General features: G+C 46.8%; 4 protein-coding genes across 5 annotated transcripts in view; 1 reads left to right on the top strand and 3 right to left on the bottom strand.

Moving 5' to 3' along the window:
• The window catches only part of CLCN6 (chloride voltage-gated channel 6), a 14,911-nt gene extending 3,574 nt beyond the window's left edge, over positions 1-11,337 (bottom strand). Inside the window, exons 1-19 of one of the 2 annotated variants that reach the window (XM_054395135.1) lie at positions 11,260-11,337; positions 10,315-10,374; positions 9,179-9,244; positions 8,540-8,605; positions 7,788-7,854; positions 7,281-7,387; positions 6,934-7,060; positions 6,314-6,381; positions 6,147-6,205; positions 5,370-5,502; positions 4,347-4,460; positions 3,927-4,093; positions 2,967-3,100; positions 2,479-2,595; positions 2,000-2,153; positions 1,763-1,922; positions 1,519-1,625; positions 732-918; positions 1-127 (exon numbers count right to left, since the gene is read on the bottom strand). The exon at positions 1-127 is cut by the window's left edge and continues 31 nt beyond it. In XM_054395135.1, coding sequence (XP_054251110.1) covers positions 1-127; positions 732-918; positions 1,519-1,625; positions 1,763-1,922; positions 2,000-2,153; positions 2,479-2,595; positions 2,967-3,100; positions 3,927-4,093; positions 4,347-4,460; positions 5,370-5,502; positions 6,147-6,205; positions 6,314-6,381; positions 6,934-7,060; positions 7,281-7,387; positions 7,788-7,854; positions 8,540-8,605; positions 9,179-9,244; positions 10,315-10,374; positions 11,260-11,337 — 2,098 coding nt within the window. The remainder of the gene's footprint in view (positions 128-731; positions 919-1,518; positions 1,626-1,762; positions 1,923-1,999; positions 2,154-2,478; positions 2,596-2,966; positions 3,101-3,926; positions 4,094-4,346; positions 4,461-5,369; positions 5,503-6,146; positions 6,206-6,313; positions 6,382-6,933; positions 7,061-7,280; positions 7,388-7,787; positions 7,855-8,539; positions 8,606-9,178; positions 9,245-10,314; positions 10,375-11,259) is intronic. The other variant, XM_054395136.1, reaches the window with a different exon arrangement.
• Positions 11,338-13,480: 2,143 nt separating this feature from the next.
• Positions 13,481-20,488, top strand: MTHFR (methylenetetrahydrofolate reductase). Its single transcript, XM_054395137.1, has 11 exons — positions 13,481-13,722; positions 14,718-14,956; positions 15,231-15,341; positions 15,510-15,703; positions 16,178-16,428; positions 16,865-16,999; positions 17,261-17,441; positions 17,804-17,986; positions 19,368-19,469; positions 19,687-19,806; positions 20,284-20,488. The coding sequence occupies exons 1-11, from the start codon at positions 13,481-13,483 to the stop codon at positions 20,479-20,481; spliced, it is 1,956 nt and encodes a 651-aa protein (XP_054251112.1). The 3' UTR covers positions 20,482-20,488.
• Positions 20,489-41,894: 21,406 nt separating this feature from the next.
• Positions 41,895-50,116, bottom strand: AGTRAP (angiotensin II receptor associated protein). Its single transcript, XM_054395039.1, has 6 exons — positions 50,090-50,116; positions 44,623-44,657; positions 44,290-44,401; positions 43,569-43,767; positions 43,336-43,374; positions 41,895-42,001 (listed from the first exon to the last, which is right to left on the bottom strand). Exons 1-6 carry the CDS (start codon positions 50,114-50,116, stop codon positions 41,895-41,897), a joined length of 519 nt encoding a protein of 172 aa, XP_054251014.1.
• A 6,808-nt stretch (positions 50,117-56,924) lies between these two features.
• Positions 56,925-62,278, bottom strand: DRAXIN (dorsal inhibitory axon guidance protein). Its single transcript, XM_054395089.1, has 6 exons — positions 61,822-62,278; positions 60,363-60,550; positions 59,737-59,848; positions 59,282-59,371; positions 58,953-59,042; positions 56,925-57,037 (listed from the first exon to the last, which is right to left on the bottom strand). Exons 1-6 carry the CDS (start codon positions 62,276-62,278, stop codon positions 56,925-56,927), a joined length of 1,050 nt encoding a protein of 349 aa, XP_054251064.1.
• Positions 62,279-69,719: the final 7,441 nt, after the last annotated feature.

The following is a 69,719-nucleotide window of genomic DNA, read 5'->3' as shown; positions in this document are numbered from 1 at the left end:
CCTTTTCTGGTGGCTCCTCAGTTGCTATGTGCTCATCACACATATTACGCAGCTCACTGGAAGGGTAGGACTTCATGGACTGACTGCGCTTGCGCTGCTCGCCGGCTCGGGTGAGGATGCTGGACTTCTGTGTACAACAAGCAACTTGCAGATACTCACTCAGCAGCTCAAGAGTTACCCAGAGAAGACTATGGCCTATCTGATCACAGCTTTATGTCACCAGATAAGGTGTTCCTTAGTGATGCTGCAGTACCTGTAATAGCCAAGAGGACTGTACTGTCCCTGGACAGAGCCTGGAGCTTAGGAACTGGGGCACCCTTCCTTGCTAGAGCACACGTGTGCCACGAGCATATTCATGATGCATTCTGACCTTAAATTTAGTTTCTCAAGAAACTAAAGCATCTGCCCCACTACCCCTCCTACAAAGGAGAGAAGCATTTAGGCACCATCTGATCTCAAAGGTGAGTTCAGTCCTTGGGTGGCAAATCCAAGCTTCTTCCATGTCTTAGTCCTCTTAACTGTTCCCTCTAGGAATGCAGCCCACTCTTCTGCCTTTACCCTGACCCAGAGAACAGAATGAAATTGAGTCCTTGAAAACTTTGTGTTGCAGTAGGAGCTTATCTGTGACCTGAATTCTGCACTGACAAAAGCCTAGATAATAAAAGAAAGAGCCTTCTACCTACAAAACAAAGCTCTTTTCTCTTCAGCTTCTCAAATGAGCAACTTTTTACCTTGAATTTGATGTTGTTACTGATCAGTTGGTTTCCCTTCATGAACTCCCTCTCATTGCCCCGGTTCTCAGTCACCACAGGGAAGGCATGATGGACAGTTGTGCGCAGGATGCTAACAAGGGACTGGATCCTGGTGTGTGGGTAGACATACGTCAAGTTGGGTTCCATGATGTCACTGGCTCTTAGTCTGAGGAAACAGAAAGCCAAGATTGCTACATCACAGCAGGGAGAAAAGGCTGGTGATGGACAAACAAGGGAACAAACCAGTCCCAAACCAAGATCCTGAAGAAGTCTGCTGCAGTTTAATTCTGCCAGCAACTGGTACCTATGTGCTCACCTTCACCATGCTATTAGCAGTGCTGGCACAGTTGATTTCATTTTTAACAGAACATTGCAGCAATGCATGATAAACAAGGAAAAAGCTTCCATCTCTTCACACAGAAAACGTGTGAAGAACACTACTGAGAAGAGATGAGAGGCAGGAAAACTAAATTCTTCAAGAAGCAAAGTCAAGTGGAAGGCTTTCACAGAGTTCTTGCCAAACCTCACAAATGAATCTCCACCCACCCACCCCTCCTCAGAAAGGGCTCCAGCATCTCTCTACTGCCACAGGCCTGATGTATACACCCAACTCCTTTCAGAGCAGTCCTCCTCACAGTTGCTCCTCTCGTAGCAGCCAGATTCTTTGGAGATGATGCATCATCCCCCTGCATTACAGTACTCCTTTCTGAAGAAGGACCCTACCACAAATTCCAACCCACAACCCTGCCAAGAGGAGCAGCCTTACTTATCCATTTCCACCTCTGTTTCCCACTCCAGGAGAGGCACTCCTCGTAAGTTCACATGGATGTCATAGATGCCTTTGTTGAAAAAGTCTCCTGTCCATTTGGCTACCTGCAGAGCAAATAGAAAGAATATTGATCCAAGTACAAGGCTCCTTGACTTATTAGAGACCTGGATGGAAGACAGATTCAGAACCAGCTCACATTCAAGGAGTCTGCAAAAAGCTCAAGCTACAACTCTGCACTCACCATGAGGGTGATCATTATTGGGAGCCCATAGGTGATCTCATTGGTGGATTCAATGAGGATGACAGTCAGGCTAATTGTCATGCGGACTACTCCTCCCAGGAATGCTGCTGCCCCGATCAGTGCAAAAGTTCCCGAGTAGATGTGATCCAGGCCAATGTAGCTAGAGGGAAACAGAGAGCCTGGAGATGAGAACCTGCCAGAGCCCACCTCTCCCACACATACACACCCTCAAGGCACCTTTTGAGGAGGTTGGCGACCAGGCGTCCGAAGGCAGCCCCACAAAGCAGTGATGGCACAAAAAGCCCACTGGGGACAGAGATCCCATATGTCCAGCAGGAGAGTAAGAAATAGAGAAGGAAGAACAAGGACAGTGTGACTGGGCTGAAAGTACCTGCAACACAAGAAGAATCAAGACTGACTAAAGGAGCACAAATCTGTTGGACAAAGACAGCAGTCTTGCACCATCCACCCCTCAGCTCACAGCAGGCTCATCTCACAAACAGCTACTGAGTCTCTGAGTCCAAACACACACAAAGACAATGAGTAAGTGAAAAAGAGAGGAAAAGCATGGGAGGTTTTGAGCTGCTATCCTAGCAATCTCCCAGAGCCATGAAGGCCTGAAGATGTTACTTGCCCTGTGATTTTTATGACAAGGCAAGCAAGATGGAGATCTGAAGCATGAGCATGGGATGAGACACAGTCTCCTGGCTACTCACCATCTTGGTGGAAGAGCTGCAAGATGGCTGACTCCTGAGGGTTGAAGAAGAGTGTGGCCATGTCATTGTAGGTTTCATTTGGACAGAAAAAAGTTTTGATGCTTGAATTCACATCCTGTGACATATCCTAATGCAGGACACACAAGACACAAACAGTTAAAATCCACTCTCTCCTATGTTAGCCTTTGAGCAGAATGGGAGCAGCCTTTCTATAGGGCTGCCAGCCTACACTTTGGGAAGTTCAGACTAAACATCAACAGCAGACATGGGGCCTGCAGCCTCAGTGGGCTCCCTAGTTCACAGTCCGAGTTGTTTTGTGAAAGGACAAAAGCACAAAGGGTAGCTTTCATTATCAGTCTAACCTCCTGCAACTGGACACAGGCTTTCACTGAAGTTCTGTTAGGTACAGAATCTGTGAAAAGCTCATTATGTGCCTGTGCTTCTCTGGAGGGTGAACGTGATGGGAACATATAATTGCAACAAAAGATCCCTCACCTGCAGGTCCAGAGTGTCATTGCCACTATGGCTAGTGGAAGACATCTGCCGACATTCCCCCAGAACCATGGAGGCTACAAAGACCACAACTGTGGTAGTCAAGGACACCAGCAGGCTCTCCAAGACTCTGCAAGCACACAACAGAAATCATACACTGAAGCCCTGTAACCCAGACCCAGCCCTACACAGGACTTTGATAAAGCTGCAAGAAGCATCAGTCACTAGATCTCAACATCAGATGCAGGGAACTCTGCAGGTCAAGCTGAAGTACGAGTTGGTTGCTAGGAATTGTGCTAACTCGCTTTTTTAATTGCCTGCCCCATAAAGGAGCTATTTTCTGCCTAGAGAACACCCAGCAGTCACATACAAGAAGCCACAGGGAAGGGTTTAGTGATGAGGCTGTTCACATGGAAACGATGTCCTGTAGGTCCTTACAGGGTAAAAGGCTGGAGAGGACTAGACAGACTGATACAGTCTCTCATAATCTCTTCTCTAACCACTAAAATACACTTCATTTTTTTGCCCCAAACCCAGGCTTCCTATTTAGGAATTGTCCAGAGCAAACCAACAGCTATTTTCCAGAAGTATCCCCTCTCTAAATAGCACAGATATTAGCTCAGTTGTGAATTTAATTAACCAAGATAATAAAAAAAAAAAAAAGTGGAATGAAGTATTCCTTCGACATCTGTTTGGACAAGATAAAAAAAGTACTGCATGGAGACAAAGCTCCCTGCGGATCTCTTGCAGCTCTCCCCATACCACCAGAGAAAACAGAAAACCAAAAGGCACAGAGACTGTGACATCTGGTTTCTGGTGTGGAATTCTAAACATGGAAGCTTTGTTTTATGATTTTAAAAAGAACAGGTCTGGGATTTCCTCCAGACCCACTCACTGGGTCTTCTAGATGGATGCTTTTGTTTTGGGACACAGATCAGAGATCCCTGCACAAATACCTGACCAGCTTTGGCTTGGGATGCACATTCCGCATGCGGTATTTCGCAAGTCTCTTGTTCAGGCAGTTGAAGGTGGCTCCAAGAAGGCCTCCCACAATCCCCATCAGAATGAAGAAGCCCAAGTCCACAGCTGTCCAGAGGTGGCATTTCTTATCAGACTCAGAGCACTACACACAGAGGCAAAAAAATGAGTGTTACAGTAATTGCTGCCACTTCCTACCAACAGGTCTGTCTCCACAGCAGGAGACTTTCAGCAGCTCTGACCAAAGGGCAACAATTCTGTCTTAGTCTACTGGTGCATTGCAGCTAAATATCAACTGCCCTTCACTGAAATACAAGCATGTACAGAAAATAAAACTAAGAAAGAAACATTGAACTGACAGGAGATTGAAGGGGAAAAATATCAGCTCTAAATCTTACCTTGAATTCCCCAAAGTTCAGCAGCCCAGGGAGCTGGAAAGAACCCCAACTTCCAAACTGAATCCCAGAGCGGAAAAAATTCAAAGTGAAGGTGGCAGCCATTGAACAGAAAAGCTGAGGAAGTAACAAAAAAAAAAAACAGAAGTAAAGACTCCCAAATTGAGATTGGCAGAGTCAGCTCTTCTTGAGATTTATGTCAGGATACAAAAACTTCAGAGCCTTCTCAGGCTTTAGGAAAATAATCTACTGAGGTTTAACACCCACTCTCTGCTGCAAATGAGAGCAATCCCAAAATGGACTTCTGGAATTAGCTAATTTGGGTTTTCTACACAAGAAGTTGGAATTTCACCTAGTAATTCTTGCAGCAAAAGTTCTTTTTTTTTTTTTTTGTGTGTGGGTTGAATATGCCAACTTGCAGTTGCAAATCAATCACATGGCACTAACACAGCTTGTTTAGAGTTGGAATTGAGGCCTTCATTGGCTCAGAAAGTGTTGCTGTCTTGGCAAATCCCCTGGCTCCTTTTATTGTTGCTGAGAAAAAGCAGATTAACTGAATCCCATCAACAGGATATTTGCCATGAGAAATGCCAGAAGCATGATGAAATCAAATAAATTTTTAATATCCTTTCACCTTCAGGAAAGCACTACAGGGAGATAAATGGACAACCAGAAGGCACAGGGCACTGCTGCAATACAGCTTCCCAAGGCAGAGAAAAGCAGAAAAAAATCTAGCACCTGGCTTTACTCTGTCTGCTCCCAAAGCATCAGACTGCAGAGAGCCCAGCCACAAAAGCCCTTCTTCCAGTTAACACCAAATCTGCTGCCTACATAATTCCAGACAGTACCAGACTGCTCTCTGCTCTTGATCTGCAGTAATTCTACAGCACTGATAGAGCAGGCAAACTCTCTCCTGCCAGGAGAGTCAGGAGGAGTCAGGATAACCCGAATGCCCTCATGGACAAGCCTTCCCAAAGGTCCAGCCCAAGAAAGAGTCACACAGAAAGAACCAGAGTCATTACTCACCACTTTCCATGTAAGTCCCTGGTTCCAGAAAGAGGAACCTTCTTCCAAGCTGAAAAGAGTGCCTCCAATAGGGGCTCCAAAGGCAGCTGCAACCCCTGCAGCAGCTCCAGCAGACACAAAATCCCTTTTGTCCCTGAAGGGAAGAGGAAAACAATCTCAGTTTAGGAAAGCAGAGCTCTGGATGTGCTCAGGTTCTGCAAAGAGACCATTCCCATTTATGGATATATCCCAGGGATACAAGAGTGACAGCTGGGAGAAGTGCTGGCCACAGCAAACAGCACTATTTATGCATAAGTCATGGCAGCATCATGGCACCAACACATAGTGAAACTCTGGCACTCCACAGCTGCCCAGTGTATGAGGAAGCATCCTAACCATGGGACACCAGCATCACCTGAAAGAACTTCAGGGAGGGTAGGGCAAGATTTTGTTCATATTCAGGCAAACCAGCCTTCTCTATAGCATATCTTGGCCATAAGGAGTGAGTAAATGAGCTGGTTCCTAACAACGAAGCCATTTAAGCGTTCAGATTAAAGGCTTCAAATGGGTAGAGATTTGCTGAGTAGTGCAACAGAACATCAATGAGCATGGAGACCAGAGCAGCATGGAAGAGTCAAGTCATTGTGTTGTCTTGATGCAGACTGAAACTGCAGGACACTAGAGAGAAACTGGACAAACACCTGACTGATCCATCCCGGCTCACCACCCTTCTCCCAGGCAAGTCTGCTCACTCCTCCTCCTCCTCCTCTCCCTTCCTCCACAGCCTGGCTACAGTACCTGTCACTGCGGAAATAGGGAAAGTTAAACTGGATCTTCCTCAAAGAGATGCTCTGGAACTACAAACAAAGGAAAGATTTAGAAACATAGGAGATAGAAATTGACTCCTCACAGCATTCTTACAAAGCAGTGGTGTGACCAGGACAACCACCCAGGCCAGCACTAACCTGTGGCAAACCTGCACCCACAACAGCACCACTGTGAATCATTGGACCCTCCTTCCCGACAAAAAGACCTGGAAAAATAGGATTCATGGTGCAACACATTCCTGACAATGCTACTTACTCCCCAGGAGAGATCAGCTCATCACTCCCACACCATGCCAGTCCCCTCTGCCAAGCCTCAAGGTGAGGGAAGGTACTGAACCCCTTGGCCTCCTAAAATGTTTGTGAAGATTTGCACAGACTTTGCACTCTGAAAGTGTGGAATCATTCAAAAAGAGCTGTTACAAGGACTCTGAACTTTCCAAGTCATTTTGCCCTGCTGCTCAGAACATAACCTCCTCCAGGCTGCTCCAAACACCTTCTTCTGGAGAATTCTCAGGTCTTCCTCTTGTACTGACATACAAAAAGTGTCTTCTGATTAACCCACCTAAGAAAGTACCTGTTCCCCCAAGAATCCTGACCCTTCTGTCTTTTTTCCACTCTACATATGTACTCAGGACTCATGACTCTGCTCCAGCCCATCAAAATCATTTTGCTAGAAAAGTGGGAGAAGCCTCTTGTGCCCTATGTAGAGCAGGGGCAGCATTTTTCCCCCTGCAGCAATACACTGCAGCCCTTCTTACCTCCTGCCACGCTGAAGAGCACTCCCATAGCTTTGCACACCACCGTCCGGAGGCGCACAACCCCTGGAACCTTCACCCCATTGAGGTAGCACTTAATTTCAGGAATTCCTGATCCTGCTGCTACAGGCTACAGAAAAGAAACATGAATGCTGTATTACATTCATTTCATGGCTGACCAACAATCTCTCATCAGAGAGCTCAGCAAGGGACAAAGAGATCCTGCTTAGCTAAACCAATCAACACTGTGAAGATAGTTTGATGTCTTGGAAGAGAAAGTGCTTCCTGCAAGGACACTTCACACTTAGGACCTGTGCTCTGTAAAGTGCAGCAGTGGGCCCAAGTCTTACCTGGATCAGGACCAGAAGACTGGCCAGAAAAACAAAGGTCAGGTTGAAGCCCAGCAGCTCCAGCAAGGACAACGCAAGACAACCTTTCTCAGTGCATTCTTCCACCGCTGCAGGGATGGTCAAGGAAAACAACAGCACTGCCCCCATCAATTCACAATCATTTGGTACTGTCTGGGGTCCCACCTGCACCAGAAGGCAAATCTTTGCTTCCCACCCCAGCCAGGGCAGCTAACAACCCATCAGGAAGCCAGCCTTCCTTTTCAGAACTCAAAGCTCAGCTCCAAGGAAAGGAAACCATACATTCTTTCAGAGATTAGCCTTTGCCTACACACATGATCCCAGAAACATTTTTTGGTTTCAAGGGCTGAATTGCATAGGCAAAACTCGATTAATCAATAACAATTGATGGCAGAAGTCTGAGACTCAGCTGTTTTGAGCAAAACATGGCAAAAGAAAGGGAAAGGTCACTTGAGTCGAACAGGAACACCTGCAGCAGGTAAAAGATACAGCTTTGCACCACCCGGAACTTGAGCTGAGTAAAGAGCCGTACAAAGAAATCCACAAAGAGGCCCACCTGTAAAGAAGAAGAGATCTGCCATCAGGAATCGCTGCATAGAAGCAATTAAGACCATCCTGTAACAGTCCTATCAGAAGCATACACACAGAGGAGGACAGAAAATGAAGAAGTTTTGCAAAAAGCAGTGTTCAAAGTAACTTCGGAATTTCAGATTTATTGCCTGCCTTGTTCCCCTGAGGACAAATCCACCTGACAATTAATCCTGAAGAGATGCATTTCAGAGGACTAACCTGGTAGCATCTTTAATACCCCCAACATACTTCTGGGTACAGAAGAAAGCCAGTGTTTAACTGAGACAGGCAACAGAGCTCATTTTTGAACACTCCAGAAAGCACATGCAATGAGACTAGTACTGCCAAGCGTTTAAAAAAAAAAATAGAGTTCAGCTGTAAATTGGCATTTTTTTTATTAAGTGCTCCCTTTGGACAAGTTCTCCTGTATGCAGAATTAAAGGATTTGCCAGAATACTTAGCAAAGAAAGCACAGCAAGTTCTAGAAACAAAAAAGGCTTCTCAGAAAATAATCTATCAACAACATGCTGTAATTCCCAAGTGACAACCCAGCTACTAATCTCTCCATTTCATGAAAGAGAATGTTTCCTCCTCATCATTCCTTGGCTACTGACTTCTAAATTACTTGGTCTTCTGAACTTTCCTCATCCTCCAAAGAGCATAACTCTTACCAGTCCTGTGCAGACTCCAATAACAAAAACCATCACCCACTTCACTGCTTCGTATCTCTGGGCTTTCTGTTTAGGAAGAAGATTAATAAAAAAACCCAAGTCAAAGCAACGTAGAGCAGTGGATCAGAAGAAGGTGGTTTAGGGCTCTGCAGCTCAGTTACAACTAGAGTGAGAAATCAACAAATTATGGTCACAACAGCAACCTGAAAATAGGGAAAAATAGGAACTGAAATGATGAACATCTGCTCACTTTAAACCTGAGGAACAGAACAGATGCTGGGAGCTATAATCTCCACAAGTTTTCATTCTATTCAGAGAGAAACCAAGAAAGCATGCAGAATCCCTTTTATAAAGAAAAGCAAACAAACAAAAAAAAACCAACAAAAACAAAAAACCTCCTGCAGTGGAATGTACCTAGAATCATAGGATGGGTTAGAAGGGGCCTTTAAAGATCACCTAGTCTAAATCCTTTTGCAGTGAGTAGTGACATCTGTCAGTAGATCGAGTTGCTCAAAGCCCTATCCAGCCTGACCTCAAACACTTCCAATAATGGCATATACACACCCTCCTTGTGCAAATTTTTCTGAGCTGTTTCCACAGGTTTAACTCTCAAGCTAATGAAAAAGAACAAGGCCTTACCTTGTTGTCCACACTCTCCAAAACTTCCAAGTATGGGTCATTGATACAGCGATCATAATCCAAGCTCTGGAAGAATGCCAAAAGGTCAATTTAAGAGAACCAGCCATAACAAATTGCACAAAACACTACAGAGAGAAGATCCTGTTAAAGATTACAAAGGTCATTACTAACTCCCCAGTAGGTTTTGCAAACAGTAATAGAAAAAAAAACCTCCTGGAAACAACTTTATTTAACTATTTCCAGTACAGTCAGACCCTGAGAATCAGGAAGTGAAAGAAAAGAGCAATTTCACTGCCTAAGGTGAGGAAATGAAACAGGAACACAATTAATACAACTTCAAATTTAAAGTCACATTGTACAGATTTAGACTTCACTTCCATAAGTGTCTCCAGTTTGACAGTGCAGAGGATTTAACCTTAGATCTTTGTATTTGACCTCTCACTACAGCAGAAGCACTAGATATTATACAGATTATATAGATAGGAATTGCTCTCCAGATGAACAGCATCAATTCTGAAGCTTATCACAGCAATATAGAGTTCCCCCAGTCATCCTCACCAAGTGCTAACAGCTTCTATCTACATTAGCTTCATTTTCTCAAGCCAAGCAGGAAGAGCCTGAGCTAGTGGCACCCATGCTGACAGAAGCAGCTCTAAATAGCTCTGGGCTACCATACAGACATGGAAAAAGCAAAAATCTCCTGTATGGAGCAGGATCTGACAGATGGAAAATTTGCTGTAAGCCAGCATTGCATTAGATGCAGCAGTAAGGCAACAGTGATCAAGAAGTTACAGATGCATGCTACAGTCATGAGGAAGCAGGACCACTACAGCCTATAAATCTCACATTTAAAAAGTAGAAAAATGCAGCAGACTCTGAAAATTAATTTTCTCAGCAAGAGGCTGACTGAAACAATAAATGTTCAAGCTCTGCTCACGGGGCTTTAACACAGAAATGCATAAAAATGAGGAGCAGCTCTTTGCAAGTGCCGCTCTTGGTACTTTTGTGGGTGCCAATGCAATCTAACTAGTCATGCATTTTAAGCACTTGCTTCATTACAAACCCAAACGGATCAAAACCTGCCTGCAGTTCCTCTTCACAATAATTTCATAAGCTGCTATCAGTTACTTTCCTACCTCATAGTCTTTGCGTGGAAGGATCTCATCCTCTTCCTCCTGAGTTTCTCCTAGGATTGTCTGCAAAACAAACATGGGAAAGGAAAATTGTCTAAGGAATGAATGTATGTACAGGTGCTTAAGAATGTTGGCAGCAAAGCCAAAATTAGGACAAGCCTGTGCCACTACTGTTGAATAAAGTCAGAGTATGGATCACCAAACTACTACTTTGAGGCATAAGACCTAAGACCTTCTCTTAAAGCTTGCTTCTCAGCAAGAATACAGTGAATTACTCCCGTATGGGAGCACTCCACAGCATAGCAGAGCACTAAACTCACACTCCAGCTTCTTTCATACTTCAACATGTTACTGAGAAGCACAGGATAAGAAACACGGGCACACTCCCCTAGCCGAGATGGCTGGAGAGAGCCCCTGCCAGAGCCAGTCCCCCCTGACGGCTCAAGGGGTGCTGCACCCGGCAGGAGCAGCAGCGCAGGCTGAGGCACTGGCCGCGGGGGCTGGAACAGGAGGCCCAGACAAAGCAAACGTTGACTGGGGTACCGGGACAGGGCGGACCGTACTGAGCACAACGCGGGGCAAAGGAGAAAGCCGGGCGAGGCACGGGGCCGACCAGTGGCTGAGGTACTGGGCCATGAGATGCTGAGCCAAGGGCTGGCTGAAGCAGCGGGCCCTAAGCCGCCAGCAGCAGGGTTGGAGATACTGGGCCCTGAAGCGCCGGGCCGAGCACGGGCTAAGGGTCCGAAACCGCAGACGGAGGTACCGGGCCCTGAAGCGCAGGGCCCAAGTGCCGGCACCTGGGGCGGAGGCACCAGGCCCAGCACCATAGCAACGCTCAACGCCCACCCTCAGGCGCTCGCCCGAGCCGGCACAGCGGCGGGGCCGTGTCAAAGGCAGCAGGCATCACGGCTGGGGGGCGGTGAGGGACGCGCAGGGCTGCAGTCGTACCAGCTCCTCAGGGGTGCGGCTCTCCCGCTCGCCGCAGCAGCAACAGCAGCAGCACAGCCCGGACCCGCACCCCGCCATCTTCCGCCGCCGCCCCTGCCCGGCCCCACCCGCCGCGCCACACGTAGCTCCACCCCCACGGCGCGAGGCAGAGCCGCCATGTCAGAAACGGGCACGCACCACGTGACCCCCCCCGCCCCGCCCCGGCCTTAAAGCGCCGCGGGCTACGGCCGCCCGCGGAGCGTCTGGCACCGCCGGGAGGTGAGCGGGGCCCCGGGAAGGGGGGGACCGATCTCTGCCCACGTTGCTCGGGGCAGATCCCCGCCGCAGGCCCCGACCGAGTTGCCGACGTGCCGCGGGCCCGAGCTGCCCTCTGGTTCCTTTGGGTCGAGCCGCGCTCCCAGGGGGTTCAGCTGAGGTGAAGGAACGGGCTGCACCTCGATCGCTACCTACCCCAAATACCGATCTTCCGGCAGGAGGGACTCCCCACCCCGTCGCACCGGCCTTTCCGTAGCCGTGCCGCTGCCCCACTGGCAACGCGGTAGATCCAGCCCTGGGCCCCTTTTATGCCCTACAGGACCGCCAGCGTAATGCCCGCCCGGGACACCGAGGCCCTAACAATGCCGCTACCTGATGCTATGGCCTGGGACATCGTGGCCCTGGACAAGCCCCTTACAGTGGGCCATCATCCCGGTGCCATGGTCCGGGAGTCCCTTGCAGGCACTGCACACCCCACGAGAAGTGCACATGTGTGCAGCTGAGTTTAGCTCGGGAGCTAAAACTAATCTTCGGAGGATGCAGATGTTCATCCTGTGTGAGGGTGTGTCAGCTCAGGTCTGGAAGCAGTAAAAATATCCAACAGCAAAAGAAATGGGGACAGCAGTGTCACATAAACATAATGAGCACAACCACATAGATAAGCATCGATGTGCTGGGCTACAGCTCTTTTCAGCTCTGCAGTGTGGAAGAGATAGACAAGCAGGAGCACTGACTGACTGACAGGTGTTTAAGGTTGTCTTATTTTGCAACTGGTTTTGTTTAGTTAGAAAATCTTTTTTTCTCTTTGCAATAACTTCAAGCTTCTGCCAGCAAATCTGTGATGCACCTAAGGGTAAGGAAACTGCTCAAAATGCTGCCTGTAGACAAAAATTGTGAAGCCTTTCTCCTGACTTTGTGGTTCTAGATGGTCATTAACATCAGGCTCTTTTCTCACCAGCAAGTCTTCATGCTATAGAGACATTCACATATGAATCCTTCCCTTGGGTGTTAAAGGTCCTTTGATATGCCTGTGGTGGCACTCTTGCTAGAAGTGAGATATGGGGAGCTGACTGCATGTGGTTTTGCATCACTGGCTTGATCACCAATGTATGCTTCGGGATAATTCTCCCAGATTAGTGCCACGTGGACGTCAAGCAAAGTCCTTTGAGAGAGTGTGGCTGCTGTGCACCCAGCTGCTTTTGCTTCACTTTTCAATAGGTCTTTTTACTGTGGCCTGCAGTGTTGGTACACAAGAGGTTTAGGACTCATGGTTCCACTTGGCAGCAGAAGGCCTGCACTCCTTTCTCATATCTCCTGCCAGCTGGAGAAGTTCCCCAGGTGATAAAAGCAGACTTTCTCCCAAAGCGTTTTGCTCAATTAGCAATTCAGTGTAAACAGCAGAAGATGAGTTCAAAGTCGTCTTAGATGACCTAAAGCCACAGAGTTTATGATAAGGACAAAAGTACAAACTAGTTCACAGCCATTTCCTCCCAAACAGGCTCCAGTGTCATGCAATGCTTGAACAGGTTGCTGCTTCCCAGTGACACTTTTACATTTTGGCAAGTTCACAAGGCCACCCTCACCTGATACACATGGCTTGCTAAGTTGTAGTCAGGGCAAAAGTGATGTTGACCTGACTCTCTTAAGAGCTAAATTTGGCCTGGCAGGCAGTGGAGAGCTGCATCAAAGTGCCATGAAGCCATCTCCTGTGTTAATCTCAGCACTATGTAAACGATCGCTTTTTATTGTGTTTTCGTCATGTCTCCCAGTACAGCTTATAGTGAGGGCTGGCAAAAGGGACCCTTCAGTAATGAAGAACGTTGGGTCTTGGCATAGGCTTCCTTACCATCACCTGCTGTCCACCTCAGGTGTTAACCATTTGAAGGTAACTGCTCCTTGCTGAGATCTGCATCCTGCCTTGTGCCCAACTGTGCTCCTTTTTCTCCCCTCCTTCAGAGAGCTCACCATGGTCAATGAGACCCAGCATACCTGCAGTGCCAGCTCCAGCTCCAAGTCTGATGGTGGCAGCAGCAGTGGGAGTGAGAGCTCCAAGGACAGCTCACGCTGCTCCACCCCTGTCCTCGATGCTGACCGTCACGAGCGACTGCGGGATAAGATGCGTCGTCGGCAGGACTCTGGAGACAAGTGGTTCTCCCTGGAGTTCTTCCCTCCACGCACAGCCAACGCTGCTGTCAATCTCATCTCCAGGTGAGGGCTGCAGGATGGGAGAGGGGAGAGATGAGGTGTCTTTCATGGAGGGCTGGGAAATAGCTAATGAGGCAGGCTCTGCCCCATGCTCTGTCTCCCCTTCCAGGTGACGAAGCAGGTAGTGGGGCTGTGCTTTCCTGCTGAGGAGGGTAATGGACACCAGGTAACTTGTCTCCCTTGAAGGCCCTGAATAGTTAAGTGTCATGGTGGGGTTACTGAGAGGGCTAAATTGTTTCCCCTCTCCCATGCTCTGTGAAGATGGAGCAATCCCACTGTCATGCTTTGGGGTTAGAGCAGAGTGCTGGGGGACGCCAGAGCAGACAAGTACCTATTAAAAGCAGAGAATATTCATAGATGGACAGTGTACCCTTGTCTCTGGAACAGAGACTCCCACTTGTTCTCGGAATCATCCAGTCACTGAGGTTTGTACCTCTATTACTGAAGACTACAGTTTTAGCCTCTGAGATAGGTGTCCCCAGAACAAAAGGTTATCCTGGAGCCCAGTGGGGAGTGCCAGGTGCTACTATGTACTCACCTGGGAGTCAGAACTCTTTGCTGTATGCCAGTGCCAGATTCACTTTAAACAGAAGGGTCTGTTGTGACCTAGAGCAGGAGAGACACAAGTTAGGAGAGCCTTTGTTTCTTCTGTAAGGTGTGCTTGGGAACACAGTGGAGATTTGGTCTATCTTTCCATATTCTTGGCCTCTACAGTTCAAGCTGGGAACGTCAGTCTAATAGAGCATGCTGGGAGGAAGTTTATTCTACAGAGAACAAATATCATTCTTTAAAGAGATTGTAAGCTCCTCATGCAGCCTTAAAGGATAACTTTCCTTGTTTACTTTGGCCACTTGCTACACTCCTAGTTTGACACTTTTCTTGGTCTCTCCTGCTGCTGTCATCCAAACTCTGTCTGTTGCTGGTATTCCAGCAGTGAGCAAGATACCCCAGGCAAAGAGAAGGGAATTGGTAGGCTGACAAGGCTCTAAAATCCACAGGTTTGACCGCATGGGAGCAGGTGGGCCGCTCTTCATTGATGTGACATGGCACCCTGCAGGGGACCCAGGATCTGATAAGGAAACCTCTTCCATGATTATTGCCAACACTGCAGTCAACTACTGTGGCCTGGAAACCATCCTGCACATGACATGCTGCAACCAGACCAAGGATGACATCACAGGACATCTGCAGAAGGCCAAGCGGCTTGGGTTGAAGAACATCATGGCACTGCGTGGAGGTGAATGCTCTTGCAGGGCTGAGGCTGTATTGCTGTTGCCTTCGATTCCTGGGTAAAATGGAAAAACATGATTTAGAGGCTCCTTGCACTGCAGGAGTTAAAAGCTAAGACTGTATTTCACCCAATTCCTTCGTCAGCAGTTCTAGCTTGAGGTAGACAAAAGCAGTCCATGGGTAACTGCAAACTTGGAGGTTTCATCTTGTCTTCCCTTTAACAGCAGAAAACAGTTTACAGCAAACAGTTGGAGAGAGCTGTAGATTTGTTGTCTTTTCAGATCCTGTGGGTGAGGAGTGGGAGGAAGAGGTAGATGGCTTCAACTATGCTGTTGACCTGGTTAAGCACATTCGCAATGAGTTCGATGATTACTTTGACATCTGTGTGGCAGGTAAATGTCTCTCATCGCAGTGTGGGGTAGGGTCTGAGATAGGGAAATCAGTCCAGCAGTCTTTCTCTGGTTCTGAGCCATGACAGTACAGTCACATTGACTACCCCCCAGTTTCTAGTATATTGTCCTCACCATCAGGTTTTCACTTCTTCCCTTCCCTTCTCAAAGGCTACCCCACAGGTCATCCTGAAGCAGAGAGCTATGAGGAAGACCTGAAGTACCTGAAGGAGAAAGTCTTTGCTGGGGCAGACTTCATCATTACACAGCTTTTCTTCAGATCAGAAACCTTTTTCAAGTTCATGAAGGATTGCCAAGCCATTGGCATCACCTGCCCCATTATTCCTGGCATCTTCCCTATACAGGTGAAATCCAGTGATTCTGGTTTGGGGAGGGAATAAGGATCCAGGATGTTAGGTGTTTGTGGGTCAGGGCCTGAGAGAGGTCTGTAAATATCTTCTGCAAAGTTTGTGTGAAATGGGAATGCTAAAATGTGATAAATCTGTAGGTGGTTGGCCAAATTAAACTCCTAGGCATGTAATAGAAGCTTGAAAGGTTTTCTGTGCTCATATGGCAAAAAGGGGTATAAAGGACAATGGACTGTCTGCCACTCCTACGGTGCTGGTCATAACCATCAGCATAGTCGGCTCAGACAAAGAAATGGGGAGAAATTGCCCAAAGTGACATGACCAGAAGTTTGTTCTCATCCTAGAGATGGAGCCTAGGAGTAGAATTCAGGAGTCCAAATTCTAAACCTCCTGCCCCAAAATGGAACCTGTGTTACTGGGATATCACTGAAGGGCCTTGGAAAAATGAAAATCTCCTGCATCCTCATCCAGGGTTACCATTCTCTACGCCAGCTGGTGAAGCTGTCCAAGCTGGAAGTGCCTCAAGAAATCAAAGATGTGATTGAACCCATCAAGGACAATGATGCAGCCATTCGGAACTATGGGGTGGAGCTGGCAGTGTCCATGTGCCGGGAGCTGTTGGACAGTGGCATGGTGCATGGGCTCCACTTTTACACTCTCAACCGGGAAGTGGCTACTACAGAAGTCCTAAAGCGCCTGGGCATATGGAAGGAGGACCCCAGGTAAGTAGAAATTGCTGCCTTCGATGCTATGTAAGCTCCTGCTGTGGACTTCCAGGGTTCTCTGCATCTGGGAAAGGTAATGTGGACTTCTCTCTGCATCCACAGGTTTCAGCATAGACAAGAGGAGCAAAGGAAAATGAGTAACTGTGTTTTCTTCTCATTCAAAACAGCTGCACACAGTTTTTCCCCTTGTCTCATCCAATTTCAGGTGTCAGTCCTGTGGACACCCACCAAACATCCTAGGAGGGAACTGAGTGGGAAAAGATGTTTTCCATAAAGGAAGAAGAATTTTCTATCCTACCTCTTGACAAATAGAACTTTTCTCAGCCACTGTTAATTGTTCTCCCCAGAGGCAAAGTTCTCCAAGGGAAGGGCTTCCAGCCTCTAGTGGAAAGTTAGCAGAGGAACTGTGTTAACATCTGCTCCTCCCGTGCAGGAGGCCTCTGCCCTGGGCTGTCAGTGCTCACCCCAAGAGAAGAGTTGAAGATGTCCGGCCAATCTTCTGGGCTTCCAGGCCAAAGAGCTACATCTATCGAACCCAGGAATGGGACGATTTCCCCAACGGCCGATGGTAAGCTGCCAGTCTGCAGTGGCAGTGAGCTAGAGGTGTGGTATGAAAGCCTGCTCCACAGCTGGTCTCTGGGTGTCCTGGGGTGGATTGGTTGTTTGGATTTGAATGAGATGAGATGAGGAGAATGGCACCAAAATGTTGAGGTTTTTGGTCCCTGAATAGTTTTTGTTGAATTCTTTTCTTGGGTAGCTGCTTCTTGCATCATGAAATCAGGTCCTCTTCCTCAGTGGCCTGTAAATCCTGTGTCTTGTTCCTTTACAGGGGTAACTCCTCCTCTCCAGCCTTTGGAGAATTGAAAGACTATTACCTCTTCTACCTGAAGAGCAAGTCTCCCCGGGAGGAGCTTCTGAAGATGTGGGGAGAAGAGCTGACTTGTGAGGAAAGCGTCTTTGAGGTGTTCACGTGTTACATCACTGGAGAACCCAACAAGAATGGGTACAAGGTGAGTGATGGCCCTCGAAGGGGTGGTCAGTGTGGGTCAGACAACAGTGTGCATTTCCTCTTGCTCCTGATACCACATTGTTCTTCTAAACAAGAACTGGCCCTTCCCTATCCAAAAGTGCCCACTGAGGTAGCGGCTGAAGGGAATCCAACAGCCAGAGCTAGGGCTCCATATGTAGGAAAGCTGCTACAATGTGACAGGACCAGTAGCAGTAGACTTCCGCAGTCGTTCTTAGAGTTGAGAATGCTGTGCCCCTTGAACCACACCTGGGAATTCTGGCCTGAAGCTGTGAGAATATTAGGGCACTTCTGAGTTCCTTCAACATCCAGATGGTAAGCAAAAGGTTGTTATATCCACTGTAGGTTACATGTATGCCCTGGAATGACGACCCTCTTGCTACTGAAACCAACCTTCTGAAGGAGCAGCTGGAGAAGGTTAACAGACGAGGAATCCTGACCATCAACTCTCAGCCAAACATCAATGGCAAACCATCCACAGACCCCATTGTAGGCTGGGGGCCCAGTGGGGGTTATGTCTTCCAAAAGGTAACTGCAGTGCTCTGGGCTAGGCAGCAAACAGTTATGACCCAGTTTGGTATCTGTTAGGTAGGGAGGCCCTGGGCTTTCACCCAGATAATCCTTTTGCTTGCTCCTTATCTTAATGCTGAAATGAGGCAAAGCTCCTTTGGTATCTTAACAGACAGATTATGTCATCTCTAGGGCTTACTTCATAGCTGTTTTCCCTCACCTCAGAACATCTATTGAACATCTACAGTTTCTTGTTTTCACTCTTAGCAAGTAATTTTTAGTAACTTCTGTCTAGAGCAGGGCTATTACGGTTTAGGTACAAACCCAGGCCTGCCCACTGCACCTGATCCCAGTCAGGGATGCAGAAAGCACCCAGGGTTTTCATAGAATGGGCATCAATGAAATAGTATCTCTACCATCCCAGTGGTAATAACTGGGCATACAAACATTCCTTCATCTGTCTCTCTAAGGCAGAGGTCTCCACCAGTTGCCCCCACAACACTACTGCTGTGCTGTTCAGACAGCTGCCAGGTTCCTTCTCTGGCCTGCAAGCAGTCTTACCTGCCATGCTTCTCTGCATTTTCAGGCCCTACAGCCTTGCCACTAATGGCTGTGATAGGAATCTGACAGCAAGGTAAATGCCAAGCAAGTGGCTCATACTAGGAAACAAAGCAGCCCTGTTCAAAAGGGTTCCAAACCACTAAAGCCACGAGACCAGCAGATGGCAAATGCAGTTATGTTTTCAAAGAAAAAAACTCCCCTGAGGTGAAGGAAATCCATCATCTCACACAATAGCCGGGAAAGGGGGGGAGGGGAAGCAGTTGTTGGAAGCAACCAAGCACAGAGCAGCAATAGATGGAGCAAGTAGAGAATTAGGTTGTATAAGCACACAGGGAAAATTTTGAACAAAAGATGAGCATAGGGAATGGTAGAGTGCTTGGGAGAGCCCAGCTGAGACCTCTAATGTCTGCTCCCACCAGATTGGGCTGCCTTGGCAGGATGCTGCTGTTCACTGGGTACTGTGTAGAACAGAGGGCAAGCTCAGGCCCCTTCCAAGCATTCTGCTCTCTGGCACAGGCTGCTTCCCAGGCCCAGCAGTTGCACTTACACTCTCTGGAGTGTAACCCTGCCTGCTCATGTAGGTGCAAAGCACCAGCTGGCTGCTCTCATGCTGTTACTTTTGCACTCCCTAATTTATTTCCCTACTCCTAGCTCTAATTTGCTCTACCCTTTGCTCAAGCATCCTCTCTAGTACCTTTTTCTGAAAATGGACATCTAAGTTTTCGGCTGCCTGGTTTCCAAGACGGCAAAGCTGTTCTCTTGGTTGCCTGTATGTGCCCTAGCCCTGCTGTGAGCAAAGGCTCTTACTCTCCTTGCCCTTCCCCATTCCTCCCTGCAGGCATACCTGGAGTTCTTCACCTCCAGTGAGATCGTCACGGCACTGCTCAAAGTGCTGAAGAAGTACGAGTCACGAGTGAACTACCACATTGTCAATGTCCAGGTAGGCTGGTGTTTACAGGACATGGTCTTCTACCACCTTTGGAGAAAGGCAAATATCAAAGATTTAGGTATGACTGTGAAGAAAGTAGGACATAAGGGAAAGGAAAGTGAAGTCAGCTGTCTGATCTCTTATCAATGAAAGGGTAAATGCAATTGTTCCAACTCACTCAATCCCTATCCCAGCAGTTGCTTCAGAATGGGTTTCCCTCCTTTGGCAGGGCCAGAATATCACCAATGCTCCAGATCTGCAACCCAATGCTGTCACCTGGGGCATCTTCCCAGGAAGAGAGATCATCCAGCCCACTGTAGTGGATCCTGTAAGCTTCCTCTCCTGGAAGGTGAGTCCTCCTTCCTGGATGTATTGCTGTGATGCCCTGGAAGTTCAGAGTATCTGCTTTGGTTTTAGTCTGTGACACTTACAACAATTGAGTAGTGTTGTGATATTAGACTGCAGAGGTCCAGGTATTGCTCCTCCTGCTCCCAGTGTAAAAACTTTGCTCCAACAGCTCTTCACAGACATCAAGTGCCCACTCACAGGTGGTTTGGGAGCTGCCACTGTGCCTGTACTGGCCCCAGAGCTCTGGGCAGTAGCTGTCCCTCCCCTTTTGTACGCACAGGGGCAGCATCGAGCCATTTTACTGCTTCAGTTCTGGGCGTTCCCCTGACTGGACAGCATGAGGCTCCCTGCTCAGCTCTTGCCATTTTTACTGAGAAGAAACCAGCCACAAGCTGGCCAGGCGTGTGTGAGACTGGCTGTCCTGGATGCAGCTCGGTAATGTGTGACATCACTGCCAGTGTTCTCTTTCCCTTGTCAGGATGAGGCCTTTGCACTGTGGATTGAGCAGTGGGCCAAGCTCTATGAAGAGGAGTCGCCGTCCCGCATGATCATCCAGTACATCCATGACAACTACTACTTGGTCAACCTGGTGGACAATGACTTCCCACTTGAAAACTGCCTCTGGCAGGTTGTGGATGATACTTTTGAGCTGTTGAATTCTCCAACTCAGCAGTGAAAATTCCTTTTCTAACCTGTTACTACTTCCTTCCGTCCACTGACTGTGAGGAGAGAAAAAGCAGCTCCCGTGCTGGTGGTGGACTACACACTCCTCAACCCAGTGGCCAGGATGGGTTACTGATCTATTCACGCTACCTGCTTGTGTCCAGCACTAAGGCTCCCTGCCTCCTTCTCACTGAACAGCAGCCAGAACTATCTGAACCTCTGAGCCGAGGCTCTACACTGAGCTTGCAGGGGCAGCTTTGCAGGATGAAAGGTGGTAATCGTTGCTTACATTGACAGTAACAGAACTTTTGTGCATAGGTGGGATTTGAAGTTTCTCATGCCAGAAATGCTGCCTTGGGGACAGAAACACTGTCAGCAGTGGGAAAAAATGGTTAAATTGCTTTTACAATGCACTCCTCTGATGTATTTCTTCATAACTGATCCTAATCAGGCTCTTTTGCACGTACTCCAGAAGAAGATTCAATTTTTTCCTCCCTAAGCTTTCTCTTTTTATTCTATTTCCTGTTTTCTTTTTAGTGACAATATGTGAATTTGGACTTCTGGATGAAACTACACTCTTTCTTAGTAAAATAAAATACATGGCACTTGTAGTAGGCTGTAATCTTCAAACTAGGAAAGACTTGTGGTGTTTTCAGATTAAGGGGCTTGGCACAAGAGAAAAGATTAAGAAAACCAGTTGGTTATGAAGCAGTTCTGCCTTGAGTAAAGCATGGACAAACAGGGCAGAGAAAACTTAACTCCTAGAATTCACCAAAAGCAACCACCCCCCACCTTTGATGCAAGTTGTGCAAGGTCACAGGAGGTGGAGTGGTCCTTTTCCAGGGCCTGTAGGGAAATGGAGCCTGTATTTTCTGACCTAGTGACTCTCAAACGCCTTAGGCACTACAGCACTGAAATAAGGGGGTTGGGGAAGCTATGGAGGCTGCTTTGTGTACTTAACAATCCTGCAAAGCTACCACAGGCTAGGAAAACAAGACGTTGGGGCAGTTCCCAGTGGAATTTTGAGATCCCTGCCCTGCTCTGAGCATCTCTTTCAAACAAGCAAGGAAGAAAAGCCTTTTCCAGATTCTTTGGACCCTCTCATTACCGCTGTCTGAGACTAGGCTCATGTATCCAGGGTAATTACAGGGCATCAATCACAGAAGCAAGTAATGGGAAGGTTGGGGGTCAGACAGCCTGTCTTGCCTCGGCAAAGCTTTTGGTGCTCAGCTGTTCCCAGCAGGTTTCTTCATCCCTAGCCCATTCAGCACAGAAAGGAACCAGCAGGAAGCAGTCAAGAGGTTGGCCACCCACTGAAAGGCTTAATGAAGAGCTGATGGGCCTAGACAGGGGGAGGAGGTGGCAGTCATGTGGGAACCTCCCAGGGGAAGAGGCAAATCTAAAAATAAAGACTGATGTTTGCACCTACCAAGGACAGTCCAGACTTTGCACTCAACAGGATGTAGCATTTGCAGAGGCAGGCTCCTGCTCATCTCTTTAAGAGGTATTTGCTTACTCCACTGTATGACACTAAACTGTCCAGGAAAAAAAAACAATGAGTAAAGGGAGAGCTAATAAGGTGGTTTTTTTGACCTTTAATCAGAACTCCAGCAAAATCAGGTCTGGAGAAGGGAATGAGTTCTCAGAACAAAAAGGAGTAACTTCTCAAGTTTGTGCCTCTAAGGAGGTAGGAGATCAGTCCTTGAAAGAGAAACTGTCACTAGGTACTATCTCTTCCTAGGTGTCCTTTGGCTAGCATGCTTCTGGCCTGCAGCACTGCTTTTATCACGTGAGCAGTGTTGGCTTTCTTCCTTGCACAGGACCAGCTCTTTGTTGTGACAGCCAGCTGTATCCTCCATGTGTCCTCAAATGAGCAGCAGCTGCGGGCAGGCCCCACCGTTCAGCAGCATCCTTTGTCCTTGAGCTGGAATGCTGTGAGCTGACGCCACCTTCCAAAGGCCTTTAAGAGTAAAGTGGACAAATCAAATCCTTCAGTGCCCCTTCAGAGGTTGCAGCCACCCTCACAATACCCTAAACAGCTTTTCCTCTAGCAATGGCTCTGCCAGCTGCCTCACCACTCACTCAGAGGCCTTTCCTGTCTCCCTTACGTTCTTGTAGACAGAAAGGGAAGCACAGAGTACAAATCAATGTGAGAGAAAAACCAATGGTCCCTCTGACCTCTCATTTCAGTACTTGCTCTCATCTTGTTGGAGGACCTAATCCTGCATGGATCTTGGGGAGGCAAGCAGAGGAGGGTATTGGGTATTTGAGCTCTAAGGCTTTGCCTGCTCACTCAAATTTTTAGCAATTTGCCTGCCCCTGGGCGCAAGGCAGAACAATCTTCCTGCACCAGTGTGGAGCCTGTTTCTTCCCTGAGTGGGCTCTTCAGAGACAGGGGATTAGTGGATTAACATGCCTGGTGACAGTGGGGAAGGGGGCACACACCAGGGAAACTGACTGCTGACACAAAGCTTTGAAAAACACCCAACGATGAACCCATCTAAGCTGGCAGCTATTTCCCTTTGTTATAGGTAAATCCTTGATGTATTCAACTTCTCCTTAAGCCAATGTTTTGTGCATGGTACTATGAGAGAGAGAAAGAGAACACCAGTTGTCCCTTTGGAGTGCTCTCTGGCCCTTTGAGGTCCACAGAACTAAAGCAGTCATTAGTGCTTACCTGAGACAGAAGGCTCCTGGCTTCCTTCTCCAAAAATCTCTGCACCACACAGCTTTGCAAATGTTGTCGTCTCCACACCCTCCAGGCCTTTTCCAGCAGCCGCTGCTGGTCCTGCCAGGGAAGGAGGCAGTGCCCAGATTGGGCTCTGACAGGCAAGCTGCCTCACATCCCTCTAATCCCCAGCCGTCAGATCCCCATCTCTCCTCTCCCAGGACATATGTGAGGCTGCGAGAAGAGCAGGCAAGCCCAGTAGCACCCACCAATGCCACTCTGGTGGCAGTACCAGCCACTCACCAGCACCTGAGCCAGGATTACCACCTTGCTGGCTTCTTTCCACTGCTGCCATACCCTTGCCAGGCAGCGCAGTCTCCTGCCACGCTGGCGAAGTATCATTGTGTGATGCCACCACCTCAGATACTTCCTCCTATAGGCAAGAGAGGGAAATGAGCTTTTGCAGCCCATCAGCCCTACAGGAAAGACCTTCCCTGATGGCAGCAACAAGAGGAAGCCCAGAGCCCTCCACTCCACTTACCTAAGCCACCTCTCTTCCCACTCCTCCAAGTCCACCTCTGCTTTGTTGTCTTGGATCCTTGAATGTACAGGAGAGTGTCCTACCACACCAGACCTCTCTTCCAGGTGAGAGAACTGCTGCCTTCCAGCCCTGTTTTGGTTTCTGTAGATCACCAGCCAGTGGTGAAAGGCACTGGGAAAAAGCCCGAGAGAGGCAGCTGGTGCTGAACCATTTTTTCTGCCTCTTCTGCTTTCTAGGGAAGAAAAGAGGAATCACATAGGAACTAACCTCAGAGTTAAAGAGGGAGGGATCAAAGCTGTCATGAACCCTTACTCATTTGGCTCCTGAACACAGAAGTTTGACTGCCACCTGGACCTATTCCACAGAGCAATCCCAGTCATCTGGCTGGCAAACAACTTCCCACCCCTCCTCACTCACACTCCCCACACAGCCCCATGAAAGGAAGAGGGGAGGAGACATCTTCTTACTCATTGACCAAGCCAGAGACATCTTTCTGCTCTTCCTAGCACCTATCAGGGTACTGCACTGACGTAAGCACTGGGAAAAGGCAGCTGCTTTTGTCCAGTAGTTGCAGGCCTGTGAATAGAAATAACACAGCTGCAGCCAAGACTAAACACAATACACAGCACACACACAAAGTAGCCTTAGAGATACATTTATGTTCATATCCCTGCAGGTAGTTTAATGTGCTAGACCCCAGGCTGGAAACTGCACAGATGAGATCCCAGCAGGACTGACTCAGCCCTTCGAAATCAATCGACCTCTTTGTGGTTTGCTAGCTGTGAGTCTTTTGAAAAAGCTGCAACTCTGACAGCTTGCTCCTCTCTGCAGGGACAGTGATTATCCCATCTCATCTCTGAGCAGAGAGGAAGGAGTGCTCTTGTCTCTCTGGTCAAAATGTCCCCATTCCTTATTGCTGTGCTCCAGATGGTTGCTGCAATCAGTGCCAGATTATGGTGATGAAGCTGCATGCAAAGTCTGCAAAGAATGTCAAGACGGGGACTAAGCAGTCACCAAAAGCCAAACTATGGTTTTTGTACAAGCCTTGTCACTGTATCTCAGTGCCTAGTAACCAACTGAGGTCTTAATGAGAAAACAGTTAAGAACAAGTATGACAACACAGGGACATCTTTTCTTACCTGTTTTACTGCACCCACAGATCCTAGGCACAGGGCTTGCTGTCCCCTGGAGGCCCTTCGCCAGCGGTGACAGGCTTTAGCCTGGGAGGCTTCCTGCCTCTTGCGGCTTCTCTCTCCCAGTACCTGCTGTTCAGCTCTCAAGAATTTCATCCTCCACTCAGTAAAACTCACAAGTAGGAGGTGGTGCTCTCTCACTTCTTTAAAACAAGAGAGAGCTTCACGCTGCTTCCATCTGCAAGCAGTGACCTGGGCCCAGCTGACTAGACACCTGAGAAACAATTCAAGCACAGAAAAGCAGGAGATGCTTAAGTCACATCTCTATGTCAGCACCAAACAGGCTATACACCAAATTCTACTTTCTCAGCCCACACTGCAGTGTCACATTTAAGTGTTCAAAGCAAGAAAAAAAGGCAGCTCCTATTATTCCTTCTGCAATCAAAATTCAAGTATCTTTCTCGGTGTTACTTATTCTTCCAGTGCCTCATTCTTGGCAGGTGGCAGTTCAGACTCCTCACTACAGTTTCCTTCTGCTAAAAACTTCCCCTTGTTTTACTTTCAGCTTCCCAGCCCTGTTACCTCTCAACTCCTCAAAAATCAGGAGTATGCTTCCTTCCAGCCATTTTAGCATTTCCTCCTCTTCAAAGGCCTCTGCAAACTAAATGCCATGTTACACAATTTTTCCCTTTGCCTACAAAATACTTCTCCTAGGCTGCCCTGCCACTACACACAGTGAATCCTCCCCCAGTAAGAAAGGAATTGAATTAGTCAGTCTAGATACAAGCTTTATCTATGCCAGAAGCAGAGCTTTAGGATGATGCTTGAGGGAGTTTTTTTTCTTAAGGGATGAGAATAAATCTGCTAAAATCTCCTTCAGCACAGAACCCAGCAGACTCCTTAAATCTGCTTGCTGCAGAACCAGGCTGAAAGACAGCAGATTCTTGTCAAGTTTCAGATTTTCTTTTTCTTGACTGCCACAAACTAAGGGCTTGTATACGTGGGATGTACAACTAGAACAATACAGCATCATTAAGGAGACCATTTTACTCAAAAAAAATCATGTCTACAGGAGTTAGTATTAACACCACTGTAAATCTGCACCCACAATAATTTTGCAGGCTAATGCACAGGAGGCCAGTCTTCCTCTGCAGATGCCAATCTGCTTTTAACTCCTGGCTTATCCTTTTGGTTCCTTGTTCCATTTGGACTTTCATTATGCAAATCACTCCACTGCACCATAGGGCAGAGGTGTAAATATCCTCTGCCTGGCAGGCTTCTCTAAAGATCAAGAGAATCCATTGCAGGTTAGCCTAGCATGAAAAATGCCCCCCTCAGAAGAGACAGGGCTCAGCCTGTACCATGTCCAGGTGAGAAATTAGAAGCACTGTCTCATCAAAGGAGAACTCAGAAGGAAGATTAATGATGGAGAGACACTACAGGATGAAGCAACATTAAGGACTTCTCTGAAACACACTTCCCACTAGGGTGCCACCACACATTCATTCTTACCCTGAATTATCTCAAAGAGAACCACCTAAAAAACTGGTTCACTGCAGCCAAACACCTGGTTGCATTTCAGGCTGACATAACATATGTGAGCAGCCTCACACAACATAAACCACAAACAAAACAGATTTCAATGCACAGTATGCTGTACAACAGCTAAGAGAAGAAAGTTGTTCATGACTGGCAGAAGACACCTTGTTCTTCAGATTAAATTTTTATGTTTTGAGGATGTGCACTATAACATAAGAATATAAAACATACTACAGCTTCCCCTGCAGTGTCACTAACACTGTGGCGAATCAAGTACCATGGTTCTCCCTTCATAGGCTTTGCTGCACATTGCTTTTCTGCAGGAATATATTGAACTCAATTTTTCACATTAGTTTAGATTAAAATCAGCACACTGTGTTCAGAATCTAAGTGACTCAGGTTTGCAAACATCACATCTCTATTAGACCTCTACCCAGTATTCCTTTCAGCAAACACTGAATTCCAGTGGAAACAGGGCTTTCACTTTTATTAATCTACACAAATTTGTTTGCATTTCTCTTGCTTAGTTCACAAATACCACACTGCAGAGCTAAGGCTGAACAGAAGTTCTGGAAAGAAAAGATGTTCTGAATGAGAAGAACAAGATGGTGAGTATGAGGCTACGGGTAGCAGACCCCTTAATGCAGGAGCACCCCCAGGGTAGCACTCCTACAAAAGCTCCATTTACACACCTGTTAGCTGTTCAAACTCACATCTGTGGTCTGAACACACTGGATTCTCTGCTACATAAATTGCTCTTCACTCAACGCTTGCTTCAGAAATGCTTTTAGGGCAGGAAACCAACCTGTGCAGGAGAAGTTGTTCCCAGAATAAAGCAGCATATTTCTGCTTCCTTGTTTGGCAATACCACTTCTGCAGGACCAGCCTCTTCTTCTCCTGGCAACTGCGTTGAGCCCATTGCTCCTGCAGCTCCCTCACAGCATGCTTCCCTGTGAGAGAACACAAGAGCCCACAGAGTTCAGACAAGAGCAGAGAATAAGTCTGTTACAAATACTCAATGGGACCAAACTTTTTAAGATTTCCTGTCTTCTTTTTAGCAGCTGAAAAGACTTGGGAGTTTTTTGGTTTTTTTTCTGCAAGGCAGTCTGACATTTCTTCCTCCCTGCCCTTCCCCGATCACAGGTCACTTCCCCTCTCATTTGCAAAACAGTTTTCCATCAAAAATTTGGTATTGACCTTCCCTGCCATAGTGTAAATAGTTAGTATTTAATGCACTTAGAATCCTTTCAGGGACAGGATCAGGACTGTTAAGCAGCCCCAGAAGATACACTGCTCCCACTGAAGCAAAGCCTGACTCTTGGTCAGCCTGGAGACATGTTCAACCTCTGAATGTTGCACCTCAACTACATTTCATTCACCAGCTGCCAAAATGCGTTGCTCGAACACTTCTTTGGAGCGCAAGAGAATCAAGATCCACCCCTTTTCCACACAGCTGCCAAGGCAGCACCTCCCCTAGCATAAAGCACTACAAGCCAGCAGAGCGCAAATCTGCTTGTAAACACAAGAATGCAGTGACACAGCCACTTACTGACCCCTGGACTAGGTCATTCCAGAGAAATGAATGAATTACAACCAGAAGCAGGACTTTCTCCTCTCCAACCATTCCCACTGCAGCCCTCTCCTACAGACACAAGTGCTGCTGGAGGATGCGGTAACTCACTTTGCCAACAGGAATGCCAACGCCACAGAGCATCAGCAGTCATCTGGTGAATGTGACGTCGGAATCCCTGGTCAGCTTCCACTTTCTGGACCAGTCTCTTCTTCCACAGGCTGAAAGCCTTCTGGCAGCAATGAACTTGATGTTTCAGGGCTGCTGCTGATTTTTGGTTCTTATTTTCCATGATCCAGTTGTGCCAGCTGAGAAAGGCTCTGAGAAAGAAGTTATTGGACCAACACAAGGAACAATTCACACAGATTTGCACACTTGTAACTGAAACTTTTAGTGATGTATGTATGCATGAGGGAGTTCAGGAAACACAGCTAATCTGGTAACATCCTTTCCTCATAAAATGCCAGGGGAAACCATGGACAGGGCAAGTTGCTGAGTAAATTGTTCTGTCCTGGTTGTGTCAGGCCTGTTGTCCAGAGAGCAAGGCCAGTTCAGTGGGTAGGAAGTTACCAGGGCTTGTTATCAGCAGTGCTGGCCCTGCTCTAATTTGTGAGGCATCCCTTCAAACCAGAAATGACTGTGTTCAGATATAACAGTTTCAAAGCAGAAAAAAAACAAAAACGAGATGCAGAACACCCAAGGAACAGAGAAAAAGACAGCAAAAAACAAGCGTAGAGCTCTGAAAACTAAGAGCTTTAGGAACCTTCTGAAAAGCACAATGCCTACCGAGACAGCTGAATGAGCCTGTGGTGCTCCTGGGCCTTCACAAGTTGCTGAGTTTGAGCTGACCAGACAATAAAGTACCTCTGCAAGAAGCATTTCTCTGCTTGGTGCCAGCAGCTCTTCACCTGCTTGTCAGAACTGCAGTCCTGTAATCCAGAAAAGTAAAACAAAAGGGGGGCCTTGAACTGCTGTAACACAGTAGTAGCAGAGGCCTGTAACTCAGGCCTCTCCCCTTGTCACTCTGGCTTCTGTGATTCCCTAACCCACACACCCCACATGAACAGCCAGACACAAGGATCTAAAACATCCCTTGTAAATCCTTGACACATGGCCACTTGCCAAATCAGCTGGCAAATGGCATGATAGAGTTACCCAGAGAAATGCCTCAATCTCCCAAACCTGTCAAAGAGAGAGAAGAGAGAAGACAAAGAGAGAACAGCAGCAAGACCTTCCATATGCTGACAGTGAAATCCAATGGCTCTTTGCTAAATGGAGCTCTGCAGTGAACACTTGTACAGTTACATGCACGCCATTGCTTACCTCTTCCCATGTAGAGTAACTGGAGAGAGACTGGCCATTATTGTCTGGACTCTGTAGTTGCAGAGACTGCAACTGACCTCCCACAAACCAATTTCTTCTGCAAGACAGAAGTATCAGGTGAAAATAAAGGAAAGAAGAGGATAAAGTATCAAGAAAGATGGTTGAGGTGACATGAGGGACTATCCAAAAGGAAAGAATTCAGTCGGGCCAGACAAAGGGCGACTGCTACCAGTATCCTACAGAACTAGTTTCAAACTCACCCAGCTCTGGTACTCCATGGAGGAAAGGCCTGCAGGTACAGCTCCCCACCCAGCTCAGCTGGCAACTCTGCACATTGGTATAGTTGCAGGAAAGAGCTGTAATAAGGTATGGGTGTGACATCCTCAGCAGTCAGAATGGAGGAAAAGCTCTGCTGGCTGCTGTCACTAGAACTGCATTCCTGCAGGTATGGAGAGAAGAACATCACATCAGGTCAATGTCCTCCCACTGGAATCACTCAACTAACAGTTCTGACCATGCCATTTATTCCTCTTTTTGTCCAGGGCCCATGAAAATCCAGGATGCATCCCAAGTAACTGCAGGCTGGCAAGTACAGCTCTGGAGTGCAAACATGTAAGTGCTGGGAAAGTTATTTCTATACTGAGAAAAGAGGAAGCGGACATATGCACTTTCTCAGTGACAAGGCTCTTTGTACCTCATCCCTTCTACCTTGCAGCTACAAACAGGAGCAAGTGCACAGGAGAACCTCACTAGCCCAGCACTTTCCCATACCACCAAGTGATGAACCAAGAAGGGCACAGAGAGAAGCAACTTTACAACTTCTGATGACATTTTAACTCTAGGACCCTACACAGCACAGTTTGCTGATGACAACATCACACTGAAGCAGAAATCTTCCCTTTGAAAAAAAAAACAAGCATTAATACCTCAGATTAGTTTGGATGTATTAAGACCTTCTCACCTTTTCCAATGAGTTCCGAGAGGTCAGAGTAGCTGAAGCACCGCTGTCAAAGCCAGAAGATGTTGAGAGGTCTTCTGAAAACAGCATGGCAGGAGGTTCCTCATAAGCATTCCTGTGCTTGAGGCTTTGTTCAGTTGTCTTCCGTATGAGACACTTTTGGTGCCATAATTTCAGAGCTTTTCTGAGTCTACACTGCTCCAAAGTCTGAGAGAAAGAACTGAGACAGAAGATACTGAGATAGCAAAGTGATTGAAAAGGGATAATAGACTGAATGATTCTATGATAACAGATGGTAGAAGGACCATAAGGTCAAGCGGACACTACTAATGAGGGCAGGGCTCCAGGAACTGCCTCTGCTTTACTCACTCAGCTCTGTGATGCTCACACAGCCTTGATTTCCACAGCAGATATGATCTCTGGAGCTTCATCTTTTGACAGAAGTCATCAAGAGAGTAGCCTGTTTTGTCCAGCAACTGCCTCTCTACAGTCCACAAGGGCTGATCTTCATGCCTCTTTGTCCCAGTCTTGTCAGCTGCTGAGCTTATAAGTGGTTCTTAACCAGAGAGTAACAGGAGACATTTGTCAGAGGGCATTCCTAAGAAACTTGGCTCAGCCCTCAAACTGCTTCTTTTCAGCAAGGTTTAAGACTTCCTGCCAGGCTTATGAAGCACAGCAACAAATCTCCCTGTAGTTTCACTGACACATCCACAACTAGTCCTTTTCTCACTCTGGTTCATAATCTGAGTATCATCTGAGCCTCTGTTATCATACTGTTCTAGCTGGTTTTCACTGCAAAGAGGAGGAAGGAACATCTCCATATCTTAGATTCTGCACAGATCCCAAGCTGCTCACCATGTTCCCTCCATCGTAGGAGGAAGAAGTTCACCACTGCCTGCTTATCTCCTTCTCTGATCTGCAGCATCTGAACCCACTGCTGGAAGTATTTCCTCAGTGATACTGCTCTGAGACGGGCCAGTTTGCACCTGTAAAGTGCCTTCTGCTCAGCAGTCTCCTTCCATGCACTGAAATACCTGAGAATATCAAAGGAAAAATAAAGCCACATGGAAAACGACATGCACAAGCTTGCGTGCCCTCCTGAGACTGGATTTAGTTCAGGAAAGGCAAATAGAAGCTGTCATCTTTTAAGCTTCAGTTCATTTATTTCATTAAAGAGCCACTGTCATGTGTAGAGCACATGAGTGCTCTTGGGTTTGGTCTTTCACAACATCAAAGCTTTGGCAGTGCACAGGGGGCAAGTTGTAATGTCTCTGGCCACAGCAGTTCCTTTTCATGTTTGTATTCCTACTTTCATCTTTATTAACTCCTAAACCAAAAGAATAGATGGCTGTAAGATGGAACAACATACTATTGCCTGGGCTGGCTCTGCCATTCCTTGGACTTTCACATGAACAGACTTCACATGAAAAAGAGAACTCATCAGCTTACCAGGAGACCAAGTTTCTCTGGATCTGAGTTGTCAGTGCTAAAACCTGTTTCATTTCCAAGCATCTGGAACGCCACCTCCAGAAAATGTTTCGTAGCTGCTTCTTTTTCAGCAGAGCATGGGCTTCCAAAAGCCTGGCTTCCTCTTTGCTCAGCAGCTCCTTCTGCAGGCGCCACAGTCTGAAAGCTGCTGCGTTGCAGGGCAAGAAGAGATTGATGGGAAGGAAAACAACTTAGAAGAACTTCAAACAACTTAGTGTCACACAGCAAACATTCCCTGGCTGAACTCCAGCTGTCTGAGAAAAGGCACCTGAGGGAGCCAGCTCACATGGCTGGAACCACAGCAATTGGTGCAGCTGAATTAATACAAGGTGTATATAAATGGTGTATGACAGGATGCGTGGGCCACCCTCCACCATCACAGATACTACCCCCACCTCTTTGCAGATGCAGGTTCTGAAATAGTCCAGTCAAAGCAACAACTATACACAAACCAAGAAACACTGTGGAGCAGTGATTACCTCCAAGCTGTTTCAAAGCTATGGAACACGTGCTCACCAGCCAGCCGTCTTATATCTCTGACTGCTTCAGCTCTCCAGCAGAACTCATCACCTCTCTGCCTACGATGAAGCTGTGTCCACAGTCCTCCCTCCACCCTGAAAGAGTCATGAGCATGCTTTAACATGTCTGTCCAAAGAGGCACTCTGAGAATACAATCCAGAGCCTTCCTTCTCCCTTGGTAGCTCTCGCCTTCTGTCTGGACTTGTTTTCTGCCTTCAGAAGCAGACAACACAACAAAAGGTTTTTCTTTTGACACCTCTACTGTTCCACTAGAGGCTGTAGTATTGCTTCACTCCCATCTCGCTTACACTTGTGTCACACAGGCAGGTAGCTGAACTCAAGAAGTAGTACAGGAGTATTTCTGTCAGACAATCAGATCAGACTGAAAACACAAGTGCACAGAAAGCGCACAGAAGCTCTGGAACGGGATCATTTAGTTCTTAAAACTAAGTCACTAACTCTTGCAGTGCTTATCTGCAGCAATACATCCAAGGATGTGGAAATAAGTTTCCCATCCTGTGTTTGTAAACATCCACTTGTCCAAGATAACTTTCGAAAAGAGAATGCTCTCAGCTTACCTACAAGCCTGTGCAGCTTCCTTTGAGTATCCCTCTGTAAGCTGGTGCTGAGCTGAGGTTGTCATAGTTGCTAATCTTCCTGCTCCAAAAGACCCCACTGATGAACTTTGGGTATAAGAACACAGCTCAGGCTTCAGGGCTTGCTTCCTGCTCTGTTTTGCCACAGCTTCCTTCCACTGAAGGAGAAACCACAGAATTAGTAGAAACCACAGACAAGAGTATCAGCATCAGGGTCCACACCACTGAATGTCACACAGGGTGCCCCTTGCTCCTCCCTCTCTAAATGGGATTTCTGCTTTCTCTGACTGCACAACAGAAAACTCATGACACCACTTCTACTGTCTCCAGCCCATCCTCACCCTGTGGAAGCTGACAGCAAGTAGAGCCAGAGTATGTCTCTGCTGAGCTGCTTCCAGCTGCATCCTCCTCTGGTGCACAGCCCACTGCAAAGCAACAAGGCCCTTCCGAAGCAGCTGCTGTCTGTAAAGCTGCCTGGCTGCAGCCCTTTTCCAGAGGATGTGTCCCCTCCAGGCTTGGAAACACCTAGTTAATATTTGTCTGTCATGGAAGTACTGGAAACTTAAAGAGAAAAACCGAAAGTGAGCTCCAGTTAAGAGAAAGGGAAGTTAAACACAGCCTGAGGTGACAGAGTTCAGCCATTAAACTGCAAAGCGGTATTTCAGAACATTCTAAAGAGTGTCACACCTGCAGCCTCACACCAAACTAAGGTATCGCAGTTGCTGAATTGATAGCAATTTCATACATGTCTTATCCATGGGTCAAAAATTTGAACTCTATCTCATGGATAAGCCCAGTTCTTGGTCTTTGCTAACTAAGCAGTGAGGACACCAGAACTGGCTGACCTGAAAAGTAGCACACGTGGTTACCAAGGCTTCTTCATTGCCAGAACCAACCAAGGATGAATTTGGAAGCTAGAACTTAAAAGATGCAAAATTATTTTTTTTAGAGCACTCTCCATTCTAGATGGCAACTCTGTGAAAAGCTGCACCCCTGAGCTGACCATGGCAGAATAATGTAGGTTTAGCCCTAAATCACATCATTACCAGGATCATGGCTCCTTAGCCACTTTCCAGCAGTTCTCCTCTTCTGTTAACTACCAGCACACTTGCACATAAACACTGAGTCTTTTTACCTTTGCTCATTCACCTTCAATGACCAGAAGCTGTTCTGTGAGACCTGCAAACAGACAAAAGACAGTGACTGACATGATTATTCACACTATTCTGCTCTGCTGAAGAATTTGTCTGTGCCCAGCATGGCAAGCCATTTTGGATGGTGACCAGAAAAGTGCTGCCTCAGGGTGGTGTACTGTGTCAGATGCCTTTGACGCTGCCCCACCATTTTTCTGTACATACTTCAGACATGAAAAAAACACAACAAAACTAAAATCTTAATTATGTACATGAATGAAAACCAGTTCAATGCTTTGCTTCTGCACATAGATCCAGAAAACATAAACAGATGTTCCCAAGAACAACCAAGTTCACAAGCTGATCTTTAGGAAGAAACATGTGAGATACAAAGGCATGTATGTTAAGATGGAGCAAGACCATAACAGCTGAAAATCGGGCCATTCAGTGCCAGAAAATCACTGTTGAACTTCAGTTCTCCACCTCTAGCATCAGGTGCAAGTACAAGTAATATCCATGAACAAGGATGCTACACCATGAGTACACCCTCACCTCTCTGGACATAGTTTCCTGTGCCTGGCTCCTTTCTTCACCACACCATGGTTCTTCAGCACTCTTCTCCCTAGAAGTTTCTTCAGACTGTTTGAGACTGGCATCAGCTTCCAAATTTCTCCTCCTTTGGTGGGAATATTTGTTTCTTCCTCCTTCTATGCTCACATTCAGACAATCTATCTCAGAATATTCACCAAAGCCTTCTTTGATCTGAACACTAAAAGGACTGGACTGGTTGCTGCCCACCACAGCCACTCTCCTGGCTGCTTGTGATCCTGAGTCACATATCTGTTCTGGTTCTTTCCTGGACTTAACATGAGGTTCAGAGCTGGTGACTTCTACAGATTTAATACTAATCTGCTGGACTGGTCTAAACTCTTTATCTCCAGGAGAAACGACTCTCACACACACTTCCCTTGGAGTCCCATACATGGCTACACCAACATTCATCTGAGCCACCCCCAAATCTGTCTCCAGTGACACCTGCAGACCCTCTGGATACAGACTGGCTGAAAGGTCTTTCTTCCAAGATACAGCACACGGGACTGCATCATTAGAAGTCTCTTCTCCTTTAAGAACCTTTTTAGGGGAATGACTTTTTGCGTGAACATAAAGACTTCCAGTTTCCAGAGCTGCTTTTGCCTGGGACTGGCATCTGAAATAATGGGAGCAATTATAGGAGGAATCTCCTTCCGTATGCACTAGCCTGCCAGAGCCCACTCCAGAAGTGAGGGTTTCTGGCTGGATGTCACCTGAAATTTTGGTTCTCCATGTGTTCAAGTCAATGTATCCATATCTGTGAGAGACAGAGAGAGGTTCTGCACGACTGAAGTCCCTTGTCACTGCATTATGGCTCCAGTCCTTAGCAAATGGGACACCCCATTTCAATCTTGCCTGAGCAACACTGGTCTTTACTCCAGCTAGCTGTTCTCTTGTGCTCAGAATACTAGGAGGTGAATCATCAGGAGCAAAGCACAAACTGCTACTAACTATAGAAGACTTGGGCTCCAGAGGGAGGGAGCCTGATACCCCCATCAAAGCAGTTTCTTGCTTAAGCCTCTGGATTGAACAGTACAAGCTAGCAGAAATCTGTGAGGATTGCAAAAGAGTCTGAAGGAACTCTAGACTAGATGAATCGAGATCCCCCAAGGTCAGGGCTGAAGTATGACAAGCATTCACACTTTCACTCGAGCTCCTTGAAGAGGGACACACCACTAATTTGTGCCTAAGAGGGGGACCTACAGTATGAAATGACAAATGTGCATTGACCAGTGCAGGGTTCACAGGATCCATACAAGAAGCAGCAGGAGGCTGATGCTGTTGTTTCTCCACCAGAAAGTAACTGTTCTTGTTCCTGCCTTCTAAAGAGCGATGGCGAGCAGTGTGTATGGAGCAGCTACCAGCTGCCTTTGCTTTCCAATGGTTGTGTTGAGGAGAGTCAATATTCTCACTCCTACTCCCCTCGAAACTATAAGCCTCAAGGCATGAGTGTCTCTGAGGGAGATTCACAGCAGGAGTTACTGACAGTGTAAGATGAGGAATCTTATGAGCCACACACTTTGAACTGTGCTGTTGAAGCGTAGAGCAGAGATTATTCTCTGCTGGGATTCTCTCCTGATGCAAGCAGGAACTGCAGAACTGACTGGTGGTGTCCTGGAATGGCTGAGAAGAGCAGGACAGATTAGTCTGTCTCAGACTCAGATCTCTCTTCCCGGCTGACAGAGGTGTGGTACACAGCCAACCTTGTTCTGCTGTCTGGCTGGGAGTCACACTGGATGCTGCAGTCTCAAGCAAGCGATGAGAAATGCCTACTTGACTTCTAGAGCCCACATACACATCAGCATTTACATTCTTCTGGATGTTTCTTTGCTCTGAAGAAAAATAAGAAGTAGCATAAACAAAAGAGCATATATATTTTTTACCACATCTTCCCCAGTTTGCCAATGGCTTTGGGTACTTTCCTTATGACTCCTGTCTCTGATTCACCAGCCTCAGTCCTCAAAGTATTATGGACACTACTCTCTTCCTGTTTCTCAGCAATCACGTCTGGCAGAGCAGGAAGGATTGAAAGAGACAGACTCAATTCTCAACAGAAAACCTGGCAAACAAAGACTTCCAGCATTATGTATGCACCCGCAGCCTCAAAACCAGCTTGTTGATAGAAAGGCTGAATTACCCTGCTTACAAGACAAGGTCATCTCTAGCTGCTTTTCCAGACTGCTTCACCTATAACCACATCTATGTGACACCAGACAAGCACAAGTCTAAAAGAAAATGTTTTTACAGAAGCCAGAGCTGGAATACAATGCTTACCCCTCCTCTCACTGACTGGAAGTCCAGCTCAGATCTCCTCCACACTTGTATTTTCTCCAGGGCTGATAGGACAAGTAGGGTTTCAATTTAAGGTACTGTTGAGCTGCTTAACAGGTGAAAATTTGTTCATGTATTATGCTACAGCCGTGCAAAGGTTCAAGGATATGCAGGCAAATTTCTTCTTGTCCACACTAAAGGATGAAACCACATTTACACATCCAGAGGCTCTACATAGTCACCTGACCTGGAAGGACTACAGCATAGATAGAGATGGGAGACCTAATTTGCAGTCTAGCCACAAAGTCAGATAGTTACATATCTAATGCTCATGCTGAGCACAGCTTTCTAACAGGTTAACAGGTAAGTGCAATTTGAGGGGCCCATGATTTCATTCCTTCAAATTTTAAAAGCAAGTTGTCATTCACTCTGTCATTCTAACCATTTTCTCCCCACCCCCTTCTAAAAAATGACAATGGTATTGTGAAAGACACATACACCTCTATCTTCTTAAGAAAACTCTACTCAATCTGAAAAGAGACAGCACAGCCTATGAAATCAATGCCCACTGGCTTTTGCAAACATACTCAAATACTAGAAAGATGCTTGTCAAATTACACTCATTCTAAGAGTCAGCATCTGAGCCTTAGTAATCCCAGTTTGCAAACAGGCTGTTTGTCCTTCTCACATGCAAACTCTGTCAGTAATCCTCACAAACTGGGGAGTAAACCTAATGACTAAAGCCACAGGAGTTAGTCATGCAGTTTGCAATTATCTTTGGGAACTGCTACTGCCTTCCATATGTCACCAAGCGTACCATGAACAGAAAGGTTCCACTATTTTTTTCAGAAGCTGGCAACTACAGACTGAAATAAAGCATGGCTGCTGCCTTTACGGTGTCTGAAGTACAACCACAAAATGCACTGGACTTGTGCTCTGTAGAAGCTCTCCTTGCATCTGAGGAATACCCAGACTACCAGCAACATATCACCAAAGGGTGTTATAAAGGATTTGAACTGTGAAAGGACATGAAACCATCGTGTTCATCAGTGATGTTTTGTTCCATGAACACTTGGAACCTGGGACTGGACCACTCTATGCTCAAGAACCTAACGATGACCTATTTTCTTGCTAACTCCTGCAATATTTAGTTCTCCATTACAGTTTTTCTGCCAGGTTCCAGGTTCTCAGCACACATTTTTAATTTCAGTCTCATTGAGATCAGGAAGAGATAGTTAATCTTATCCAAAAGGCAACAAGATTTTATGAAGTGGTTTTTAAAAACTTCTAAGGACAAAAGCAAGGACTCAAAGCAAGCTGCACATTTTGCAAAGTTCATGACCAATGGATTTCCTATCAGCTTTTATGTTTCCAACTAAAACGTTTAACACATTCCTATTAAACACACTTTGCAGCAACACACTAAGACATTAAACCCTGAAATGAATCCAATTAAGCAAGCAAAAATTAAGCCCTTTTCTGTTGTTAGAAGCAAAAGTAAACAATGCAGTTCTTGAAAAGTGGCTCAAACTCGAATTTCAAGTAAATGCTATTTCAGCATTATGGTAACAATAGCAGACCCATATCAAACACTTAAGCATTGCACAATGGCAATTTTCCACCCCTGCACACCAAGTCTCGTTCATTTCTTGTTGCAAGTTGGAACCAGGGACTGGACCAAGATCAGGCTTCACACGCCTTAGAAACTTTGATTTTCCCTTATTCTTACAAACTGAACCATCACTGCCATTGCATGAGCCTCTCACTGCCACTCTGAAACTCACAGGCACACAGAAATGGTCTTCCCTGAGCCACAGAGAGGGCAGTCACTGCTCCAGCAGCCTTTCCCATGCTGCCATCCAAGGATGGGTTGGAGTCCTGCGATGTAGTGGCTGGAGTGGGAGGGCCACCACCCACAGCTCCAGCTCTGAGGAGCCATTTCAGGCCTGCTCTCAGCTGGCACACCCCAGGCCCCTCAGCATCCCCAATGGCTCCATCTCTCCTCACAGGCACTTACTCACTCTGATAGCTGTCGCCGGACATGCCGCTGGACCTCAGGGACGGGACACACGCCTCTCTGCGCCTCGCAGCACAGGGGCAAACCTGCAGCTTTGTCCCCGGCTAATGCCCAAAACCCGGCAGCAAGCGCGCTCCAGCTGGCTTCACCGTAAGCAGCTTATCCCCCGCGATTAGCAACGCCGCCTGTCACCGGGGCTGCAGATGGCCACAGGAAAGCCGCTCTGCCCCACGGCTAATTAAAGTCCTGTGGGCGGCACAGATGAGGCAGGTGCCGGCTCACACCTCCCTCGGGGCAGGCTCTCCTTCTCCCTCGGGGCAGGTTCTGCTTCTGCCCCGCGCCACGGCTCTCCTCAGCGCGCTGGGCGGCACCGAGTCCCCCAAGGAGCGTGCGCGAGGCTGGGCGGGAAGGCGGCAGGCGCGTGAGGTACCGTAGCGCTGAGGGAGATCCCCCCGCAGCGGGCGGCCTGTGGTTAATCTTAGCGCTCAGCGCCCAAAAAGCCCCAGAAGATCAGGCCCTGAAGGTTAAAAAAAACAAAACAAAACAAAACAAAACACCAAAACCAAAGAAAACCAACCTGAGCAGAGCACAGCACCTGCTGCACGGCTGGGTGAGGAGATCCCACTGACAAGCTCCGAGTAGTCCCGTGGTGAAGTCAGGCTACCCGGATCAGAAAGGCTGGGCTGCAGAATTCCCACAGGCCCTGCTGAACCAGGTATCGATCCAAGAGCGTTGGTGCTTGTTGTAAGCACTACCAAAACAAACACCCCCTCCTCAGAAGCCAGGAAAGGGCCTTCTTGTTATCACTACCTTTCTGATTTACTGCCCAAAATCAGTGTCCTTGAGCGTAACTCTGGCCTCACTCTGCTTCTCCGAGCTCCTAGATCTACTGATTTCTCCAGAGAAAAGGACCAGGAGAACAGCTGGACATCTATCAATAGATTTGTGGCATCTTTGGCACTGGAGAATAGCTGGGAAGACCTCACTAGATGTGACTCTTTGTTTATGCAAATATCACAGAATGGTAGGCGTTGGAAGGGATCTCTGGGGATCATCTAGTCCAAATCTAACTCCTAATGCAGGATCACCCAGAGCAGGTTGCCCAGGATAACAATGTCCAGGTGGGTTTGGAATCTCTTCAAAGGAGACTGCACCTGTTGCAGGGCTCCAGCACCCTCACAGCAAGGACATTTTTCTTCCTCCTGTGTTTCAGTGAGTGCCTGTTGCCCCCTGTCCTATCACTGGGCACCACTAAAAAAAGTCTGACCCCATCTTCTTGCTCCCCACCATTTGGATACTGATATGCATTTAGAAGATCCCCTCTCAGTCTGCTTTATTCCAAAAAGCACTGCATTTAAAACAGTTGTTCTATGCTTCAGAGGTCTAGGGAAGAAAAGACACTGAGTGCTTCAGTGCATTATTCAGGGATCCATACTGTCACTGAACATTTCTGAAGGGCTGCAAAAAAAAAAAAACAAACCTTAACTGAATGTAAAAGCCTACTCTGCAACTTCACAGGCTCCAGAAATTTCTGGACCCTTTCTTCCCCATCTGCCACAACAGTAGAATGCCTCCTATTCCTATGCTTTGTTGTATAGCAGGCTGCAAAACAAATGCACAACACTCATGAGGAGAATAAAACAGATTACTGCACTTATATGATGTTTACCATGTGTTTGGTTTAAGTGTAAATGATGATGGTCCAGGTAGTGCAGCAGGTCACTGTAGTGCTTCTGAGTACAGTGGAGGAAGCATTTGCTTATGTTTAAGGTGATCAAACTTGGGAGAAAATTGCTTCATTTTAAAAATACAAATAGCATAGCTCTCTACTAGAGGTTAGACCAAAGTTAACAGGACTCTTGGTCATGAAAGAATCAATGCAGCAGCAGGTCTCGTCAAGAGCACTGCAATTGCAGAGTGACAGATGAAAATGAACCTGCTTCAGAAAAACACAGATTTTTTTCCTAGCACTATTATTTTTTTATTCTGCCAAAGCTAACATACTCTTTTTCTTGAAAAACAATCTTGATTTTGGTTTTTCTTAAGATTTTACCTGAAAGCCACAGCAGGGCACATTTTTTTTGTGCACAGACTCCAGTGTATAGCTTGTCACACCCCACAGAGCCCACCACTGCTGTATAAATAAACCCATCTTTTTACTAGACCACCCTCCCACCCACATACTTACAAGCAATACCCTCTACTTATCCCAGTAAAGCTCAGACTAAAATCCATTGAAGCCATGTAGACCTTCCCCCATAACAACTCTCCCAGGCTGTCTGGCTACAGTCGCAACCCCTAAGGAATACCTAAATTTTTAATCAAGACATAGATGAGCAGTGTAACTTTCCAACACAGAAAAACTGTATTCATTTTATAGTTTTCTTAGAAAAATGGAACATGTCAAATTCTGTTAACATAGGCAGCTGAAGGCAAAAGGACATTTCAAGGCACAGAGTATCTATGATCTACATTCAACAGCCATTTTAAGTAACCTGAAGGACATTCAACTTGCATAAAAGCATCAGTGAATAAAGCCCAAGACTAGATACTGGGAGCACAAGCAGCTCCCTGGCCCAGTTTTATACCAGCCCCAGCTTTGTGCAAACCACCACAGCTAGCATAGGGAGTTATGGTCATAAAATCCCAGTTCACTATCCAAACCAGCCCTCAGGAACTCCCAGATGCTTCCTGGAAACAGGCTAAACTGTATTGTTTAAGGGCAGTCCATAAGCCTTTTAAAGACAGCTTGTCCAGGAGTATTTTGAGTGGTTCCCTTACAGTAGACAGCATGAGCACCACAAGACTTGGAAGAAGTTCATCCACTCACACATCCAGGGAGAAATTTAGAAGGAGGGAGAAAAGGAGAGAATCAGGATTACAAAGAGTCACAGTGCTTAACAAGTCATCTCTGAGATCTTCTGGACTTACTGCAGGAACTCATCTGCCTAACCTTCCAGATTCTCTCCTGTTTGCTCAGTAGTAGGTCTTGCTCCATCAGAACAGACTGGGAAAGAGTGGAAGGCTAGACAGGGTGAGGGGAAACTTCTGCTCTCAATTCTCTGTTGCAGAGAGGGCCTCAGTATGGCTGCTGGGCTGTCCTGCTTGAGTCAGGCCACTGTGGATTGGCATCTTGCTGATCAATTGGCTCATAAGTGCTGCGATCCCGGCCTGCACTGCTGACATCTGAATGGAGAGAGAAGAGAACAAGCTTGGGAAAACCCAGAAAGCACAAGAAGTGAATCCTCTAGAAGAAACCAACAGTTCAGAAGCACACCATACTAGCTGCTCTACCAGCTCCCCAGCACCTGTGTGCTGTGATCCTCAGTACTCAGACAGGAGGTAGGAAAATTCATCCTTCCAACAAAGGCAAAATAACCGAGGTACATTTGAACATACCTTGTTGTTCCCTAAGAACTGTCTTAGTAGCCACATGACTATGAGAAGGAAAGACCCACAACACTACATAGCAGCATAACAGGCTCCTGAAATGTACTTTAGCAAGATTAACTTTATGAGATCTACTGGAAAAATGAATATATAGAACCAGAAGCAGCAGGAACCACAGCTAGCTGACAACAGAGATTTAAGAACCTGATTCATCCACAAACCACTCCTCCCAAAAATACAGCTGTGCCACCACAGCACTAAATCTGAATCCAGCAGTACTCCCCAAACTACACTACAAACAATTTGCCCATGGTAGAAGACTGGTACAAAGTCATGTTACTGTCCAGGAGATGAGCCAGAAAAGAAAATACAGAAAGAGAATGCGCATAGACAGATCTTTATCTACAGGCCAGGCATTTACCATGGCTAGGAGGCAATCTGAATCAAAGATGGGCACAAAACCAGAGGAGAGGTTTGTTCTATGCAGCAAGGATGCTGCCAAGCAACAAAAAGGGATTTTGCTCCACAGGAAGCATTTTCTTCTCTGCTAAGTAGCACAGGTGACAGCTTTCAAGCACTGTAATACACCATCCTCTGTCCTGCACAGCCTCGCAAGGAAGGCAGAAAGATAACTGTGCCAGGATGCTGGGTTTGCCCACACAGCAAACAATCCCTTGCAGCTGCCCCAGCATGAAACAGCACCAGGCATGCTTGGTGAAGAAGCTGACTGAGATCCAGAACACCCAGCCATGGTCCCCTCTCTCTGGCAAGGCTGTCACATTATCATCTGCAAGCACAACCAGAAGAAAAATGAGTGCCTCCAGGCAAAGTCATATGAGGTAAACATCAATCTCATTTTCCAGGTGAGGAAATGGAGGCCCAAAGCAATCAAGGTAGCTAGGACACTTGAGGCCCATAGAAAGCATTGAATTAGAAATCCAGTTTATTTCCTTCCCATGCATAATCCAGCTAGAGGGGATGCAGCTTCTACTTTCCCCCAAGAAGGAAAAGAATGGGTTGCCAAAGAGAGGACACCCAAAAGCTTCCAAAAAGCACACACAAATGCAGGAGGAAGAAAGGAAAAGCCTTTCAGTTATGTTGAACAAGAGAGACAGCAGCAGTATCAATGCCATTGTGGGCAAAATAGTTGTCACATGAGGGCTTCGGGTCTGCAAGGGACGAGAGGAAGAACATAAGTTTAAGGCCTAAGACAGCAGAACCACAAAGTAGGAGAACAGACATAAGCAAGAAAGAGCAAGCACTCCCTGGAAAGGCCTCAGGCTGAAGGGTCTGAAGGGCAAGGTGGTCTCCTTAACATCAGAGGAGGTGACCCACTGACATGGAGGCAGAGGAAGCATCCTACCTATGTTAAAGGTGCAGTCTCCTCCACGCTCCCGACACATTTGATACACCAAATAGCAGGACACAGGTTTGAGAAGGAAGCTGAAGATGACCATGCCTACACTGAAACGTTTCAGATCAGTGAGATCCTTGTTTGAAGGGTAGAAGAGAGAGATGTGAATTATATCTGTGACAACTGTGAGCAGCAGGCCGAACAGGAACTAGAAACAAAGAGAAAATGGGACATGAACTGAATAGAGGATTAACCACTCTAACAATCAGTGACAATCTATGTTCACTCAATTGTGCCTTCACCCCAGTTTCACACATTGCTAAGCCCTGACACTGCCTGAGGTAGACAGATTCCTAAATGCATGATCTTGTATTTCATGCATTTTCTTCACATCTGTCAGACACCTTCTCATGACAGGATTGTTTGTTTCTGCTTGCCAATCTCTCTAATATTCAGAGAAGGCTATAGCCCCTCCAACTGAAGCATATTAAATGCTTTGAGTCTTCCTCTGGCATTGTAAGTCATAAGAGTAAGTAAAGGTGTAATCAAACATGTGTCACCTCTGAGAAGCAAAATAAGTGCTAGTGAACACTTCTCACCCAAAAGGGAATTTGACTCCTTCACTGCTGTAATGGGAACAGCTGAAAATCATCACTGACTCAAAGCAGTTGTCCCTGCCCTCCACCCTCTCCCTGAGCAGCCTGGTGGAGGCATGTACCATCATACTCACCATCGTGATGGCATCAAGGGAATCTCGCTGCACAATGGCCCAGATCCCCACTGCGAGGACACTGAAATTTCCCCAGGCATAGGAGGCTGGAAACATGTAATTCATGCACCCCCTGACAAAGAAGACAAAAAAACAGCCCACATTCACAATATGCCTGCAACATTTTGCATTCATCCCTCTTCCCACACAAACACCTCACTCTTGGAGTTAGGATCTTCTTGCACACAAGACAAGCACAAACAGGGAGCGTTGATTCCCTGAGAATGTCCCATTCCTAGTTTGAAGGAATTCTCACTTCTCTCACCCAGGTCAGGCCAGTTATCAATCACTCACCACACTGTGAGGAGCCAGTGTACCATAATGATAACCTAATAAAAAAAAAAGAGAGAGGAAGGCAGGTCAGCAAGTTGGCAGAACTCTAGAATGATTGACTTGAAATGACACCATCTTATTTCTGAGGGGTAGGTAGAAGAGTACTCTGCACACATGAACCAGTGCAGAAAGCTGGTGTAGCAACTGGGACAGTGAAGACAAACTCATTTTTCTCTGCTTCTGTTGCTGAGTATTTCCTATGGGGCTACACTGTAGTCATTCATTATTGTTGTCATCTCTGTTGACAGTTGATTCAGAGTCCACTTAGGCTTTTCTAAATGGGCTGTTGATTTTGGAACTCCAGAATAGTTTGTACAGAGAGCCATGCAATCTGATTCCCACTCTGCTAGCACAGTTTATACATGACCAATCTGACATCCCATCACCAACAAATCCATGGACAGTCATGCCCACAGCTCCCAGCAGTTTCACTCCAGTCCTTTTACCTCCTTCCAGTCTGTTCAGAGCAGTGGTTCGATTTCACTGCAGTATTTACACACCTGAAGGCATCTGTTAGGAAGGAATCTGAGAACCTCACCCTGCTCTTCTCAATCCCTGTGAAGCCATTAAGGCCCAAATGCTGGCAGTGCCCTAAGCAGCGGTAAGATAATGCTGTCACAGTTTCTGTACTTTGCAAATGTCCTTAATGATCCTGATCCTTGTGCTCAAGGGGACATATCCAAGAAGAAAGCATCTTACTGTAACAAGTAACACAAGGATTCTCTTCACCAGCACTTGATATTTCTGTAACCAAGGAGACATACTCTACATGTTTATTAAGACAGCAGATGGGAACGAGAAAACACCACTGCAGCTTCTTCTATACCTACAACCATGTGCTCACTCGCTTTTGAACCTGCTGGCCAATCTCAGCTGAAGGAGATCACTCATATTCACTCTCTAAACAGTTGTAAAAACAAGACTATGGGAGACAGCCTCTGTTGTTAGCAGCCTTGGGGAAAAAAAGGCTGAAGCCTGGACATATCAGAGGATACATGGAAAACAAGCAATCTTCCATTTTTTTTCTGTGAGAAAGGCTCCAAGTTGAATTTATAATTACTTCAGTATAAAAAACCACCTCCAAACCCACTCTGAAGCAGCTCCCTCACTCCCATAAACAGACAAAAAAAGAAAACTGGGGAATGAATTAGTAGCAAAAGGCTAAATGACTCAGCTGACACAGAAAAGCTGCATGCAGAAGCATTAAGACACTAAAACCAACATAAAATAGAGATCTACTGACACCCTGCTATATTCATTGACTTAAACCATCTATCCATGCTCCAACTTAATACAAAATTAGTGACTAGAGAAGAGCTAGTGACCAATGAAGCTGTGACATGAGTGAAGCACAGCCAAGAAATCAACAGGATTGATACATCTGCTGTGGCTCACACTGCCCTGCCAACATACCATAACGTAGATACCTTCTGAGAAGACAAAGCTTTGCTTCACTGCAGGACCCTACACAGCTGCCAAGCATTCACCCTGAGCAGCCTCGACTTTGTTCTAACTTCAAACAGGTTTTTATTAATTATATTTTTATAATTGTTCATGAAAGCCTACAAAACGCTTCAGCACCACCTCCCCCCACACACACACATTTACCTTCTCCCTGATCCACAGAGACCAGCCAGAAATTGCTAATCACTAAAATACAAGATGTTCTTGGATAAGAATGGAGATGTGCAAATAGCATTTACTCAGGAGATTATCACAACATCAGGGAAATTCCTAATTAGGCAGTATTTAATTGCACATTACATACCCACAAGACCCCTCAAGGCTCACCAGTTAATATAATTAGGCAGGGTGATTTTTTTTTTTAAGGAGCTGTCTAGATCAATATTGCAGTTATTAATTTATGAAGGATATTTAGTCATCAGCACAAAGTCAGGTAAACCAGACCTGATGGTATGAAGGGCTGCTGAAATAAACCCTAGGCATCCCCTTCCTGGTTATTAGTCCAATTTACCTGACAGTTCTTCAGGGCACTATGGAATTATCTGGTAGTCTTGGTATACTTTACCATAGAAAATGTAGTGTTAATGAAAAACATTCTTTAAAGTTACAGTCACTATGTGAGATTAGACAATTTGCAGGCAGTCTGCTGATGAGACAGCAGAAGAATTTACATTTTTCCCATCTGTTCTAAGATTTAAGTCTGTACCTAAGACAAACATACATGTTTTCTTCTGAGAAAATAACTCCTAAGACTTGAACTAGTGCCAAGAACAGAAAATAAGAAAGGTGGGGCCTTTGTCATCCCTTCTAGGCAGAAGGATGACCATGTGATTAAAAGCATTCCTCTGGAAATTGGGAAGAGCTAAGGGGAAATCCTAACTCTTCCGCAGATCCCAGCATGTGATGGAACTAATTGCCAAGCACAAAAAGAACCTGGGTCTCATTAGATGGGAAACTCTCTGGAACAGGAATTCACTCCTTTAAATATGCTCCAGCACAGAGTCTAGCACAAAGCTGAATTCTAAGTTTAAAATTACACATTTCCAAATCACAATTATTTTCTTGTAGTAGTGAACTTTTTTTTATTTTACTTTGTAGTTTGTTTTTTTGTTGGTTGTGGTTGATAGGTTGTTTAGGGGGGGGTTGTTTGTTTGGATTTTTTAATTATTTTGAAAGTGAGCTCATCTAATTTATGACATATTCACCTGAGTATACTAACCAAGATATAGATCTGAGTGGCCACCTGTGAGGATGCTCCTCATTGCTCTAACAACAGTGCTGCTAATGAAAGTGGTTAGGCAGAGGAACAGGCCGTCCAGTGGGGCTGTTGTGGCTCTTTCCTCAGGGATTTTTAAAAGTCAGCTGAATTCTGAGTCAGATATTTGATCTAACTTTGAAGTCAGTTTTGCTCTGAGCAGGAGATTGTACTAGATGACATACAGAGGTCTCTTTTTGTCAATTTTATTTTATGATGCTGTGACCTAGCACTTAAAAATGCCCCAGCACAAAGCATATGTTTCCAGGCACATGGATAGTAGAACCTTGTCCAGGTTTGATCAAACTCAACCTTCATATCTGGAGTCTCTGCATAACTACTGCAGTAATCCTAGGTGTCAAGTATTCACCACAGAGATATGGCTGTGCTGCTTCCCACATGCTTTGCTGAGCACTACTATTAGGGTTGAGCCAGTAGATACTGTTCCATGAGCATGTTCCTCATCCACTCTAGGACAAACCCTGCTACATTAGTTTTATAGCTCTGCAAGTAACTTCAAGTGAGACCTCAAGGCTAAGACATTGCTGTGTCCTGGCACAAACACAGCTCAGTCATGCAGTTTTCTTGGAACTACTTCTATCACAAGGCTCATCTTTTTAATCTCACAGAAACTGTAAGCAGCTCATGCCAATGAATAGCAATACTGTGTGTACTTTCCAGTCCCTTTCTGAGTAAGAATCCTTCCAACCTTTGTGATACATTTCAGGGAATCAGGCCCTAACTGAGAAGCAGTGCAAAGATGCAGGTACAATTATTAACTCCCTATTTCCCAGCTCTTCAGCCCCACAGCAGTATCAACTGACTTGACAACAAGGAAATTCTTAATGCTGACAGCAGTTTGCCCAGGACAAGCTCACTGTTATATAATAGAGATTTGGGAATGGCTGTCTGAAACCAGAGAGGAAAGGCAACACTTCAGTTGTGTTGTCACAGTGACTCATTCATTCAAGAAGTCTGTGTTTTTCAGCTCCCCTATCTCTATCTCCCATGGTAGAACATGGATTTCATGTTGGCAAACTTTTTAATTAAATGCTCTTACTTTTCACTGTTGTTTTAGCAAGGGAAAAGCAAAATGAAAACAAAAGCCAACAAAGTAGCAAGTTACAAAACAAAGCAGAAGGCAAGATGTTTTAATCTTCCTAGTGCCCTCGGAGTCACATAGTAGTCCAAACTTGCCAAAGTATCAGCCAGTTTCCAGAATGTAATATAATCCACGTGCCAGGCCTTGAAAACCCCATTTGTTCACTTGCCTCTACCAAGGAAAGTTGCTTTTCTTGGTGAACCAGTCAGAGGGGGGAACGTCTATATGAATACCAAGCTTTTATTTAGCAGTCATGTGAAAACCTTCCCATACAAAGCTGAATTCCTACCTGAGATAGTATTATCCTCCCACCTAACCTGGAGGCAGCCTATTCCAAAGCCACTGCTCACAACTTTATGAATCAAGTACAAAACACTTGAAGTGACCAGTAGTGCTTTCATTCTCTGGGCAAAGTTTGAACCGAAGCAAGCATATACCAACTTGCTGTACCAAAAAAAGTAGCAAAGTCGGGAAAAAAGCACACAAACCTAGAAATCTCAGGGCTCTGAAAATGGGTTAAAAAACAAAAAAAGAGGAAATTTATCTGTGTTTATCAGAGTGTTTCAATATCAACATAGAAGCATAGAATCATAGAATGGTTTGGGTTAGAAGGGACCTTAAAGATGATCCAGTTCCAACCCCTCTGCCATGGGCAGGGACACCTTCTACTAGACCAGGCTGCTCAAGGCCTCATCCAACCTGGTCTTGAATACCTCCACGGACAGAGCATCCACAGCTTCCCTGGGCAACCTGTTTCAGTGTCTCACCACCTCCACTACAAAGAATTTCTTCCTAATATCCAATCTAAATCTATTCATCTAACATCAAAAGCAAAAGTGATTGTAGTGTATTCCAACTTCTCCACTTTTGCCAAAGTGAAAAACAGGACATAATTGTGGTTCAGTTCCTTGTTTCCCATTTCTCTGGTTATTGTTCACCAAAGTTTTCAAAACACCTCCAGTTAAAGCCTCCCCAGCAGCAATTCCAGTTATCTACCAGATAACAGCCCTGAAGTAACTGAGATCATCTTCATAAGCTATTCTGCTTGACAAACAAATTTTGGCTCCTCAGGATCTTGGGTAGTGTTTATCCAGGATTAGCTCTGGTCAGCTGAGCTAGAAACCTCCATGGACACAAGTTAATCACCAGTCGTTGTCCAAGCCCAGTCCCTGGTCACTTGAGCAAGGGCTCTAAGTGAAAAAGACCCTTGGAGGCACTGCCTACCGAGCCTAACGGCCACGAGCTGTCGTAACATCAGCTCGCGAAGCTAAAAAGTTTAGAAACTCCCATCTCCATCCTCGGAAGCCTCCACACCTCTGCAGCAGGGCCTAAGCCGGGTCCTGATTCAGGCGCAGAGCCTCCAGCGTGCAGCAGGAGTGGGCAGGCTGGGCTCAGCGTTCACTCCCGGGGACACCGTCCGGCCGCCCTTCTCCTCCGCCTCCGCCTCCCCGAGCCGAGGAACGGCGCTGCCGCCCCGGCCGAACCCCCCCAGCTCTTCCGCACCTCACGGTGGGGCCTCGGTCAGCGCCGCGCAGCCCCGAGCTTGGCCGCGGGCAGCCTGCTCTTGCCAGGGCAGCCCGGCAGCGGCTCAGCCCCACTGCCCCTACCTTGAGGCTGACAGCAGGCAGCTCCATGGCTGCGGGCCGCCCGCCCGTTCAGTCCCAGCGCTTCGGCCTACTCCCGCGGGGTTGGGCTCGAGCCGCCCCCGGGCCGCCCAGGGGAGGGCGGTGGGGCTCCGGCAGCCAGGACACCGCCCCGCCGGCCCCAGCCCCGTTACCGCTGTGATCGGGCGCTGGGTTGCGCAGTGGCTCTGGAGCGTGCCTTCGCCGTGGCGAGTGGTGACCTGCAACCACACGGCTGCGTGCCAGGCAAGGAACTGCCTGGGTACTCTGGGTGCCTGATGTGTGTTGCACAGCACCTGCCTCCCAAAGGGAGGTTAGAAGTCTGTCTGGATGAGCTTGTTGGCTCCGAACACCCAACCAGAGAGTTCTTCCCACTGTTTACAGACCCAATGCAGCTGAGGGAAAGTTTGATATTGTATTTGGGCTTTAGTCAGTGTTCAGGAAGGTGTTCTGGAGAGAGAGAAAGCTTTTGTGCATACAAAAACTGGGATTGTGACAAGAAGGTCACTCCTCAGTGACAAAGATACTTTCCATAAACACCAATAAAAAAGGTATTGCAAGGTGCTAGTTGTGCTCAGCTGTGTCACACAACCGAGTCAAGTTCAGGTCAGGCTTTGGGGCTGAGCACTGGCATCTCTTACCATGTAGATATTGATTGCTCTCTTTGGCCCTAGATTTGTTTTGGTTTGTTTTTCCCTAGAACTAGATGTCTGAATTTATTGCCTAAATTCCTGGTACAAAACACAAATCCTTCATCTCTAGTTTCTAAAGAAAGCTGGTCCTGTTTTAGTGCTGGGAAAGTTGATAGGTGATCAACCCAAGCCCGCACAGTGCAGCCGTAACTTACCATTTCCTTCCCAGTTCGTAACAGCAGTCTTCTCCCTGAGTACAGCAATGAACTGACAAAAACAAGAGGTCAGAATGACCCCTCTCAAACCCTCCCTTCCTTGCCCAATGTTAACCTGTCTGCAGGGTAAGGCTGCGATGTTTTACTGGGTCAGTGGCTTTGATCATTTATTCTTACCAAAAAGATGGGGTCTCTGAGGAATAAGCAAGGAGTCAGAAGTTCATGGCAGAAGTTGAATGTGGAAATGTATATCATCATTCAAACTCGTTTCCAGTTCAAACAGTGCAGAGCAAAGTTATGTATGCTGAGAATTGTGCAGTGCTGAACCTACACCCAGACCTTCTCAGTCAAGCCACAAATGGCAGCCTTATCTAGCTAATCCTTCACTGCACCCCGAGTGCTATTGACTGCTAATGTGCAGCACACTTGAAGATATCCCAAGGGAAAGTATTAACAACCCGGAAAATGCTAACCAGAGGAAGCAGCAGAACAAAACTGACTGGCTTCGTAGCTCAGAACTGCAGTAAAAATTAAAAAATAGATTCTGAAAATTCCCCCCAGGAATGTCTGAATGTGCTACCTCACCAGATGAAAGGTTGAAATATAACTCATCTATTGCCACATGACACATCAGATGTGACTTCGTTTCCCTTACTGTGTCTTTCAGGGAAGCTCTGCCTGTATTCACAGAAGTAGTGGCATCATATGGGACCAGTGCTAGTGGTCCTGGTAATGTCAAGGACTAGACCACCCCAAATGACCAAAAAGGGATGTGACACCTGGGGTGGGAGGAAAGATAAAGAGAGCCTTTGGACAGCCATGTTGCTGGCTCAGTGTTTGGATGCAAGGTATAATGGGGACACCTTCCATTAGGACAGGTATCTACCAAAGGAGAACTGTTTGTTATAGAGCCAAATTCCACTGTCCCAGTTTAAGCACTGTGTGGATGCAGCAGTGTGTGGGTGTCTTTGCTCCTTCCAGCACTCTCACTCAGTCTGAGACAGAATCTCTTTCTCATTTATGCAGCATGAGCCATAATTTGGATTGATGTGACTGCTGCTGTTTAATGCAGAGCATTCATTTCCCCTTGTACAATAAAAGCGCTTTACTTCATTTTGTTCATCAGTGTATTGTGCAATTAATTCAGCCCTCCTTATTATATCCTAGGCTTACATGACATGGACTCAAGGGACTTAGAAATGTCTTAATGATCTCATGGATATGAAAACATGAGAGCTATGATAGCCATTATGCATTTGCACGTCTCTCACACCTCTCTGATCTGGGGGGGTTGGTTGTTTTTTTTTTCTCTGCTTTGCTTGTACTTTGTAAATTGCCTCTCTGTGTAATCTGCTGTCTCTGTTCCCTTCCCCAGGCTTGGTAACTCAAAGCAACATAAACATGGAAAGAAAGATAAGCAGCAAGTTAAAAACGACCCGCAGGGGGAAGCAGGTGACCCAGGAGACTACAAACAGGATACAGAGATCTTCCTGATTAGAAAACTGGTCCAGGTGAGTTCATCTCCCTGCAATTAATATCCAGAAATTAGCTGCTTTATAACAAATATCTTGGTGGTATATCTTGTGCAGACTGAGTAAAAGCCTAATATGCAGCTGGATCCCTTCCTGACAGTATAAAGTGAGGTTAATAAGGCACAAATGCATTCCTTTGCATTTCCAGGACATTGTACGGTTGGTGGCTAAGGCAATAGTAATACCATGGGGAAGGAGTGGAGCTAATAAAATTGCTACCACTGTCCTTATCTAGCCTGTGGGGCTGGCAAAAAGCTCACCCCTTACAGTTCTGCCCTTCTCATCCCTCACTTGGGGTCGGGTCTGAAGGTAACTAAAGACTGCAGCTGACATCAGTGTCTTTGAGTTGTGCCTCTGGCTGTGCAGCTAAGAGCAATGAAGGCATCAGTGTGGCACAAACGCATATATTATCAAGAGAGCCTTTCTGAATAAGCTGTGAGGAAGGACATATAGAAGTTGTCCTGGCTCTACAAACTCTCTTTTAATTCCCAATGGGAAATAAGCAAGCAGGAATGTAATTTGGATTGGAGGGGAATCTAAAGGCATTTGTAATGCTACTGAGGAGCCTCCTGCAACTTCGCTGCAGAACAGCCTGTGGCAAGATATTTTGGGAGTGGAGAAAGTCACACTAATGTGCTATCTTGAAAAGCACCCTTGAAAGGTCTTTCCAGTCTCAGCAGCAAGGAGCTGCTCCTCTGTCTAAAATCTAACTAGAGCTTTGAGATACAATTGAGGGGCTGCTCTTTGAAGGTTCACTGGCACTCTAGAAAATGAACTGACAAATGGGTTTGTGGGGTACATGTGGTCACTCAGAACATTCCAAGAAAACAACAGCCTGCATTTTTTCTTATATAAAAATATGCAATCATAAAAATATGCAATCAGTGCTTTTCCCAGGCTTTATGTATCAGAGAGTGACTGGCACAGACCTGAACATTTTGGTATAGCTTGGGTTTGAAATTGAATCGCTTTCACACACTGTGGATTGACAACAGGCTAATTACCCAGAGCTGGGGGTGGGGAGGAGGGCTGGGGGTGTGGAAAAGAGAGGTAAAATGAATGCAGGCTATTACAGACCTGAGAGAGAAAGATTCCCAAGTGTTTTAATTTGTGCTTCCAGTCCTTGTCTCTCTTCCAGTCATCATTTTTACAACTGCCAGCAACATCCCCGAGATTCAACAGCATTTGCAGAGCAGGCAGCTGCTGAGATGATTATGTCAAATCAGCACGCCGTCCTCTCTTTTCCATGTCTAATGATTCTCACCCTTGGAGAAATGGTTTAAAATGATGCATACCCCTTGGACTCATTGTGAGGCTGCTAAAAGCAGTAGCTGTAGAGCAGGAGTTTGGGTGGGACTCTGTCACTCTCACCTTTCTTGCATGCATGCCTTGCAATTAACTTTAAAAATCATTCTACAGAGCCCTGCTATGGCTGGTTTGGGCCTGATCCAACACCTTTCAAGGCAGTAGAAAATCTTGCAAGAGCTGTGGCTTGTGCTTAGTGAGAGAAGCTGATCTTGCTTGGATTCCTAATTTGAGTTTCTCAAACAATCAGTTGAGAAAACCATGTAAATCAAGACTTTCTTCTCCTGCTGTCTTGTTCAGACCTAATTTCCTCAAAGGCAGAACTGCCTCTGACTGCACTGTGACTGGGAGATACTGGGAAGGAAGGGGAAAGTTGATAAATATAACCCAGTGATACTATGGTGCTGTAGCTGTTGTCTTGCCCTTGAGACAGCACAGAGCAGCACTAAAAAGCTTTGCTTCACTCAGGAATGGATTGGACTTGTATGAATGTTGCCCTGGGGTTTTATATCACAGGCTGGTCTTGCATTCCACAACTTGGCATGTTATTTACTCAACAGCTTTCCCTTGCACTGTAGTTGATCTGGCTGATAGGTCATGGCAGGTACTCCTTTGTAACATAGGTAAATCAGGCTGGCTGTTTCTTTTCAGACTGCTGTGGCTGCTTATCCCTTCTGCTGCTTACCCCTTCTGCTTCACCTCTGCAACATCAGTTTGATGCAGAAAATGAGTTGCAGGCATAGGCTCTATTTCTGAAACTCCAGTGATGTAAGCAGTCAATCCAATCATTCTGCAGTATGATTTATTAATTGTATTTTCACTAACCTTAAGCCTTTAACTAATGCTGCCAGTTAATAATAGCCAGCTCTTTATATAGCAAACTCAAAACTGAAAAAGCAGGAGCTGAAGAAGCAAGTCTCCTGTTGGAATCTGAGAGCTCTGGCTTTGAATTTAGACTTGCTGTTTACACCTCCTTGTATTTCATGTGATTTGCAACACAATTGCAAGTACTTCACACGATTTGCCTAAAACACTGCCCAGGATCCCACAAGGATCCTGTATAGAGAATACTGGGCAAAGAATACACCTGCATGATTAAGATGCCTGCAAAATTCCCTGCTTTCTCTCAGCTGCACTGTTGCAACCATGTCTCAGCTCCTGTATTGGAAAGCAGTGTGGTAGCAAAACCTGGCTTTGCTAACGGCTGTTCTCATCTGTGTCACATAGACGAGGTTTGAAAGCTCTGCAATTGACTGTGATCAATTAAAGCCTTTTTCCCTCTGCGCTTCCACCAACAATAGCAGTGGCAGCACCACCCGCTAGTCTGCATCTGGGCTGAGGGAGGGGCTGCATTTCTCTCTCTGGATTAACAAATTACCTCCTTGCTGCTGTGGCATAGAGCTGGAGCCGAACCACCTTTCTTTACTCCTGCCTTTTGGGCTGAGACTGTAATGCTGTAAGCAGAAACCTAAAGAGCTACAACCATCCGAGTGAGAGGTTTTGCCTAAAGGTTCCTTTATGAATTCCTCTGTCAGTGTTCCTCCTGGTAGTGCAGGGGTGTGTGGGTCAGCACTAATGCTGGATGTACAGCAGATTTCTGTAGTCATGACTGGGCTCTAGTCATCATGTTAGAGGAATAAACTGTTACACTAGCAGTGTTTGAGTGCATACACAATGCACTGTCACTGCAACAGAAACAGGAATGCAAAATGGAGATTTGCCTGCCTAAACGGAACACAGGAGTTTAGGGAAGCAGCACAGAGAGAATTCTGACCACAGCACCAGGATTAATACTTGTGTTCCTACACAAAATGCTGTACATCTTTGGGTTCTTGAATATAAAACGTTTCAGAGCCATCTCCCACCAGAAGCCAAGGTTCTGGGGTGTTAGCAGTAGAAAAGAACACCTTCACCAACTAACACTGCTCCTGATTAACACAGGTAGTCTGCATTGCTCCAATATAACACTGAAGTCAGTAACTAAGTAGTAATATAAAGAAGCTTTAAACATCTGGATGGCTACATCAGGCAGACACTGACTGTTAGTTGCAATTTGAATGAGAATACAGGGATGATTTGATCCCCAGTTTGGGTAGAAATTCTTTTTCTGCCAAGTGACAGAATTGCTCTGTGTGATTGCCTGAAGTCATCAGTGCTACCTGCTCGCCAGCTCTCATAGGCCTTTCTGGGTGCCATATCCTTATGTGCAGACATAGAAGCAGAAGAGTTGCTCAAACGATATCTATCACATCTTTATTTACATATCATGGAAACACACATGCAACATGTCACAGGATTTACTACAATGGAACAGCCTGTCCCTATCTCCTGTTACCAAAAACTTTATTTTTGGCTCACTAGGAAAACTATCACTTCCCCAGAAAGCTCCTAAAATAATCATTAAAAATAGCAGACTTGGCAGGATAACTAAATGAGTGAGAGCTGCAGGCTGGGATTTCTTGCCACATTCTTGCAGAAACCAGGTGGTTCTGCAGAATAAAGGAAGAAAGAAAGGAGTGGGAGTGGATAGTCCCACAGAAGACAGTTAGGAAATATTAGTAACAGGTAGGGAATATCCATCTGTAGCAGTGAAGAAAGGAGCGAGCAAGAGCTCTGTCAGAGGGTACCCTCTCACCTAGGCAGCCAGCTTCCTGCTGATCCATTTCCTATGTTTGATTCCACCTGGAGGCTACAAGCTTCCTATCCTCTAGGAAGCTCTGATGCTTAAGAAGGCTCTACCTTTCTTCTCAAGCAATAGTTAAAGGGGCAAACATTAAGCTTATACCTCCTTTAACCTGAACAATCTCTCTTAACTTGCCTCTGTTAAGAGGACACGAAACTACAGAGCCTTTTCCTGCAAGGACCGTCAGAATGGTAGCCAAGATCATCTCCTGCTATCTGGGAGAGGGGGACCCAGGTCAACAACAAGAATGTGCTGAGAGAAGGGGAGAGGAAATGCAGTGCTGGTATGGAAAGGGCTGAGATGACTTTATGTGAGCCTCAGTCTTGTTGGAACCTGCCATGTTCCAAGCCTGCAGCTTCAGTCATTTGCTTGACTTTCTCCTCTAATTCCCATTGCTAGGTATAAGCAGTTTGAGCCCAGCTCCTGACCATCCAGGCAGGAGTCCCCGCCCTACTAAACATTAATGAAGGATCCCTGCTCTCCGTTGGCTGACTCGGGCTCCACACAGCGCCCTTTCCTGCGGGTCACTCGTCGGTTTCGGTGGAATTTGGCATAGCAGCGTAGCCCTAAGGAAAAGACAGGCACAGTGAGCAGGAGGGACCAGGGCTCACCTCAGCAGTAACACCAAACAATTAGGTTTTGTCCCCAGTTCATGTCAGAGCCTGCTGCAGTGGTGTCAGTCCCAGGGCTGGGCAGCCTGGGCTGTGTCAGCTGAGGTGGCAGAGAAATGTCTGCAACAATGGGCAGGGCATGTTGCTTTCTGAACCCTGCTGTTCTATTTGGTTCACTCTTCTGGTTTGGGATTCACTGGCTTAGGCAGAAGGTTTCACTGGCTTCTTGAAATACCAATGAATTATCCTGATTGTTTCCAGCAATTTTATGGAAGCCGTACTTGGTTTTCCCCCTATTACTTGCCATTAGTGTCTAAGTGATCTTTCCATTGGGAAATTACTATAGACTTAATGTGCAGCAGCAATGGCTAGAGACCTCCCCTTGCTATTTATTTCCCTGAAGCTTCAGGAGAGGAGGGAAAACACTCTGAAGCATTATTACTGGGAAGTCTGATCCAAAGTTCCCTGCTGATCTCCTTCAGTTTCTCTGTTATATTGTTGAATACCAAGGGGAAAAAAAAAAGGCATTTTAATTGTTAAAATTAAATGTTAAAATTTAAATGTTAAAAACATCAGTACATATTCTCTCATGGCAGGGAATGGCAGTGGGAACCTCTAGTCAGGCTAACTCATCAGTTTCTGGCATAAATAGATTTATTTTTTGGTGTCTATTGCTACACCAGAATGCCAAGCTTCTTGGGACAGGATACAGCTTATATTTAATCAGCTCTGATTTTCAGTATTCCACAGTCTGGTCATTGGGGTTGGCAGCTCTTTTTACTTCCACAGCAGGTGGCAGACAGCAACAGTGCCAGCACCCCCAGAATGAGGGAAGCTGAGGATTTATAGCTTTTATGAGACAACCCTAAACCTTGAATACTTGTACACAGGAGACTCAGCCAATGTCACAGGTCACTGAGCAGCCTTTTGGAGTGTTTCCCTGGGCTATGGTGACACCAGCTACCTTGAAGTCGGGTTTCTGCCCCTCATTACCAGTCTCCCCAGGGCAGACTGCCCTCCCAGAGGAGAGCACACAAGATCAGAACTCTGCTCTAAGTGTTGTGTCTGTCTTATCTGGACCCTAGATCTCTGGGGATCTTTTTAATGCTACAGAGGATGCACATTTGACATCACCTAATAACTAGCTTAAATACAAAGCAGGGCTGGAGGCAGCCTTTGTTAGGCAGAAACACTTTTCTAGGCTAATCTATCAGAACATCCTCTCTGATGAGGACCTTCGAGTGATAGATGATACACTCAAGGTGAAGACTATCATTTAACACTGCAACTCCAGGAAAGCAGTGTGTTTAACTGGGCAAAAAGGAGGTAAATAGCTTGGTCAAAGTCACTAAGTACCTAACACAGGTTGCAGAATTTGGCAACCAGAGTTTTGCTCTAGCAGACAAAAAGTCAGTGCCTAGAGCTGATCCTGAACGTGTCCAGGCTAGAACAGGGCCTCTCAACATCTTCATAACACAACTGTGTATTAAGGGCTGCTGGAGATTCTTCACAAATAGTTTTAATACATGAAAGTCTGTGTCCTGCCCACACCTACTAAGCTGCTACAAATTCAGCTGAAATTAACACAGGGAAGCAGTCTCAGTTTATAACCTGTGATGCTTCAAAGCACCATTGAAGTGGTAATATATTGTGACTTCCTCTGCTAGATTTGTAGATATCTGGACTTTTGCTTTCTAGAAGGAAAACAAGATGTCTTAGATGACTCAGTGGTCATATTGTGAGTCAGTGGCAGGGAAAGGCTGAGAGCAACAGAGCTTAGCTCCTAATTTCACATATAAACCACTATTTTGAGTCAGCACAACCAACTATGCAGCCAGCTGGAAGGAGGAGAGCAAAGAGCTGAACTCACCTTCAGTGCACATGCAGTCATCATAACATTTGTTGTTAAGGCCTCGATTGTGTGGTTTGCAGAGGTGCTCACGCAGGTCACAGCAAGAGCCTGCAACACAGGAATAAGGGTCAGCTCAGCTCATTTAGCCCCTTCTCTTGTAGAGTTAGATACCTGTGACAGCTCCATGACACAGACATGGGACAGACATCATCTGTTCCCACAACGTGCCTGAAGAGCCTCTGCTTTTGCCTCTGTGTACCACTTTCTCTCAGTGTTAGAGGCACACTTGTGTTGGAACCTGGGCTGGGTTTCAAACAATCTTACAACTCTTCCAAGCTGATCCTGACCTGGGAGGCAGTCAAGGTGATGATCACATGGCTCTCCTTCAGCAGTCATGGTTTCATTTCTGCTGTTGGGGCTCTTACTGCGGCGCTTCTCTAGAGGAAAAAAAAAAACCAAACAGATGCTGATCGAAAATTTCATGCTAGTGGTTTTACTTTGGAGACACTATTGTTCCAAGGTACAAACAGCCTCAAACTTCAGTGAGTTTGAATTCTAAACCTTCATAGTCTAATCTCCTCCCTATTTCTTAACCCTCCATCTATCATTTTTTTCTCTGCCCTCAAACTATGCCTCCAAAATGAGAAACATTCTGCAGCTGAGCACAGAACAATCAGCATTATTCTGCTTCTCTCTTTCCTCACTGCTATGATCTCACGTCCTTCAGCACGTCTGTGAACACTAACAATGGGACAAGACTTACAGAACAACTTTTGGGAAAGAGGACAGGGAGGTTTTGCACCTTTCTTTTTAACAGAGGGCCACATTTCTGGTTTGAGATCCTCATAATCTGTCCAGTCAAACAGTGCCATATCTAGGGTGGGCATCACATCCCCATCTTGCCTGAGGCGGGCCTGCAAACCAAAGAGACAATGGATTACACTTCCATAGTGACACTGAAGTCTTTACAAATTGTCCTGGTGTTTTTATGCCTTAAAAAGGCTTTATGATTCCCACCTCCATCCCCTCCACCCTTGCCTTGTCAACTGTGGATTCTTGACAACTCATTTTCAAAAGAAAAGAGCTTTCCCTTGTTGCAGTGGAGGCCAAAAGGGAAGTTTCTGCTGTTTCTATGAGAGGACAAAAAGGTGAGCAAGAAGCATTTGGACATGCTGCCTCTCTCCAGCCAAGCACTCCTACTGCCTTTCCGGTCCTTGAAGCTGAATGAAGAAGGCTAGTGAAGCAGAGGTTGGGCAGGGAAGAGAAGCAACTAAACAAACTGTTTATGAAGAAGAGGTGTTTAGAAGCCTCCAATATAGAGTTGCTTTGAGGGTAGGCTTTGGTGTTAAGAAGAACAGACCTTTAACAGAAAAAAAAAGGAAACTGGACCTTGTCTGCATACATTACAGTTACCAGCTGCCTCTTTACCTGTGACCGTGGTGATGTGGCTGGAAGAGCAGGGGGTTCTTCTGTGGAAACAGCTAGTTCCAGTGCAGGCGTGAGAAGCATGGTGGGAGTCAGACTTGTAGCTTCCTCTGCCTGGAGATTTTGAAATTGTTCTTCAAAGTTTTCAGGTTTCTTGTACAGGGAGCTTGGCCCAGCATCAGAAGTCTTCCCTGCAGAGGGCAACAGGTAAAGCAGCATTGGCTTTCCATCCCTTTTCTCTCTCTGTGCCATACATTTGAGTCAAAGGAATTCAGATTTCATCCAACCACTGGCCTGTTGTTGTATCAGTCATGTGCTATTAAAGTGATAGATCAGGTCCAGAGCATCCCAATTTTTACACATTTAAGTTATACATTATCCCACCTTGCTGAAGATAGGTCTCTCTCTTGCTTAGGATTTCTTCTGCTGATCTCAAGAGTACAAAATGTACTTTTTAAACCAATGGATTAAGCTTCTGCAAATACCTATGAACACATTCTTCCTTGATTTTAGTAGTGAGTTATTTCAGCTGAGCTCAAATCAGGACCTACCTAACCTGAAATAAAAACATTTTCACAGCCCAATACCTGCTTTTCCTAAGTATTAATTTAAAATATAGATCTTAACTTAAACCAAAGAAACAAGGCCTGTTTTGTAGTCTGCCAACATTGCTTCAAACTAGCTTTGTTTCATACTCTTCTGTGTTATTTAACAGGAGTTGTTTAGTCAGTCCATTGAGAAAACAATAGAGACATAGGGAGGAGTGATAGGTGGAACTCAGGGGTACTGACACCCAGTTTGTCACCTCATGTAGATTGACACAAATTGCCTGGCTTTAGCAGAACTAAAGATTTACCACACTGAGCATACCACACCACACCACAGAGACACACACCCACAACTTGACCTGCAAAGGAAAGCAGTCCTAGTCAAAAACAAGCAACGTTTTAAAGTAATTAGTCCAATTTCACATGTGTAAAATGTGTATTTTTTTGTTGTTCATCATAAATATAGAAGAATATGAGCTTTGAGGGGCGGAAACTGATCTTTAAATGAAGTAGGACGTCTGTATTGTTTCTAGTTCTGGTCATGTTTTGAAGTCAGTGGAGAGACTGAGCATGGCTTGGACATGTTTGTTCATAAATGAAACAATTGGCTAAAAAAGCAAAAACACAAAAGCAGGCCACCCCAAAACAACCCCTCATGTCCTAGGAACTTTCAGAGCTCCCCCTATAAGGCAAACCAGGTCATTTTCACAATATTGCAGCCAGCAGTAAAAACCAGAGGTTTTTCTGAAGTTCCTCTTTTGTCCTGTGCTGCTTTTGTTTGGCAGATTTCTCCCCAAAGCAGGCACAGAACTCACACCCTCCACACCCCCACGTGACTCAACCACAGCTGCATTTTCTTGCCCTCACACAAGTGACACTCATTTCCAGTGACCCAACAGCCTCAGCTCTAATACCTCTGTGGTGCTTCAGCCTGTCCCTGCGGTTGTGTCGCCGGTGCTCTCGGTTCAGCTTCTTTCCTCTCTCAGACCCAGGAGACTGGTTTTCCCTTTCAGGATATGGGAATTCAAAACCCTGGAACACATCCTTGTTCTGTTTCAGGGCTGCTGGCTGTCCCTCTGCTGACAGCTCTTCTACAGCTGGATCTCCACTACCCATTCTGAGGGCCTCTTCCCCAGCTGGCCACCCTCTAGAAGGCATGGCATGGACCCTCTCCTTCTTGGCCAAGCCATGCTTGTGGTGGTGTCCACTTCTGGGCTGCTGCAGCCACATCTCTTGGTTTTGAAGATGATTGTTATTGTCTGGGACATTTTTAAGCTCTGTGCTGGGGTCCAAGGAGACTGCAAGACTGATGTCAGAAAGAACCAGCACACACAGGAAAAGGAGAGGAGAGAGGGTGGAAGGAGTTGCCATGATCCTGGGTGTTCTGCCTCACCTACAATTAAGAAAAAAGAACAAAAAATAACCAGCCAATTTCTAGGAACTGCAAAGGCAAACAATACTGACACTTAGAAAAAAAACACCTAGAGCTAGAAGCTTATTTTTCCTTTCTTGGTCACCTCCTCCTCTCCCAGCCCTGGTTACAGCAGCTGAGACACATGTGCTGGGCCTGCAGGGCTGAGAGGTCCCAGTTTCATGTGCAAATGAGGGCCATCAATCAGCAGGACATTTCCCTTTGATTCTTCACTCGCCCCCCTATCCTCCCATTCACAACCTACCATCTGAGGGGCTGGGGCTGCTGGCTCCTATGGGCCACAGCTCCCAAGCTTCCTGCACAGCACCAGTGGCCAAGACCATTTGCTGCCAGGTCGGCATCCTGGGCCTGGCTGGCACTGGCCCCTCCTCACAGCTGGTTTCCTTGCAATGAAGACGTCAAGATGAACAGCACCAGAGGCAGATGGTGGCCTCGCAGGACCAGCAACAGCCCTGAGCAGCTCAAGAGAACAGCCATGTGCATGCACACACCTACTGCTTCAGGGTGGCTGAAACTGGTCAAGGGAAGTTAAAACACTGGAAATTTTGTGCTGATACCTTACAGTGGAGCAGAGAAATAAATCTTCTGCTGTCAGCAGAGCAGGGCATGCTGAGCTGAAGATCAAGGGACTGGGAGGCAGACTGAGTTTTCACTAGTTTGTCCCTCTTTCCCTCCTTGACCCTGCACAGAGTCCCCCCCTCAGGTCAGGCTGTCACTGGGAGGGTAATTTAAGTCACCAAGACTGAGTCCCTCAGCACAGCGCCTGCAGATTCTTCTCATTCATTCTGCTTCACTGCGTGGTCTTCCTTCATTCCTGGATTTATGTTACACCACAGCTTTGGGACACTGCACAAGTCAGAGATTAATTAAATTGTTGTCCCCTGTCCTTCTCCACAAAAAGAGGAGAGAGGTTTTCAGCATTTCCTGTGCATCCTTTCAATTTGAGGTAGCTTTTTCAGGCTGTCCCTCTCAATCTGGGCAGCAGGAAATTTTTCATGATCATGTTCCCTCTGACACTGTCAGAAACCCTGTGAGAAATACTTTCACAAAGTTGCAGCCACAGCTCTTCACTCAACCTCCTCCCAGTCCTTTCAGCACTGCAGCCCTTAGTTGCACCTGATTTCCATCTGCCTGTTCACCCCGTAAACCACATGGCTGCATAATTACAATGGCTCCCTCCTCCCAAGTACTTTGCTGCTTGACCACCCGTTGTCACCTGAGGGGCAGGAAGGAACATCCTTTGAGGCCAATCTCAGTGCCTGTTGACAGGAGACACCCTAATAGCAGCCCTGGCTTATCCTTTCCTCTTTCCTTTCAACTTACCAGACAGATGTGGAGTGTTTGGAATCAGTGAAACCTCTGCCATCACAGCAGCCTCAGCCTTATAGAGGATCTGGGGAGTTTAGAGTGAGATATCTTCATCCTCTTACCTGCAAAGCCTGGTTATTCAGTCACCAGCTGAGTCTGCCTTTCCAAGATGCATCTCTGTTACTGCTCAGAGCCTGGGAGCAAATTTTGAGTGCAGACCTCCCCTAGAAAGAGGTAGGTGGCAGAGAGGCCTTCTCTTTAATGCAGTGTCTGAAAAGCAGGCCACAAAGGACAACAAACTGCTTCTCCAGGACTGATGGAAAAGACGCAGGTAGCTCATTTGCTGAAGGCATAACACTATGAAATAGCATTTTATTGTCAGCTACCTGGTACAGAGGAAAACCAGCTTGACAGCTAAGTCTATTAACAAAGCATTCAACTCCTGCTTCAAAACCAGTGGAACAAATAGCAGCCAAGCAAAACCCAAGCTCTGCATCCATGGTATTTTTTTTCCCCTAGGATTTTCTCTTTAAGAACCAGAGCAAACCAGATGAATTAAGGCATCACTCAGACCAACTCAAAGAGGTAGAAACAGCATCTTACCTTTTCATCTGTAGGCAAAATACCAAGAGGAGGGCACAAGTGCAAAGAAAATGCAAGGCAGGTGTCTCCAATCTCACTTACACAGAGGTGGACCCTTTGATGGTGAACCTGGCACATCAGCTGCAGATTCTGGTTTTCAGCAGGAGCTAGAAAGCAGCTAAATGCTGCAGGGCAGATTGACAGAAGGTCTGCTTCAAAGTGTTGGGGGCATTTATTTAAGCTGCCCAGCTGTCTTGTTGGCATGACACAGGAGGAAAGTGCAGCCCGAACACTCCTCTGTGCTCTGGCTGGGAGGGCAGACTAACGTGCTGTGTTACTGTGTCACTGGGAGCCTTGCATTAACAACGCAGATAAATACCGGTACTGCACTGTGTTCAGGAGAGAGCTCAGCTGTTTGCCAAACCAAACAGTGACGGGACATGTTTTAGTACCTTGGGTTAATGTAATTGCTGTGTTAGAGGCACAGAAGTCCCAGCCTTCTCTTAACCGCTTGTTTCCATGTTATGATATGTAACTTCAGAAACCTCTTCCTACCTCCTTCATTTTTTCTTGCCCCACAGAAGCTGTAAAAAACTCTTTCAAAAGGCAGTTAGACAACACAACAGCGTCCTAAGTTCTCCTCAGTACTCAGGTTCCTCAATGAGCACCAAAACAAACTCCATCCTCTCCTGTCAGGATCACAGTCCACAAAAGATGTCTGTGATAGCCCTGGGCTCATTGATGGAGGTGACAGCAATGTTCTCATGCTGCTAATGCACCTTCTCTGCAAAGGATAAAATTCCACCCCTACATATATGCCAGGCAGAAAGTACTCTTGTAAGGGATGCCTGGGCTAAATCGCTTTAAAACAAACACACATGTAACAAGTCCAAAATTCATCCTTTTCTTAGGGTTCGTATATTAATAAAGGAAATAGCTGCAGTACTTGCCAAGTTAAGCTGCCCCTGTAGCTCTTCACATCACCCAACCTACAGCTTCCTTGCTCCACCCAGTGCCTTGCACTTCCTTCAAATATCCTCAGGATTATAAGCCACCTGCCTCTAGAGGTAGCAAATCTGCCAACAAGAAAATATGTAAAGCAAAGACAAGGTCATAGAGCTAATCAGGGTGCAGGCTCAGGGCTGATGACTGAGTGGCAGTGCTGTCTCTCAGATACTATTTATGATCCATTTTGGCTTGGCATTAAGGGAAATTAGGTTTTGTTTGCATCCTGGGTAACTTTCCTTGAGGTCAGTCTCTCTTTAGTCTCACTGATACAATTTCTATTACTCTGCTCTCTGCTTGTAATACTACAAGGCAGCCAGGGACTGAGTAGACACACAACAACTCAAGCATGTTTTCCCCATATAAATACAGTTATATAACCTTGGGTCTGAAATAGGCTCTGAAACTGCCCCTGCTGCATTTATTTTATATTTGACAAAGCAGGAACATCAAAGCATCTCTTTTCATTCATGTATCTCACTTAAAACATGACACCTGACAGTCCTAGCTTTAACTTTTCATGTAGGTTCTTCATGCCACACCCAAAAGAAATAAAACTCTTGAATCAAGAAATATACCAAGAGAATATCAAGATCCTTTCTCACCCCAGACCACAAATAATGCAGTCTGTGTGCTCAGGAGCTGAACTTATCTAGACTGAAGCACGTATACTGGGCCAGATTTCTCCTTGGCTCTGATAAGCTCAGACTTTGGCAGGTGTGCCTAAAGATTTCTTGGACTCCAGACAATCACAAGCTGCAGCAGTAGACAAAGTGTATGTGTGTCTACATGGGTGTTGCATGGATGTGTGGCATGGATGATAGACAATAACCCCAGCTTTGTGTGCCAGGCTCCCTGTAAATAAGAAGCCATAGGGTGATGGATGGGCTTGGGAAGGCCTGGAGCAGAATGGACAGAGTAGGCTTTATGGTAGCTGACATGCAGAGAGCTGGCTGGAGCCAGGGGGATGGCATTGTGCAGATAAATGAGATTTCACTTCCCTGCTGGGTCTCTTTCCATCTGTTTTTCTGTTTCTGGAGGCAAATATTGGGAAGCTTCATAAACAATCTGCCAAGAGACCTTTCCATTTCAGAAGGCTCTCTCCCAGACTTCTAGGTTCCTCAAAAGCAGACAGGTAATCTGAGATGCACCCTTCTCTTCTTCTCCCTGAGGCAGTAAGTAATAACACTTTTCTTCTCTCCAACATTCCTTGCACACTTGCTTTGTAAAGATTTTTTTTTTCTGCTGCCCCAGATAGCCTTTGGACAACAGTGCAAGAGTCCCCTCCTCAGAGGTCTCCAGTCCCTTTGAGTCTGTCTTCAGAGCTTCTCTCATTCTTTTTTTAAAGTTTCTTGTATCCATTGTCATCTTTCCTCTCTACTTTGCCTATTTATCTGACTCCACAGTTCCCTTGTACCTCATGACTCATGTTTGGTGTGCAGATACTTAGGCCAACCTACTTGAATCCCAGCACCACCCTTTGAAACATCTGCTTTCATCTGCTTGTGTTGTTGCCTCTCTCTGCCATCACCAAACAGCACTTTACCATAGAAAGGTCCAAATTCATTACACATTAGTGGCACAAGGGAGTGACACAGAGACTCAGGCTTGCAGGGTGTTGAGTACTGGTTGTAGGTGCCCCTGTGCATCCACAAAGCATCTCTCTGGGGCAACTCATGTTCAGTCACCACTTGAAATGCAACACACTCAACATGAGTTGAAGGGCTGGAACTGGTTTTGCTTACCCATGGGCCCAGGCAATCCCTTCCACTCACCAGTCAGCTCTGGCTGTCAGACTGCACTCTGTCCTCCTAACCAGTGAGGAGAGAAGTGGCTTGTTCACACAGCATGACCCAGGAAATACCCTCTCCTGCAGCCCAAGCTTGGTAGGAAGCTGGCAGCTTTGTACTTGTCACTAAATCCCTGCTTAGGTCTGGTGCCCTGGCTCTGATGAACACTGGACATCTTGCAAAGCCTTCAAGTCACTATGTGCCTCTCACCCTCAGCCACAGCCATGCCACCCTTTCTTCTGTGGCACCCTGACCTGCAGAGAGCTGCACTGCTCTCAGTGTCAGCAGGGAGGGTGCAGCAGCCACATCCTCCAGGGACAGAGCAGCCCACCAAGTCACTGTATTGAAATGGAAGAGGGGCACATGAAAGAATATGCAGCAGTCCCTGCTCTGCTTCCCACCGGGACTTCATGGAGTGGCTGACACAGCCATCATAGGTGACCTGCTATCAAACAGAGTCTCCTCTACCCAGTAATGAGATTAAAATAGCAATGAGTCCAAGATTAGTGTCCAAGATACAGTCACTTGCTGTCAGCACAGCAGAGAAGACTCTTCAGTTTAATGCACAATGCCGAGTGACAAATGAGACACAATCAATAGCAAAGGTCATTGCTCACCCGGCTGGAGAGCGCCCACCAGTGTGACAGGAGGAATGGGGGCAGATTTGGCCCAGTCTTCACTGGGGGGAAATGTGTTGTGTCCCGACTGGCAGCTACTCTCTGCTTTTAACGTTTTCCCCTGCATGTTATTCTCACTTTGAACCAAAACATGTAGGATTAATGCTTCCTTCTGCAAGGGAGAGGAGATGGGAATGCAAAAACCATTTCCATTAAACCCTCTGGTTGATGGAAGACTTCAGGTGTGAATTGGGTAACTGTCACTTAATCCTGTATGATGAATTACTAGCTGTAATAAGCCATTAACTGATGCCAAATTGATTTAATTCAGAAACGAGATCTCACTTCTGTCAACAGAGAAAGAGCACAGAATAACCCATGGGTACCCGGGGACTCGGTGCGTGGCCGCTTGCGGCTCTGTGAGCACAATGACTTGGTGGGCAAAGCTTCTGTCACCCCTCGGCCACTTCCGCGGTAGCTCCGGTTCAGAGCGGGGACGTACCCCTGGGGTGTGTGTGGGGCTCAGCAGCTGCCTGTGAGAGGCTGTTGCCTCTGTCCGAGCTGACTCTGACTCTCGGGTGGGACTAGAGAATCTACAGAGGTCCATTCCAACCCCTTCCATTCTGTGAGAGCCATCTCGGCAGGAGCTCGCAGTAGCCCCCGAAGTAGCACGGAGTGAGGTGCAAGCCCCGAAGCCCACCTTGCGCACCCCGGCAAGGTGCACCGCGCTGCACATCGCTGCCCGAGCCGGGTGCCAGAAGGGCGGCGAGAGTGCCTGGGACCCGCGCCCCGGCACGGGTGACAATAGGGCTGGTTGAAAGCGGCACCAGCGCTGCCCAAGCTCGGTGCGCGGCTGGGAGGCATCGCGCACCGAGGGCGTCCCGGCAGCGACAGCCTAGAGGCGGCGGTTCCCCGTCCCGTTCCCCCCCCAGCCCCGCCTCGGTCTTTGTCTCCTCCGGGGCGCACGGAAAGTGGGAAAGTGCCCCCCACTCCTCCCCACTGCCTGCGAAAGCAAAGGGGAATCGGCTCGGCGGCACCGGAACACCCGCAGCCCGGCGCCACTGCAAGGTAAGCCCGGCGCCACTGCCTACCTGTGTGCGGCTCCTCGGCGTGGGCTGAACCCGGCAGGCAGGGCAGCGGCTGTGCATGCAGCGGGAGGGGAGACAGATCTGCCGGTGGGGGGGGGGGGGGGGAGGGGGGTGCAGGGGGTGTTCAAACCCGAACGGAGGAGGAGGAGAAGGGAGGAGACAGGGGGAAGGCAGTGGGGGAATGTGGAGAGGGACTAGGGACGTCGGGAATCCCGAGGGACTGGGGTGCATGGTGCGGGGGGAGGTGGGACTGGGAGGAGCGGCGGGGCTCAGCGGGTGCCGGGGGTGCTGCGGGGGGGACTTCAGGGGGTGCAAGAGTTGCGTGGTGCGGGGGTGCCTGTGCGGAGGAGGGGTGCGGGAGCGCGGGATAGGCGGTCCCGCGGGAGCTGGCAGGAGCAGCCCCTGCCCCGTGCTGAGTCCGGGGTAGACAAAGGACAGAGACAAAGGCAGGGTGGCCCAGGTAAGGTGGAGGCCAGGTCCCCGCTCACCTGCACGGCGGGGTGGAGCGGGCACGGCAGCTCCGCTCCCCGCAAGGGCTCCCCCGCGAAATGGTAAGTGGGGGGAAAACTGAGCCAGGCGGACCAGCATCCCTCACTGCCTGCACCGAGCACTCAGCCTCGCTCCAACGGAGAGTACTGAGGCCACGGCGTGGGGGATGCTGGCCGGTAGCCTGCTGAGAGAACAGCACCGGGAAGCAGAGGCGAGCGGCGGAGACAGATGAGGACAGGCACCCACCCGGGACCGGCAGTCGCCCAGCTCGCTCCTCCCGTCGCCAGGGGGCGCTCGGGTTGCCGCCGCACTGACGTCACCCGGCCGCGCCGCTGCCCGCCAGCCGGGCTGGGACCGGTACGGAGCGGGCGGGGCGGTGGGAGGCGGCAGCGGGGGTCCCGCCGGCTGGGTCGAGGCGGTAAGGGGCACTGGGAGGTCCTCTGCGGGCCGGGTCGAGGCGGTAAGGGGCATCGGGGTAACGGAAGGCTGTGCCGGGGAGCT

The sequence above is a fragment of the Indicator indicator genome, chromosome 32 (assembly GCF_027791375.1).
Source record: "Indicator indicator isolate 239-I01 chromosome 32, UM_Iind_1.1, whole genome shotgun sequence".
Classification (NCBI taxonomy): Eukaryota; Metazoa; Chordata; class Aves; order Piciformes; family Indicatoridae; genus Indicator; species Indicator indicator.
Note: the sequence above shows the minus strand (reverse complement) of the source record. Positions and strands in the feature narration are given on the sequence as shown.

Excerpts from the sequence above, each read along its gene's own strand:
- MTHFR (XM_054395137.1), top strand. The coding sequence starts at position 13,481 with ATGGTCAATGAGACCCAGCATACCTGCAGTGCCAGCTCCAGCTCCAAG. Across the intron at positions 16,429-16,864 it reads ATATGGAAGGAGGACCCCAG|GAGGCCTCTGCCCTGGGCTG; the intron begins GTAAGTAGAAAT and ends CCTCCCGTGCAG. Across the intron at positions 17,987-19,367 it reads GGGGTTATGTCTTCCAAAAG|GCATACCTGGAGTTCTTCAC; the intron begins GTAACTGCAGTG and ends TCCTCCCTGCAG.
- AGTRAP (XM_054395039.1), bottom strand. The coding sequence starts at position 50,116 with ATGGAGCTGCCTGCTGTCAGCCTCAAG. Across the intron at positions 43,768-44,289 it reads CCCTTGATGCCATCACGATG|TTCCTGTTCGGCCTGCTGCT; the intron begins GTGAGTATGATG and ends CTTTGTTTCTAG. Across the intron at positions 42,002-43,335 it reads CAACTATTTTGCCCACAATG|ATGTCAGCAGTGCAGGCCGG; the intron begins GCATTGATACTG and ends CTCTCCATTCAG.
- DRAXIN (XM_054395089.1), bottom strand. The coding sequence starts at position 62,278 with ATGGCAACTCCTTCCACCCTCTCTCCTCTCCTTTTCCTGTGTGTGCTG. Across the intron at positions 59,849-60,362 it reads CCACATCACCACGGTCACAG|GCCCGCCTCAGGCAAGATGG; the intron begins GTAAAGAGGCAG and ends TTTGGTTTGCAG. Across the intron at positions 57,038-58,952 it reads TGACTGCATGTGCACTGAAG|GGCTACGCTGCTATGCCAAA; the intron begins GTGAGTTCAGCT and ends TCTTTTCCTTAG.